Source organism: Adiantum capillus-veneris, chromosome 4, assembly GCF_014529385.1.
Source record: "Adiantum capillus-veneris isolate H3 chromosome 4, ASM1452938v2, whole genome shotgun sequence".
Classification (NCBI taxonomy): Eukaryota; Viridiplantae; Streptophyta; class Polypodiopsida; order Polypodiales; family Pteridaceae; genus Adiantum; species Adiantum capillus-veneris.
Window position 1 is genome coordinate 18,684,656 of NC_140934.1, and position 72,089 is coordinate 18,756,744.

General features: G+C 41.5%; 1 protein-coding gene across 2 annotated transcripts; it reads right to left on the reverse strand.

The window, feature by feature from the left end:
• Positions 1-8,130: 8,130 nt before the first annotated feature.
• Positions 8,131-42,136, reverse strand: LOC147458812 (pentatricopeptide repeat-containing protein At5g16860-like). 2 transcript variants are annotated; one of them, XR_015187799.1, is made up of 3 exons: positions 38,533-42,136; positions 9,086-9,167; positions 8,131-9,004 (listed from the first exon to the last, which is right to left on the reverse strand). XR_015187799.1 is itself a non-coding variant. In XM_086510247.1 (1 exon), the coding sequence occupies exon 1, from the start codon at positions 41,346-41,348 to the stop codon at positions 39,528-39,530; it is 1,821 nt and encodes a 606-aa protein (XP_086366373.1). In that variant the 5' UTR covers positions 41,349-42,136; the 3' UTR covers positions 37,971-39,527. The 2 variants fall into 2 exon arrangements, 1 of the variants encoding a protein (XP_086366373.1); XM_086510247.1 differs by lacking the exons at positions 8,131-9,004; positions 9,086-9,167 and having other exon boundaries at positions 37,971-42,136.
• Positions 42,137-72,089: the final 29,953 nt, after the last annotated feature.

Sequence of the window (72,089 nt, forward strand, 5' to 3'; positions counted from 1 at the left end):
AGCATGTGAGAACCTTGTATGTCAGTGTATACTTGAAGCTGATATTGTGCCTTGATTGTTGGAAATATGTGCCCTCTTTGCAACGAGAATGCTCACCAAAATTGTAGATCTCTATGTGCATGTATGCAAGCGCAATAGCAAATGGAAAAAAACAAACAACCTTCGGCGTTGATATCTTGGATCAGATGTCAAAAATTTTCCACCAATGCCGTAGTTTGATGTCTGGGATGCTAGTAAATCACTGAGGGTAGTCCTCACTCTATGTAAGCTCCATCAAATGGAGCTAGTCACTACCGAGAAATCTAGGTGTCATAATGGGATGTTAGAGGAGAAATCATGAATGACAAGGTCTCCGTCTAAGAACATCGAAGCATGGGTCCAAGGATGCCAAAATTTGGGCACCCTTGTCAAAGCCAATGATGTGAATCTGTATCCCTCTCTTTATGCCAAGAGTTGGAGGGTGGTGTGTTTATGCGTGCGTGCGCATGCGCGCGCGCGTGTGTGTGTGTTACACACACTCTTGCCAAAATGCAAGGTGAGCACACAAAAAAATGCTTGCCGTTTTGTGTGTGTGTGTACCGTTGTGTGAAGCCACCCAAGCTCGCCAATTTGTGCCAATGTGTGTGTGTGTGCATGCATCAAAAGCACACACTCACCTCCCTTCTTGACCCACCAAGAGCCACCAATGCAAAGCCGATGTGTGTGTGTGTGTGTGCGCGTGCGTGTGTGTGTGTGTGTGTGGATGTTCACACACATTGCAAAAAAAAAGAAAAACCAAGCTTTATGTGTGGATGTGTGTGAGCACACAACTTTCACCCTTGCAAGAAAATGTTGCCCTTCAATTTGAGATCGACGTAATTTCTCCGAGCCTTAGCATTATAAGCTTCAAAATTTCCTAAGGTTGAAGTCCAATACTGCTTAATTCCTCCATGAGCCTTAGCATTATAAGCTTCAAAATTTCCTAAGGTTGAAGTCCAATGCTGCTTAATTCCTCCATACCTTGACATTCCAAAGGTTCAAGATTCTTTAGTGTCACTTTCTGATTTCTTCCACAAACACCTTAATTTACTAAGGTTAACGAATATTGCAATCTTTGTAACCCCAAAGCCTCCAAGACTTTGCTAAGATTGATCTGTCCTAAAAGCTTCAAAAAAGGAACCGTCTGCAGTCTGCAGATTTGTTAATTTTCTCTTTGTGCTTTCACCTTAAGCCCTAGCTATGGAGTAGGCTAAGTTCGTCTTTCCATAGGTCCATCGATTTGCTCGGCCCCTGCGGTGGCGCTTATACCAATCCTCTACTTCTTGATTGTTGGTTGAGAGCTTTAGGTTTTTTTTGATTGCTTTAAAAGTGGCCTCATCAGGGAGTGTCTCCTTATACTTTTCTGCCTTTTAAAAACATATTTTGAGGCACTCGAGTGGGTAACTGTAGGTTTCCATTTCCTTGTCATCACTATTGTCTTTAGAAATAAAGCCAATGTTCTCCTGTGGAATTTTGAGATGGTGTCCAGTGCAAAGTCTTCCCTCAGACAAAAAATACTCTAAATGTCATGGAGAAAGATGTATTTCCTATCACCAATTCTAAATTCTGACACATCAGGAAGCATCAGCTCATTTTTTCTTTCATTGAATCTAGGCACATCCAACGGTAGCTTGATTTCTTATGTTTTCACAAATAACATTTTGCATTGTTCAACCTCCTTTGCTTTTGCCTCAAAGTTAATAGCCTCCTCTATCTCATCCACTTCATTGTAGTCCTTCTCCTTCTTGTTCATCCGGTGGTAGATCTTATTCTTTCATGATTTCATCGGGGTTCTTCATAAAACTAGCAAATAGAAAATTGAGATATAAAAGAAAGCCAAACAACTCCTGGACTAGCTTGCACTCCTTTTTGTGCATAGGGCACCACAAGGGTTTGCATGGCAGTGGAAATTGACGGTATTTTTTGTGCAAACATCCTTTGGTATCACAATCTTTTAAGTGAACCACCACCATGTCATCAACGATGACCTTGCCCTTTTGCACCTCCAGCTCAAACATCTCTCTTTTAGGCTTTAAGAAATTGCTATGTTGAGCTAGAAGATCATCAAGACTAAAGGTGGCATTAAAGATGCCACATACCTTATGAAATTTATCAGTAGCTTCTGAAGATACTACAAAGTCAAAAAGCCTTTCATCGATGACTACACGGTCTTCTACAATAACTGTCCCCTTTTTCCTCTGCTCTTTTGTGTTGCACTTTGTAGGTGGCCCTCAGGAAGTGGTTGAAAAATCCACCTTCCTCTTTAGTGAGTTGAGCCATGAACCTTGGGGGGTTCAGACTCTGCCTTTGCAACATCCACACCTGAGGTCATGGCAAGCTCCTATGCTGCCATACCAAGAATCTCTAAAGGCTCAATGAAGTTAACATTTCTCTTCATTGAACTATTTAGCAATTGCGAGCAAGAGGCAATTGCATGTTGGTGCCTAAACAAACACTCTTGATCTATTTTGTGTCTCTTGCTTCTGTGAGCTGTTATGCATGGCAATCTAAACAAAGACCATTTTGAGAAATATAAAGGAGATACATACTTCCATTCAACCTGTGTGTAAATGAAAATGATGAAAACACAAAGGTATATGGATGTATCATTTAGGGTACATATATTAGTATATATATTCTCCTGTTCAAAACACACACACACACACACACACACACACACACACACACTCACACTTATATTGACAAGTGAAATGTGCACATCTAAGGCTTCCCCTTATATTGAGAGTACCATGAAGTATATCAACCTAACATACATTCTTGATTGCACAACTGATGCTTTCTCCTTATAACATGAAACATATCTACATTCTCTCTACCTATGGTGCACGTAGAAGCATCCCTCAAAAGATTGTGCATCCACGTGTGCCATTTGACCAATCCAGCAAGTACTTCAATCCTAGTCTTGACCCTTTCAATGATACTAACACAATATTTAGACCTAAAAAATGATTTATGATAGCATGTAATTTTATGTTTGACATCCACAGATTTTCCCGCGATGTGCGTAGGTGTGGTCATGAAAAACAAGTACATCTATGCATGCCGTAAAAGTAAAAAATTAGCATAAGACTTCCTACGGCGCATGTAGAAGCATTTATCTCAAGCAAACACTTCTCAATGTGCTATTGGGAGAAAAAAGAAAAAATGAAAAAATGAAAAATCTTTTCTTGGGCTTGCCATCACCGTATACTTTCACTATTGGATCTGGTTGACTGTTTGGTTGACTACCCGGACAATCACAAGAACAAGGTTTTTTCTCCTTGAGAGATCTAAGGGAGTGCCTAAGCAATCACAAGAACAAGGAGAGTATAGCTTGCTGAGAGATCTAAAGGACTTCCCAGACAATCACAAGAACATTAGGGATGTTGTCAGTGTGGTTTAACATCACCTTGTTCTCTCTCTCTCTCTCTCTCTCTCTCTCTCTCCCCCCCCCCCCCCCCCCCCCCAACCACAATAAATAATTGGACCGTTGACGCCATGCACCATATAATGCCAAATTAAAGATTCACACATGTCAACTTTCTAATAATATGATTCTTTCATTGAATGCATCATACAATTCCATTTACTTTTGGTCATTTGGGTTCACGTATTGCATATGCTTGTGTGTGTGTGTGTGTGTGTGTGTGTGTGTGTGAGAGAGAGAGAGAGAGAGAGAGAGAGAGAGAGAGAGAGAGAGAGAGAGAGAGAGAGAGGATTCAGATAGAGCCTTTTGATCTATCAAATCAGTAAGGGAGAGAATTGAGTGCTCCATCACAACACTACAAGTAAACTTTTCCATCCAAAACCCATGCAAAGAGAGAGAGAGAATGGGAGAAAGTGGGGGAAAACAAGGAGAGACTACCATCACAACGCCAAACCATTGAAGCTACTACGTGCAAAAAACCTTGCATTTGTCTTTGTTCTCAACCAGGGCAAGTTAGCAGGTACTATTTTGTCTAAAAGCATTGTTATTTCTTCACATTGACTCTGTTGGAGTAGTTTCCTTCTCCAAACACATGCACATGCCATTTTATTGAATGTATAGACCGTTTTAGCTCCTAATGGTGTGTGGGTGATACATATTTTATTGTGAAAGTACCCTCGCGTGCCATTGTGCAATAATATGTATATATTTGAGAGAGAGAGAGAGAGAGAGAGAGAGAGAGAGAGAGAGAGGGCCATGCCAAGGACCGTTGACTGCATCATCTTCAAATAGATACACCATAATTCTTGACATCCCTCCCGCTTGAGACCGACACCAAGACAAGACTCCTCCTGCTCTTCAATGCGAGCTCAAGGGGGTGATAATAATCACCTTTTCTCATATGGAATCCTTAATCCCAAAATATCTTTCCTTATCAATTCAAGACTTTCTAAACAAAGCCATCTGACTAAATTTGAACTCTACCTTTCAGGGTCAACTGGTCAGAGTTCTCTAATTCACCCTTGGTTGAAGGTCACTAACCCTTTTTTCTTGGTTATGACCGAGCACAACCGTCAATGAGTTCCCCTAAGATGAGTGTACTTACTCACTACACAAATGCCTCGTTCCCAAGTTTGATCCCCACTTCATAGATCAGAACCCTTTTCCCCCATTCTTGACTTAGCTTAATCGACAACATAAAGTTGGGTTGAATTTTCAAGCCAACAAATTATCCCTCTGAAATCCATCCGCCCACCAAACCATTTGATAAATGCACCTTTCCAAGGTAGTACTATGATACTAGAAAACATTTGTTCCAAACATGTCAAACCAAGACTACATTTCAAGAATTTGAAAGTAGCCTGCAAACTATTGTATACCCTTGCAAGTGTGCATTTATCAGGTCATTCCCACCTTTTTCCTTTATAAAACCTTTTACTTCTTGTTTCTTTTAGTATTATTAAAGTTATATAGTTTTCTTTGAAGCAATCACATATACTTCTCCAGGTATATCCCTATCTACATCTCAGGACTTGGGTATCCTGTCTCCTCCACCATGTGTGGAGGTGGTGACTTTAAACAATTTCCAATTGTTATCTTTCTTTATCTTGTGTGGGAAAGACTTACAAAAATAATCTACTCTAGGTTCTTTTTAAATCAATAATCCAAGAAGTAGAGAAAACGTTCGACTGATGATGACAATTATGGAATACCACATTTAGGTTCTTGGCCTTTCAAAGGTTCCTTTTTACCAAACAATTAGAAGAGATTCTTAATTGAATCACATCCTCCTCTCTTATCTGATCCCTGCATGAATCCATTTTTATTCCTCCTTTTCCAATCAGCATCAGGCCTACCCGGACTAAGCCGATTTCCTGAACATTTGTGAATCTCACCACCCGATTGTGACTCACTTCCATCCAATCTCATTTCTAGGGCATTGAATGAATCCCAGCTCAAAACGTAGACCAACAATTATTAGTCCTAGCTGAAAAGGACTATTCCTTGTTATATCCCACGGGTAAATACGTGCACCGGCCTTTTCCAAACATGTACGACAAATTTCTCACTTAAAACTTCTGTTATGTTAGAGCTATCCACATCAAATCTTCTCGGTAAAGTTTTAATCTTAGTTGAAATTTATATTAGGTTCATTTGAGTTATAATCACTTAATCCTTACTTTATTTTAATTTCTACTCAAACAAGAGCTTAAAAAAACAATGAGTCTCTTAGAAATTAAGGTTTTGTCTCTTTGTAAGTCTCAAGTTAACCCAGTTATGGACAAATCCCATTTGTTTTCCTTTGCATCATTTGCCAGTACTTTTATGTTCAAAACAACACAGTCATCATATCCATGAAGCGATGGGAGTTTTATGTGCAAGCAACACAGTCATCATATCCGTGAAGCTATCCCCTTACTCCCCCCCATATCACATTTGCAAAACAAATTTGAAAGAATACAAACTTGAAAAGAACAATGCATGCAATTTATGATGATCTTTTCTTTAGAGTGGGTCATAAATTCCAAACATAGAACCCTAGAGTGCACAAACTTACAATCATAAGAGTAGAACCCTTCAATGAAAGGTAGTGCAAGAGTGAAAATGCAACATTCCTAAGAGTGGACATGTTAGTGTAGTGAGAAATGCGCATGTAATGAAGTTTGAATGATTAAAAATTTCTTCTTTGAAATGGGGTTTAAGAATACCTCGCTACCATGGAGAGGATTATTTTTGTAGCTAGGAGAGGTTTAAGGATTTGAGGTTTTCCAATTGACAAGGAGGAGGGAGGATAACCCTACTTGAAAGGGAAATCCTCTTTCAAAGAGAACTCCTTTGGTTATGATGAAATTATCCTTCAAAACTCAACTCCATCTTGAGAGAATTAGATATTAATCTTAAGTAGGTCACTAATTACACATATAATTCATGCAAAATCAAGAAAAAGTTGTGGGTCTTTCATGAGAGCATTATAGTTCTTGTTTTGGAAAATGCCAAAACCAATTCCATTACTTAGTTGCCTTTGATTTATGGCTTATTAATAATCATTACTAACGAGGTTGCTAACAACTTTTAGATAAGCGCCTTCACTTATCTTGATAGCTTATCTTCTTTATTGATAAGTTCTTTCTACTCATCTTGATAGTTTATTTTGCTTTTTAACACTTCTTCAACAAGCTACTTAATCACCTCATCCTTATACTTATCTTCTCTGTCTTTTTTTTTTTTTGGGTCTTTTTCTTTATGCTAACTTTATCAAAATGAAGAGATAATTTTCCATGCATTTGTTATGTCCATGTTCCCATGGTGTAAACCTAAAGTGACTCATGGGTAAACTTTGGAGCTTGGATTTAGCCTGAATTCACCCCGAACAGAGAGAGAGAGAGAGAGAGAGAGAGAGAGAGAGAGAGAGAGAGAGATTGGCTACCATTTTAGGACAATGGAAAGAACCAAGGCAACTGCTAGGAAGACTAGCAAAGGGCTAGGTTTAGCTGCTAAAGAGGGGGGCATGTCGGCCAACAAGAAGAAGAGACCCAAAAAGCCGATGAAGATTTTGAAGGCTCAAAGGATGAAGAAGATGCAAAGAATCCTAAAGCTGTTTAGGAAGATCAGGAAAGCTAAAAAATTTGCATTGAGCTGTGTACCAAAGCTTCCCTTTCAGAGGCTGGTTAGGTCAATCTGTGAAGAGGCATGCTTTGACACAATGAGGTGGAAGAATATTGCACTTTTGGCACTTCAAGAGGTAGTAGAGGACTTTCTGCTTGAGTATTTTAATGATATAACTATTATTGTAACACATGTACAATTGTTGACCATTATGGACAAAGACACTAGAACACTGAAGAAAATAAAGTGGAGGTATAATAAACTGCTTGTTCCCAATGAATTTATAGATAAGAAAATGAGAGAGATTCTGCTCATACCTCCAACGAGGCCACAATTAGAGGTGAAAATTGTAGAGGCCACCCATGATGTCAATACCAGAGCCATAGTTGAGCAGGAAAATGATGTGCAGAGGAGAGCAAGAAACTAAGAGAGAAAGAAAAAGTCACAATTGCTGTGGAAGAAGAGAAAAACATCTATGACACAGTACCGTATGAGATAGATGTGAGAAACAATGAAATTTTATCATCAATAAAAGATGGGCTGCTAGCAGATATACGACTAGCAGATGGTTCAAGGAGACTAGCAATTGATTTTATTGATATTTATAGATTGCGGAATCGAGATGCATAGACAACATATTGTATTGTGTATATATGCCTAACGTAAGTCCCATTCACTAGCTTTAGCATACTTAGCTTTAGGCTTGAGAAATGAGAATAACTTCCATTAAATGTTTGTAGTTTGATGAAGAGCCAACTTCCTCAACAAAGTCAATTCAAAATATATATGTTGGATCTACAAACGTCTGTCCTTCTTAGAATGAAGAATACTCCTTATGGCATAATAGAGAGATGGTTTGGTCACTGCCCTATGCTCCAAGTCACAACAATAATTTTTCCCTATGAGAGAAACAACCACTGGAGCCTCATATACATTGAGCTTGACAAGCCAATGGTATGGACTCTCAACTCAATTTGAGGAACCCATTCAAAATTAAGACTGTGAATTCAAATTTTGAAATTAGTTTATGTGGGATTAGGTCTTCATGCAGTGATCGTTGTGGTTGAGTAACAAATTTGTATGTTTAAAGCTGCATGAAAGGATTATTGCATGCATATTTGGCAAGTTGGGTGGCAGTTACAAAGTGTACAAGGTGACCATAAAAGAAGTCACAGTGCCAAATTAAATAGGTGCAAAATCATGTGGATGGAGATGTCTCCTACATGCTGAGTACATATTGCAGCGCTTCTTTGCACTAGGTCCATTAATGTCAAAGATAACCATTTTGCAAACTATTGTGAAGGTTGTCCTTTCCAGTGCCAATGTCCTCAAGATTTTCCTCCTCAGTCCCTTGTGCTTCTGCACTTCGAGACTCATGTTTCCATTGTAGAGTTGTCCATAGCATATGAATTGGCTTCTACAATGGTCATTGTTGATTGTTGAGGATGTTCAGGAACTATTGATTGTTGAGGATGTTCAGGCTCTTTTGATCAGAATGTTGGAGGGCTCTGCTTGAGGGTTGGGAGTTTCAATGTGCATTTCTTCCTCAGCCCCTCCCTTTGCATAAGCTTCTTCCTTCTCAACCCTTCCCTCGGCATGATGCATCTCTAGCTCCTTGGCCTCTGCATTGCCTTCCTCCTTAGCACATCTCTCTGCATCATGCATCTCGTCCCTGTCAACCTCTCCCTCTGCATGATCAATCTTCTCCTCAGGCCTTCTGTGTGCCTGGTCTTTCTCCTCCTCTTCCTCATGTCCCTTCTCAGCTTATTTGGAAAAATTTTAGGACTCGGAAAGGTCTGTTGGCTTGTGTCCCTCACCTTTCATTGTCATCTCTACCGCATGCAGGATGTCTTCTACGTCCAAATTTACAAGATTTGAAATAGAAAGTAGATGCTAGATAAGTGTCGCACGATATTGATGCAAATACTGTATGGTGTGTTTCTCCAATGTCCTCTACAAAAAAATAAATAAATTAGGATCAATCCTTATTGTCATCGCTACCGCATGCAGGATGTCTTCTGCATCCAAACTTACAAGATTTGAAAGAAGGTAGATGTTGGATAAGTGTCGCATAGTATTGATGCAAATACTGTAGGGTGTGTTTCTCCAATGCCCTCTACAAAAAAAATTGAGATCAGTCCTTATTCAACCACCATGTTAGTGTAATGCTCAGACCCAGTATGGACCCTTGCTAGATGTTGACATGGTTGTTCTAGTAATTACCAATGTAAAAGAATAAGAAAGCCATCCTACTTTTTAACTACTTATTTTTTTTACAAAATGTTTGCAGATATTGATTATTTTGGATATCAATGGATTTCTGATGCTTTGAGAGCCATATGATACAAATGCAGTCTACATGAACCTGCACACTTTTTGAAATTTTTTATCTTTGGATTGCCAAAGGTAGTGTGTTGCCATTGAGGGCCATTACCACCCTACAAAACCAAAGGTATACCTTCATTACAAACCACCGTCTCAAATGTGTACTCCTTGTGGTTCTCCTTATGTTTGAACGTCTGAAAACAGACATAATAGGAACTCATGTTTTTTATAATTGTTAGCTTTATGATGCAAGGATTTTGTTTTTTTTGACATGAACATTCTATGCATATGGATGTAAATTGACACATACTTCTAGCTTGCAACTTTCTACATCCAATCCCTGTCAAGTTCAAAGGCAATGTGATAGGGATTACAAATGGAGTCTAATGTTGTCACCTATCTTTTGGCCATACTCTCACATGTTAGCCAAAATCAATCAGAAACCCTTTGTAAGGGCTACATCTTGAAGAGCGACAAGCTAGGGATAGACTTCTCTAACTCACTTTGTTTCACTAACCGAGAAACTTCTTAGAACTATTGCCAGAGATGAAAAATGAGTTTTTAAGTGTTTTATAGGCACAAGGTTATCGTCTAAGCTATAAAAACTTGGCATTTTCTTGGCTATTGATTTCATCATTCACCGTGTCCTTGCAATAATTTATTAGCTTCATTCTAGATTGTGTCAAGAATGTGTGTGTTTTCTGATAGCATTTCTCACAATATTAGCACTAAGACAACAAAGACAACTCTAATAATCATTTTATGAGGAGCTCTACTAGTTCTAAGCATGTTTCCATGAATCTAAGGGATAGAAAATGCTTGTACTTCAAGTTATGGCTTATTTATGGAAATATACCAAGATTTCCTTGTCTTGATTTAATGGCAAAAATTGTACTTTTGTGAAATTTTTAGCACATTAGATATATGCAAATTTGATTATTCACATGGATTCTATACTATATGGACATCTTCATTTGATTTTATGCTATGTAATGCCCTATATACCTAGCAATGCGACATTGAGATTGTTTTTCATTTATATAAAAATCAGGCTCATTTTGAGAGTGGTCTTTATGCCGTGGCGGCCCGAAAAAGGTGGATAGTGGCACAGGTGCAAGTGGACATTTCATGGCCAATGTGAAACGACTACGGCCGAATGGGTTTCTCACATCGAGAATCTAGCCGGGTCAGTCTGGGACTGGTCGGGCCAGTTAGCACTAAATTCTGATGAGTATAGAAGCCTGTGTACGCCATAAGGGAATTTGGGCCACTCGACAAGTCACAACTTTATAGGTGGGAACTAGGGAATAAAACCTGGACACTTGGCAGTAGGAGAGTAACTTGCAGGACACCTCAATAAGAGGGGGCACCCAAATGAGAGTGGAGGATTATTTTTGGATCAATGTGCAACTACAGTGTGTGTGTGAGTAGCGGGTGCAGGTTCACAGCTTTAATCGAAAGCTTGCCTTCTCCTTTGTCTCATGTAGCATGGCGATTTTCTCTTGCGCATCTCTCTCTCTCCTTTTCACATATGGTAATGCCCCACTAGTTGGGCTACTCAGATGATCATGTACAGGTCTGAGGGTTTAATGAACGTTTTCCAAGGCAAGAGCCTTCTGAATTAGTTAATTGCTAATCCCCCATAGGTACGCACGGTTCCTTCGTGAAGAATTGCAAAAATGGAGATTTTTCTCGCGTAAAAAAGTCGCCCGATTCAAAGGGGAATTGTCCCATTGTGTGCTTCAGCCCTTGGAATACGCGTAGATGCATTCGCTCCGCTAAAACAATCCAAAACAAAAAATTACAGCCTGTTGTGTTTTTCGCAGGTTTAGGGTTTCGCACCTAAACTGAAAATTAGCATCAGGGGAGCCTTGCGAAAGCCTTGGGATGCGTGTACAGGGCTTTGGGCACCTGGCAGCAAGGATTTACAACACACTGAAATTCTCTTACAGCTCACCAGAAAGCTTCCAAATTGCGAGGAAATCCGTCCTAGACATGTGCTTTTGACCTACAGGGGTTTTGGTGTCGTTATGTTTCCGAAATCGGTTAAAAAACCTGCAATTTCAGCACTCACCAGGTTTGGACAGCTTTGTGAGACTTTGATCTACGTGCACAGATCGTCTGTTCTTAATTCAATAAAGAAATACCAAAAGGGGCGCCAGTCTTGGGGCCTACAAAGTGTCGGTCTTCGTGTGCGCTGTGGCATTCTAGTCATTAGATGCCTTTGTGCTCTCATTTCTTTTTAGTGCTCTCTATAAAGTTAACAGGTAATTGAACTAGTACTGCCCTCTACTGTATACACGCCGGTTACATGGTTCCATTGACGGCATAGCCACTTTTTCTTCAAAAAGTGCAACGTGGATTTGTGTAGGTGAAAGCAACACAAAGCTTGTCGTTATGGCAGAAAAGAGAGACCAAATACCTGAAGAGGGATCTTCCTCACATGGCACAGAGAAAGTCCCTTCAACTCTTCAAGAAGAGGATACGTTGTTTAGAGCTCAACTGTGTAGGTAGAGGCAAATGTTTCAGCAATTGGCCAACAATCCAAGGATGCAAGAGTTCTTACAGTCTCCTATGAGGGATTTACAGACTCCTACACAAGGTTTTCAAGCTCCAACACAGGACATGACTGAGCCGTTGCGCGAGAAGGAGATTTCCAATGCACAGAGGTCTCGTGATGCTTGAGGAAAGCCCATGTGATTGAGCAACCAACGATGTCGATTCATCCCAACCAATTTGCTTTACCTGGACAAGAACCGTTTGTGAATGGTCAAGGGAGTAATGAGCAGGCTATGCGTTAGACCCTTCTGTTATCTACTTCATATCCTGGTTATTTTGGAGGTGGTTCAATGTTTCAAGCTATGGCTTGACCTTCCACATGTTATATGCCAGAGTGTGTTTGGGACAATGCAAACAAGCATGGTTAACCCTATGTATGGGAACATGGGTGTCCAACCAGGTTTTCAAGGTGCCTATGGTCAATTTAGAGTGCATATGGTCAATTTCGTAGCTATATGCCCAAAATGCAGATATGATAGGAAAAACACGTGAAACACGTGATGTGAGTGATGGAATGGTCAATCCTGGAGCACCACTTTTACGAGCACGTGTTTATGACAATTTGACTCCTTTGAGTCAACCTAAGGATTACAAGGAAGGTGGGCAAGAAGTGAAGTTTGAGACTTTCAGGGGAACTAAGAATCAACTGAAGGCTTTGACCTTCATACACTAGTTTGGCTGGAGGAAACTTCATAGAGTCTTCCAACATACGCAAGGCTGCCACTTTCTTGAAGGGAATGCACTTCAATGGTCGACCGCATTGTTGAATCAGGGTCAAGCCCCTGCAACGTGGGTCCAATTCAAACAGCTTTTTGCACCTGCATGACTTATAAACACTTTTGAAGTGGATGTGACGACAGAATGACACAAATTGTGTGCGAATCTTGAAGAGTACAATAAACAATTTTGGGCCGCACTTTTGCCAGTAACCTCCTATATATTTGTGTCATTGTCAGAACAGAGAAGTACTGTTGCGGTTTGCCCAAGAAAATAAGGGACTATTGCACAAAGACTACTGTCATCATGAATATGGTGCAGTTGATTGAGAATGCGAAAGTGGCCAACAATCTATCGAAGGGAGATTCCGATGGATTTAATAGCCACAAGAAAGGGTCCCAAGGTAAACAATTTTCAGCCAAGGGCAATGCTGCAGCAAAGCCTTTTATGCCTCCCACAAAGAAACCCTCCACTGATGAAACTGACACATCCAAGAAGCAGTCTAAATCTTCTTCTGGGCAAGGACAAGGACAAAAAAGGCATTTTTCTGGCAAATCTTTTGAAGAGCGGAAAGCTCTAAGAGAGGCCAAGAAATGCTGCATTTATGAAGAGGAGGGACATTTTGCTAATGTTAGCCCACAAAAGAAGTCACAGGATAAGGATGACAAGTCAGAGCATAAAGAGAAGAAGCCAAAGCCAAGTGCACGACTTGTCCAAGATTTGGTTGGTGACCAAATCAAGTGCACGACTTGTCCCAGATTTGGTTGGTGACCAACCAAACATAGATGCCATGGGTAAAGTTAGAGACCAGACAGTGTTGGTTTTCTTTGATCCAAGAGCTTGTGCAAATTTCATATCACCAGAATTGGCATGAAAGTTGGGCATTCATGTAGAAGAGATGGGTATGACAAGCGAAGCAGATTTGGCACCTAGGTCATTCAAAGCTTGTTACTCCCTTTTTTAGGAAACTTCGTCTGCACATTCAAAGTTCTGTGGATGTGGAAGAATTTCATATTATGCCACTTGAGGGTTTTCATGTGTTAATGGGTATCCCATGGTGTTACAGGTTGCATACTATGGTGGATACTTACAACAAAAAGATTACCCTTGTACATGAGGTCTATAGCAACTCACAATGATCTATCTTCTATGACAGATGAGTATGCTACTGACCTCGACTTTAGAGACATAATGCAAGTCCTGGCATTGGGGAAGAAAGAAGAACCGTTCACCTTGCAGAATAGTTATCTTCTCCATGGCAAAAGGTTATGTGTTACCCGTTCCCTTCGTGAGAAAGTTATGTATGAATCCCATGCTCTTCCCTATGTGGGGCATAGAGGCATTCAACCTACTCTTCGAGGAGTAGAGACGTACTTCTATTGGCCTACTATGAAAGTGGACATACAAGAGTATGTATCAAATGTGTGGTATGCCAAAAGATTAAGTATGATAAAGAGAAGCAACCTAGATTACTCCAGTCATTGCCAATCCCTAATTCACCATGAGAGAGTATATCCATGGATTTTATCTTTGAATTACCCAAGTCTATCCATGGAAATACGGGAATATCGACAATAGTCAACAGGTTTAGCAAGCAAGTACACTTTATTCTTGTCAAAAGACTATGAAGGCACACCAAATGGAAACTCTCTCCATATCTCAGATTTTCAAACACCATGGATTACCAACATCCATCATGTCAGATCGAGATCCTAGAATGACCAGTAATTTCTGGAAAGGTCTCTTTGAAAATCTAGATACAAGATTAAATCTCTCTTCGGCCCATCACCCACAAACGGATGGCCAAAGTGAGATAGCCAATCTTACGATACTCGATCTACTAAGAAGACTTATGTTAGAGAAGTAGATCAACACTCACAATGGGAGAAGTATTTACCCCTTGTAGAGTATGCGTACAATAATATTGTCCATACTACTACAAGAAAGACACCTTTTGAGATCATAGAAGAGAGACTCAAAAGTCCCTTGCTACTTAAAGTACATGGGAAGATCTTTGTTGCCGATGAGTATAGCCGTGACCTATAAGAATCTTTTCAAAAGATCAAGGAGGCTATATCCATCTCTCAACAAAGGCAAAAAGCTACTGCTGACAAGCACAAAAAGGCCTTAACGTTCAAAGAAAATGATTGGATCTTATTTAAGTTTCCCACGACTCGATTGAGGTAAACGATGGGCAAAAATCCTATGGGCCATCAAAAGTATTATGCTAAACTAGCAAAAACATACTATGGTCCTTTTCAAATATTGAAGCCAATCAATGAGATGGCTTACCAACTCAAGTTGCCCAACCATTGGCTCATACACAATGCTTTTCATGTGAGCCTACTTAAGCCCTACAAAGGAGAGCCACCAAGTGAACCAAGTATTGAAGACCCTCTAGAAATTGAAGACCAAGAAGAGGTGCTACAACCCGAAGCTATCTTTCGGCGTGAAGATAAGGTACTACAACATTGGTAAAATTATCCGACGGTATCTTATAAAGTTCAAAAATTATCTTGTTGAAGATGCTAGGTGGATGCAAGGAATACAGCTGAAGGATAGTATGAACCTTGTCAATGCTTACAATGCTACATTGGAGTAAGCAAATACACATGAGAAGTTGAGAGCCTACACCAACAAACTTGGCTATGGAATGCAAATCCAACCAAGAGCCATGCTTCAATGCTTAAGCTTGCAATCTTCCATCTTCATTACTATGCTATTATGCTATGCTAAGCAAGAAGAGTAATGATAAGTGAGGAACAATTTCTTTCTCCTATGAATGTTTCTTCTTCCTCTTCCCTACACTCATTCCCCGCTATCTCTCTCCACCTTTAAAGGTGTTTTGAGGCCTTGGGACTGAGGCCGGGGATGGTTAATGCTTTTTACAAAGTTTATGTTATGCTCGTGATGCATGAAGCTTATTGCATCACCTACGTCACAAGGAACACAAAGATTGTATTGTACCAAATCTCTTTTGATCGGAGAATCTATAATGCAAAAGCCTATTGGAGAGGGGACCGACTCCACATAAATCCGGTCTTCAACTGTTGTCAAGTTCTCTAACCACTAACTAAGTTCACCCTCTATGTTCTCAAAGTAGTCTCACAAAAATACTCTCTTCATAGGTCATATCCGTTACAAATGACAAGATATTTGAGGCAAACAAGCATGTGCAAGATATGGATGAAACATACAGGAAGATAAAGATTGCTCTTGAGAAGACTTGGGCTAAGCAAAAGAAAGCTGATAATCGTCACCGTCGTGAACTTGTATTTTCATTTGGTGATTGGGTGCGGTGCTTTTGTGCTTTGAAAAGGCCAGGTTAAGGAAAAGGAAAGGCAAGGGTCGTTTGTTTCCTAAGCTCAGTATGCGATATTATGATCCTTTTCAAATTTCAAAAGATCGGTGATGTAGCTTATAGGTTGAAGCTACCTGAAGACTGGAAAATACATGATGCTTTTCGTGCCAGTCTTTTAAGACCCTTTGTTGGTGATGTGTCAGAGAATATGCTTAATGAGGAACAACATGAAGTGGAAGAATTGGATGAGATTCTTGTTTTGAAACAGATATTGGCACATAAAGAAAGAAAGGTCAGTGAAAGGTTGCAAGGCGGTAGTTGGTGAAGTTCAAGAACTATCCATCTTTGGATGCCAAATGGATGGAAGAGTCTGAATTAGTCGATTCACCTTAGCTATTGCAATTATATCATGAAGCCTTTCAAATGGAATCCACAGTGACTTGATGTAGCCCTTTGGAGCAAGGTAAGAGCATGGTTCCCGATGCTTAAGAGAGTAGTTAAGCAATTATATCTACTCTTTCCATACAAAATTTAGCTAGAAAAGTTTGTGCTTAAGAGTACACCAGAAGACTTCTATGCTTGATATATGTGTAGTAGCCAGGTTGGTGGGATTGTTTAATTGTCTAACGCTACATTCTCGGAAGCATGTATATCTTGGATTCCCATCACACAATATATGTGATATCAAGGAGATATCTGCGTGTATTATTGGCATGCAAGCGAGGTCGCTTGCAGTATTTCAAGGGTGGGGTGTGTCACCAGGAGGTGTATTTTTCCTTTTGCCTTCTTTAAATATGTACTACATATTTTTATTTATTTTATTTTAACTTGTTTTCCTCGGAACCCTTGAAAAAGTGCAAGTGGACCCCGGGGGGTTCACTATGTTTAAAACTACTATATCACGTGCGTTCAAGACATGTTTGTAAAACCCCTTATTTGTGAATTTTTATAGGAATATAATGTACTTTTTTCTTTTAAAGTTTGTAAGTTTTTTTCAAATTTGAAAAAATAATGCCCTTTTGTATATATATTTATGTAAGTTTCAAGAACTTTAAATACCCTTCTGTTGAACTCACATGATAGGTTACATTTTTACTAGGTGACCTCTCCGGGAAGTGGACATTGCATGGCCAGTGTGAAACGGCTACGACCGAACAGGTTTCTCACATCAGGAGTCTAAGTCGGTCAGTCTGGGACTGGTCGGGCCAATTATCACTGAATTTTAATGAGTATGGAAGTCTGTGTGCACCAAATGAAATCTGGGCCACTCGAAAAGTCATAACTTTATAAGTTGGTGGGAACTAGGGAATTAACTCAAAGGGGCAAACTTGACACTTGGCAGAAGCAGAACCACCTGCAAGACACCTCAGCAAGAGGGGGAGCCCATTTTGAACTAGGGGCATATTTTTGTTCATTCAGTGACCTACAATGTGTGTGAGTAGTGGGTGCAGGTTTACAGCTTTAATAGAAAGCTTGCCTTCTCCTTTGTCTCATGTAGCGTGATAATTTGCTCCCCTTTGGCACATATGGTAATGCCCCACTTGTTGGACTAATCAGATGAATATGTACAGTTCTGAGGGTTTATGCGCGTTTGCTAGGGCAAGAACCTTCTGAGCAGGAACCAGATTAGCTAACTGCTAATCTCTCACATATACGCATAGTTCCATCACGGAAGATTGCGAGTTTGGAGAGTTTTCTCACGTGAAAACTCGTCCAATTCACAGGGGAATTGTCCCATTACATGTGGGAGCCCTTGGGACGCGCGCAGGCGTGTTCGCTCTGCTAAAAAAGATCCGAAACCGAGAATTATAGCTTACTATGTTTTTCTGCAGGTTTAGGGTTTTACACCTAAACTGCAAGGGAACACCAGGGGAGCTCCGTGAGAGCCTTGGGATGCGTGTACACGATTTTGGGCACCCGACAACAGAAAAATAGAGAATTACATCACGCTGAATTGCTGTGACAGCTCATCAGAAAGCTCCTAAGTTGTGAGGGAATCCGTCCTAGAGAGGTGTTTTTGACCTACAAGGGTTTTTGCGCCGTCGTGCTGCCAAAATCAGGTCAGAAGCCAGTGTTTCACTGTTCAGCCCTCACCACGGTTGGATAGCTTTGTAAGAGTTTGGCCTAAGTATGGATCATCAACTGTTAATTGAATAAAGAAATACAGAAAGGGGCACCGATTTTGGGGCCTACAGGGTGTCGGTCTTGTGTGCGCAGTGACATTCTAGTCGTTAGACGCAACTGTGTTCTCTTTTCTTCACAGTGCTCTGTGTAAAGTTAACAGGTAATTAACATAGTACAGCCCTCTACGTTGTATAGGCCGGTTACATACTTTGAGCTTAGGCTTGCCTTTATTGTGCTTCATCACTTGGGTAAGAGCTATCGCCACTGCGGTGTTGTCGTCAGTAGGGTTGAAGACTTGCACATCGAACTTAATGTACTCGATCCTTTCGTTCGGCATCCTGATTTGCGCAATTGGACGTCAATCTACAAAATACGGTTAGAAAAAGACATAACAAGAGCGCCATTTTACTTAAGACCACGCCAATCTTCTTTTAACCGATCTAGGTACTGAGGTGGCACAAAGCGAGTCTTGAGCTTGTCTACAGCACAATACTGTCAGCTCTTAGTATCCGTGAAGCTCAAAGAGACATCAGGGACTTTAGTATACAAAAATCAAGGCATCTGTTGACAAAGGAGCGGAGTAACTCCCCTCTTGTGCATCCTACAACACCAGATCTCCGGCCAAGCTGAATTCTGGGTTCCATTTGGAGTAGACTATGCTAAACCAAAATCTTTGATGTAAAGTTTCACAATCTGGGGAGTATCTGCTAGGTCCTCCTCCTCCATCCACTTCGTATTCAATGCAGGATAGTTCTTGAACTTAACCAAGAACCGGCTTCAAACTTTACCTTTATTCTTTGTGTCCTTATATGCCAAAATCTGTTCAGGAACAAGGATCTCTCGTTTTTTTCCACTTCGGGTTGCTCATTAGGCTCCCCATCATCAGGCACATCACCTTTAAAAGGTTTCAAGAGACTCACATGGAATGCATTGTGAATCCTCCAAGTGTAATTAGGCAGTTTCGGTCGAAAGGAGACATCATTGATCTTTTTGGAGATCTGGAAAGGTCCGTAGTATCGCATACTAAGCTTTGGAAAAAGCCTCTCCTTTCCCTTTTTCTTTCTCAGGCGTGCCTTCTCAAAACGTAAGAGCACCCAATCATCCTCCTTCAATTTCAAATCGCGATGATGGCGATCCGCCGCCTTGTTCTGTCGTTCTTGAGATTTCTGCAAAGCCTCGTGGACCTTGGCAAAAGCCGTGTCTAAGTTGCGCCTATACTCATCCGCTTCAAAAATCTTATCTTTCGTGCTTAGGAAGGGTGGAACCTTCGCAGCGCCTTCAACAATCTCAAATGGCGCCTTCCCCGTCGAAGAGTGTATCGTGTTATTGTAGGCAAATTCCACCAAAGGTAGATACTTTTTCCATTGAGTCTTCTGATCCAAGATATAAGACTTCAATAAATCTAAAACCACTGAATTGGCAATCTCAGATTGCCCGTCAGTGTGCGGGTGGAACGATGATGAGAACTGCAACCGCATGCCAATGTTCTCCCAAATTGCCTTTCAAAACAAACTCGTAAATCCGGGGTCCCTGTCAGAGACAATCGTCTCAAGCATGCCATGTAATCTGAAGATCTGGGCCACAAACAGTCTCGCTAAGTGATCCGGCTTGACTGTTTTCTTCACTGGAATGAAATGAGCCTGCTTGCTAAATCTGTCAATAACAGTCCAGATATCATCGTGACCACTCTGTGTTCTCGGGAGATCAAAAATAAAATCCATTGCAATACTTTTCCAAGGGCGGGTGGGTATGGGCAAAGGCTGTAACAATCCCTATGCTTTATACCTGTCAAACTTGACCTTCTGGCATGCCAAGCAACTGTGCACAAACTCTTCCACATCCTTCTTGAGTCTCGGCCAAAAAAAGTATCTCTCCACCCCTTTCAAGGTGATAGCGATGCCGTGGTGACCCGTAAAAGGTGGACAGTGGCATTCAGTCATAAACTTTTCCCTCAACGGTTGTGTAACGCGCAACATGGTTTTTCTCATCAAGTAGCCATCCCGAATGGAATATCCCGCTACTGTCTCCCCATCCCGTATCCGTGTGACGTCTGCAAAATCTGTATCTGTGGCATATTGGTCGACTATATCCTCCAAACTCCTATGATGTATCGCAGAAATAGCCAGAATCAACGGCTTCCGAGACAAAGCATCTACCACCACATTCTTCTGTCCCTGAACATGGACAATCTGGAAGTGAAATTGTGACAAGATGTTCGCCCACCGCATCTGCTTTTCCGATAGCTGCTTCTGTGACAAGAAGTAGTGCAAACTCCGATCGTCTGTAAAGACAGTAAAATCCGCTCCGAGTAGGTAGTGCTGCCACTGAGTAAGAGCATGGATAATCGTCAAAAGCTCTCTCTCATAAATCTGTGCTGTCATTTCTTGCCTTGAGAACAATCGGCTCTCGTAAGCAATGACATGGCCTTCTTGCATTAAGACCGCACCCAAACTACAACCACAAGCATCACAATATACTTCAAATGACTTCTGCTGGTCCAACAAAGTCAAAACTGATCCCGTAGTCAATTTCTCTTTCAATGTCTGAAAGACAGTCACCTCTGTGGATCCCCACGAGAAAGGGACTCCTTTCTGTGTCAAGATATACAAAGGAGAAGCAACCTCTGCAAACTTTCGAATGAACCGCGTGTAGTATGAACACAGTCCCGAGAAGCTTCTAACTTCATGGAAATTCTTCAAATGGAGCCAATCATGGATAGTCTCTATCTTGGCCTGATCCATTTGCACTCCTACTGCTGACACAATGTGTCCCAAAAGTGTATCTCTGGTAGGAAAAATTCACTTTTCTTTGCATTAATCACTAACTTGTGATCTCGTAATGCTTGAAAGACCTGAAGCAGATGATCTCTATGTTCTGCCTCATTCTTGGAGAAACCAATGATATCGTCAAACAAAGTGTCAACAAATAGCCTGCACTCTCAAAAAATCTTGTCCATCATCCGATTAAATGTCGCAAGAGCATTGGTTAAGCCAAAAGGCATCACCAAAAACTCAAATAACCCAAAAGTTGTCCGAAAAGCTGTCTTGTAGACGTCTCCCGGTGCGATTCTGATTTGATGATATCCACTCTTCAAATCAATCCTACTAAAGTACGAGGATCCCTGTAATCTGTCGAGTATATCATCGATCCTAGGAATCGGACATCGATCCTAAGAATCGGAAATCTGTTCTTGATGGTGATTTTGTTGAGAGCTCTATAATCGATGCACATTCTCCAAGATCCATCTTTCTTCAAAACCAACAACACTGGAGAGCAATACGGTGAAGTACTAGGCTGGACAAGACCCTTTTCGAAGAGGTCTTTCATCATAATCTCTTCATTCTGTGCTCGGCTCACATGGTAAGGTGGCCGGTTCGGTGGTGTGCTTTGAGGTATCAGATCAATCGTATGATCTTTAGGACGAGCAGGTGGTAACTCGCCTGGTAGTCCCTCTGAGAAGCAATCGGCGTGAGAGTGGAGAAAATCTTGGCGTTCTTTATCAAGTTTAGACATATTTGTCCTATCCTCATCACTCAACTCTTTCATAAAGATCGAGTAAATAAACAGACTGGATTTCACTAATTTAGAAATGGCCTAAGCCGATACAATAGGGACAACTCGCCCTTGAGTTTAATGTCAAGTACAATCGTTCTGCCCTTCTCTGTAGTCAATGTCGCTTTCCTCGCTCGATAGTCGACCACGGGTTGTTTTTGTGGTACCAGGGAATTCCCAAGAGAACATCACAACATTCCAAAGGCATTATGTAAAAGTCCTCATGCCCCAAATACCCCTGACAATGCAACCGAAGTTTGCCAATGACCGGTGTAATGGCTACATCCCTGTCGGGTGCCACTAGAATAGCCTCTGCAAGTGGTCCCATCCGATCGGGAGTGATCTCGAGCCGCGCCGCCAATTCCGGTGAAATGAAGTTGGCCTTGGCTCCTCCATCAAAGAAGATAAGGGCTTCTTGGTCTCTCACTTTGCCCCAAGCTTGGCAAAGTTCTGTACTCTCGTCCATTGTGTTGGGATTGGTATCCACACAGTCTGGAACCAATCCTGTTTTCATCTTGCCTTTTCTTCCACGTTCCTCAGCTGCTCTCGAACTCTCAGGCCTTCCGTCGTCCTTGTCATTTTGTTCTTTCTGTGCCTTTTTAGGACACTTCGCGGAGATATGTCCATGTTCCCTGCATCCAAAGCACTTCCCCTCCCTGATGAAGCGAGCTCTCTCTTAAGGAGTAGCTTGGGTCGTGCATCCTTCTTTTCTGGGTTGCTCTTTCTCTTTCTACTTTCATTTGTTGAAGTCTGTTCGGCTCGTTGTGTCATGACCTCATCGGTGGGGTAGGTTAGACTACCAGAGTGAATGGCAAAACCCCGTTTCGCATGACTCGTCAATTCCTCAATAGAAGCTGACTTCTGTTCCAAGCAGTGATCTCGGATCTCTGTAGGTAGAGTCAAGGTAAACCGCTCAATCTGTTCTCTGAACGAGATCTTCTTGAATGAAGAGGCGGGTAGAAAAGAGCTCCAGAATCTCTCCCAATAAGCGTCCACTGTATCTTTCTTGGTCATCCGAAGATGGTTCCAAGCAGCTCGTATATCGCGTTCATACTCTTGAGTCAGCCAAGAAGAAATAAAAAACTTCTTAAATTTCAGCCATTTAACTGGCGCAGTCTTGTTTAAAAGAAGCGTGGACCACCAAGTTTGAGCATTCCCCTTAAAGTAAGAGGCAGCTCACCGAATCTTAGAGTGCTCTGAGTAGCGTCCTCCCGCGAAAGCGATGTCAAACTGTTGTACAAAAGACAAAGCCTTCGGAGCATCCAATATCTCGAAAACGTGTCAAACTGTAAGGTGCATCGGAATGTATGTTGTATTTTCTCAAGATTAGTGATCTTTATTTGCTCAAGGTTCCTTTTAGTTCTTAGGGAAGGAGTGAGCCTTCCGTCTTTATGGAGAGTGCTATGATCACGAACAAAGTGAGTGGATATTGTGCGTGCAAGTGTATGAGACTGAGAGAAGGAGAGAAAAGAGATACGACACCCGAGAGGTTGTAAAACCCTCCTCCGAAGGCCCCACTCTCGTCGGCAAGAGTGGTCTACTTTTGATTGCACAAAGCTGTACAAAGATGATGCATGGACTGATGCAAACCGGGACTATGTCGATGACGACGACGATGACTTTAGGGCTGAATTTGGTTCTCTTCTATCTGCTGTCCACAAGGGCTTAATGGCTGAGAATCTGGAAGAACTTGGGGCTGTTCCTATGGCTGAAAATCCCTGGTTTTGACGAGGGGATTAGGGCTGATACAAAACGCTGATAAAGCAATGCTTTGGCTGCGTTTTTCCTGCTGCTGTCATAGGTTGAAAACGCTGAAGCTTGCAAGGCAAAGCTGCGTTTTTAGGGGCTGATTTACCTGCTGTAAAACACTGTCAAAGCTGCGTTTTCCAATGCTGAAAACTCAAGCAAAAACGCTGGATTCTGCTGCTTTGCTGGCGACCAAAAACGCTCAGGATTGGGGGCTGCTGTAGGTGTACAAAAACGCTAATGATGTTGACTTTCTGGCGATGGCTGCATGTGAGAAAAATGCCAAGGAAAGGGATGGCGCTAGATCTTGGATGGGGATGGCTCACCAAGGGCTGGCTTGGGGAGGTCTTGTTGAGAGAGGGAGGGAGTACCTGTTGCTTGGAAAAGCCTGTTGTGCTCCTTGCTCATCTGCCCTATTGTGCTAACTTGGGTTTGCTTATATATTAACGTAGCAAAATTGCCCTACCTACTTTTGTTGGAAAATCACTTAAAAATAATAAGTGAAAATACCAAAAATAGGGAAAATAGGCTAAATGCACTGGAAAATTCCCCTCGTTGAATCTGATGGATTCTGAAGGGAATACTGATGATCATGCTGTGTGCAACCGGAGGATATGCATCTATTGCTAAGTGACTGGGCATGCACGGTCTACGAAGACTCACAAAAGTGCCAGATCACTGGTAATCTAGACTGACTGGACTGACTGAACCCTGTTATGTTGTAGCTTGTCCACGGACACATAGGGTTGGATGTGTCACGTGACATAAACTCTCGGACCTTCTTGCTTTTATCTTCCAGAAAGTCATATTGGTTGGCTTTATAAAAATTCTTCTTCTTTGCATAAAAGTTGCTGTCGTCAGAGTCTGAACTGTCTCTAGACGAGTCCTCTGTAGAACTGTCACTCACTGGGCGAGATTTAGACTTCTTTGCCTTTTTTTTGCCACTTTCCGAAGTGTTGTTTCTTGCTTCGCTTTTTGCCTTTGCGGTCTTCTTCGCTCGAGTCAGATGAGCTAGAAGAACTGTTAGAAGAAGAAGAAGAAGAGGACTGGGTACTTCTTCAAATCAAACACGCTTCTTCTGTTTCTTTGCCTTTTCAAATGTCAACTGACGACCCAAGTAACCCGGGAAGTCAGTGGCTTTCTTTTGCTTTTTGTCGTGCTTTTAGCTTTGTTTTGCGCGTCAAAAAGCTGAGCAATCCGTGCATCAACCACCTCTTCTAATTCCTTCTCTAAATATTTCTTGTGAGCAGAAGGTTTCTTGAGAGCGGGTTTTGGGGGTGGTGGTGTGGTTTTCTGCCACTACGCATGCACTTCCTGAAAAGAAGTCTCGATCATATATTTTGCAAATTTTGGGTCCTTTGCAAAATTGAGCATCATCTTTGTTGCATCGCCGATCAATTGACGACGCTCCATCTCTCGACGCTCCGCCTGAGTAGGTCTAGGTGCGCCATACTCCTTGCCGGATCTTCGTTGTGATCCCTTGCCGCATCTGCGGATGTAGAGGGAGTCGACGGATCCTTGCGTGAAGCCATAGGTGCCGCAGAAAAAAAATTGGGATCGGATTTCCCATAGAAGAGAAATAAATCGTGCTCTGATACCACTGTAACAGACTTGGACACTCCAAGTCAAGAATCTACCACGACAGCACCAAATAACCACTTCAAAACAGTTCACAGTTCACAATTGATTCAACACTAGCCCGGCGAAGTTCCGTGCCTAGAGATATTGGCCCCAAAGACTGGCGCCCCTTTCGGTATTTCTTTTTGTATTAATCTGAGTTCAAAGTAAAAGAGTGCGGATAGGCGCTCACACTCAGACTCTGCGTCCAGATGCTCTGAGTTATGAGGCCCTACCTGCTTATTTAAAGATACAAGGGATGCCAAAAGCAGAGCCCAAAAGCTGAAAATCAAAGGCTCAAAAGTTTGTGCTTTTTTTTTCTCTCTCTAGTTCTCTCTCTTTCTTGCCCTAAAAATTAAAGCAAAAGAGTTCTCCTTCTCTCTCTTTCAATTTGCATGGAAAAAGCAATGTCCAAAAACTGCCGTACAGCCACGTCATCACTTTGTGACAGAGGGACCCTTTCTCCTCAGCCGACCATCCCAGAGAGAGGCTCATCCTGCTGCAGCACCTCATTGGCAGGAGGAGGGTCTCACAGCTGAGTTCTTGTCAACTTTTTGGGCGAGGCTGTGGGACGCGTGACTTGCCGCGGCTGTCACGCTGTTCTAGTGGCTGGTTGCACATAGAGCTACAGCAGTGGGGAGCTGGCTTGTACATAGTGGCCTCTCGGGCCTCAGCAGCATGTGTAGCATGTGACCATCCTTTTGAGAGTTAGCGTCACTGTCTTTGGGACTGCCCTATGGCACGACAGGTTTGGCTTTGTGTCCTTCGGCTGATTTCAGCTCTCTCCACAGCACGACAATACACTCGGGGGGCAGCTGCTTGGTCCACTCTCACGAGCCCTTCATTACAGTTTGAGCTATTCTCCACCAGCAAGATGATAGTGATACAGGGGGGTCGACCTACACTCCAGCCTGCTACAGAGCTTACTCCACAGGAGTGGTGGAGTGAGAGAGAGGTGTGTTGGGAGCTCATCTGTGGCCTAACATTCTGGTTCATCTGGCGGGCCCGCTGCTTCCGCATCTTTGAGGCTCGCCTCGTGCCACCAGCAAAGACTCTTCAAGATTTTTGGCCGGAGCTGACCCATACTCTCAGGGGAGAGTTCGAGAGACTTCAAGGCAGCTGCGACCGCATGCATGAGCGTAGAGAGGCGTTCCTTCGACTCTGGCGCCCTGGGCCTTTCTTCACCATGGTCCACGGTGTGCTCAGATGGCACTACTGTCCACCTGTGTGGCTCTTCCCTCCTCCCATATCTCGATTTAGCCCTCATTGTACATATGCTGTTTTTTCATTGGGAGAGTCTCCCCTTATGATTGTTGTAGCCCTCTCTAATAGAGGTGATTGTAGCCCTATGAGCAGTTTCACTAACTAATAGAAGGATCTTTTTCTCCGAAAAAAAAAAACATGGACATCCTCTCTCGAATATTTGAAGGGGCATCAGGTTTATTTGGTACAACACGAATACTAGGCTCTAGCATCTATGATAAGAGCTCCCTCCCTGTGGGATTAGCGAAGTTTGATTTGCAACGAGCTGCAGAGGCTATGTGTATGAAGGTTAAGGATGCCGAAGCCCTGCAAGGCCCCCAATCTAATTTACAGAGAGTTTTCAGATGGCAACAATGGAACTCCAAGCTACCTTTGTACTACTCCAACCATAGATTAAGGATGAAACAAGCCATTATGGAGTAGTAGTTTTGCCTTTGTTGGGGTAGACCCACCACCTTCTTGTGGGTCCTTTGTACTTGGCTTTTCTTCTTCTTTAATACAATTACCACTCTTCTCAAAAAAAAGAATTGGTGATAGGTCATAAAGAACTAGAAAAATGTGATTAGTATACGTAATTCTATCTACATGAAAAGCGTATTGTTGAAACAACCATAACTTTAATAAACAACCCCTCCACATCACATTGTCCTTGCTATGAAAGAAAACGCAGATCCAAGAACCCTTGCATAAATTTAAGGTTAGCAACCTTTCTCTGGATAAGGAAACAAAGACAAATGTAGAGGAGACATCTTTGCTCTTGCTCATCTCCTCCTCATCACTACCTCTTGCTTGCCCTGGATTGCTAATTTTGCCCCAAGAAAACTTCTTCACCATAAGGAGCCATGAAAGATACGTCATGACGGGCTGCGGTACAATATACGTGAACACGTGCTTCGAAAAAAGTCTTGCAATCCTTGGTGCAATCAATGTAAAAGGAACTTTGATATTGGAAATAAACTTAGAGCTTATAAACCATATAAGGGCAAAATGATTGTAGATAAAATTGCGTATTGGCAAGTAAAAAACAAGAGAGGGATAGCCCGGCTGCCTAGACCACCTATGGACACGTGTCAGACAAACCACCCAATCAGGCAGCTCCCCTTGGCTGGGGTAGTGTTCGAGGATGTAGGCACGTACCTGTAAGGCCAAATGTCCCATACCGTCCAGCCTCACCTCCTCGAGGTGACTTCGTGCAAGCTTAGTGTCACAAATGGGAGCGCACACTAATAATCAACAAGATGAAAATAAATAATCTTTCAACTAAATAGAGATGAGGGAGAAGTTCGATACAATATTTGGGACCAAAAGATGGGATGGTAGAATCCTTTAGTAGGGAGAATCTTTTTTACAAGCACAAGAACCGGAGAAAACCCCTCCGTTCTAATTCTCTGACTCGATGGTCGTTCCTTCCCGTAAGGGAAATCCGAGAGACGAGCTCTCAATCCCTTTTTCCCGTCTGTACTCGGAGCGGAGACTCCGCAGACAATTTCCGAATTTTGTTCCCGGAATTCCCAAGCGTAGGCCGAAGCCTTCCCGCTTCTCCTTGGCGATGAAGTACCTGCAAACACACACAAACACGGGACAACAATTTGTATGGCGAATCCACAATAGATACCTGTCGCTCTTGCGCGGGAAAAGCGACTTCCGTGCTTCGCAGTCTCGCGATCTCTTGCATCTTCTGGCGGTAGAGTCTTCTCTTGCTTGCTTTGGCAACTCCTTCCTCTGAGTGAGGGCATGGGATGCTTTTATAGCTCCCTGGCCACGGCAGGAATAACTGAGCGGAGGCTGCCCGCGTAGAGATCACGGTGGTTTTTTTTTTTCTCTTTTTTCTTTGTTGTTCTACCCGAAATAGGGAGAGAAAATTCGCCAGCTGGTTTTGTTGCTTTATTTTCTAAGTGGCTGCCCACTTATGAAGTGGGCGACCGGCATATTTTAAAATTGGTATGAACCTGCCCAAAAACTCATTTAAGCCTTATAAGTTAAAAACAATGCTTTTCACAGCACTTCCCAGGCGTCCCTCGATGCACCCACATACACAAATGCAATGCAAACATAGATTTCTTGCGGGAAAGGGTCTGCTCTTCCCAGAAAACTCGTTAAAATATTCCGTTTTTAAGCAAAGCTTCTCAGAACCCATCTTTATTCTTGTGCTTGCGTCTTTACGCGTATTCCTCTTTCCAGTTCGGGTTTCCTGCCAGACCAACGAGATATTCCCTTTCCGATGCTCCCGTCACCCCATCACATGACGCATCAGGAATATTCGTTTCCCGATCTCTCCTACCGAACTAATGGTAAAACCCCTTCGCGATGCTTAATGTCACCCATCATATGACGCATCGGAGTTTTCCGTTCCTGATAGCTTTTAAAATTCCAGTAGATCTACAGTTCCTAACCTTATGGTTCAAGTGCACATCTTTAAATATCCTAATTTCAATAAAAAGAAATCACTTGAGAAAATAAGAAAATAAGAAAATAGTCCATTTAGCAACATCCCTCTCGCTTCTAAACAGTTGTCCTCAATTGTAGTGCTTGTACATATCCTTCTAGAATCTCGGGATAGGATGCTAATTCGTGCTCGGTCATCCACTGAGCATCTAGAGTAGAATAATTCTTTAACTTTGCCAAATACTTCCATGTAATCTTCCCGGACTTAAGTGGCCGCTCCTGATGATGAATGATCTGCTCCGGTTGGAGTATTTCTTCCGTTTCTTCAACCTCAGGAGGTTCCTCAGCAATAGGCTGACTTGGAGACGGTCCCACATATGGCCGGAGTAAACAAACATGGAAAGCATTGTGGATCTTCCAATTAGATGGTAAGTCTAATCGGAACGTCACATCGTTCACTTGGTCAATTATCTTAAACGGCCCATAATAGCGATTGGAAAGTTTTACCACTTTCCCTTTATGAGTCGCATGTTTCTTTAATCTTGCATTCTCAAACTTGAGTAAGACTAATTGACCGACTGTTAAGTCCAGATTCCTTCTGTGCTTGTCTGCAGCTTTCTTATGTTTTTCCTGAGAGCGCAAAATTGCTCTCTTAACTTGCCCATAGGCCGTATCCAAATCCCGAACAAACTCATCTATTGCGAAAATCTTATCCTTAGTGACAAGGATCGGTGGAAGCAAAGGCTTACCATAGAGAATCTCAAAAGGTGCTTTCCCCGTAGACGAATGCACGGTATTGTTATATGCGTACTCAACAAGGGGCAAAATACTTCTCCCAGTTAGACTGTCTTTCTGACACATAAGATTTCAGCATATCCAATGCTGTGGAATTAGCGATCTCACTCTCCCCATCCGTTTGAGGATGATATGCAGAAGAAAAATTCAACTTTGTGCCAAGGTTATCAAACAAGGCACGCCAAAAGTTGCCTATCATGCGAGGATCTCGATCACTCACAATAGACTTGGACAGCCCATGATGCTTAAAGATCTGTGCTAGAAAAATTCTAGCCATATAGTCTGCTTTGATTGTTTTCTTGACTGGAATAAAGTGAGCTTGCTTGCTAAATCTGTCCACGATGGTCTAGATCGCATTATTTCCAGTTTGAGTCTTTGGGAGATCCATAATAAAATCCATGGCAAACTCTCCCAGGGTTGATCATCTATTGCGAAAAACTTATCCTTAGTGACAAGGATCGGTGGAAGCAAAGGCTTACCATAGAGAATCTCAAAAGGTGCTTTCCCCGTAGACGAATGCACGGTATTGTTATACGCGTACTCAACAAGGGGCAAAATACTTCTCCCAGTTAGACTGTCTTTCTGACACATAAGATTTCAGCATATCCAATGCTGTGGAATTAGCGATCTCACTCTCCCCATCCGTTTGAGGATGATATGCAGAGGAAAAATTCAACTTTGTGCCAAGGTTATCAAACAAGGCACGCCAAAAGTTGCCTATCATGCGAGGATCTCGATCACTCACAATAGACTTGGACAGCCCATGATGCTTAAAGATCTGTGCTAGAAAAATTCTAGCCATATAGTCTGCTTTGATTGTTTTCTTGACTGGAATAAAGTGAGCTTGCTTGCTAAATCTGTCCACGATGGTCTAGATCGCATTATTTCCAGTTTGAGTCTTTGGGAGATCCATAATAAAATCCATGGCAAACTCTCCCAGGGTTGATCAGGCACAGATAAAGGTTGGAGTAACCCAGGCGTCTTATGCCGATCATACTTTACTTTTTGCAAACCAAGCATTCTCTGACATGTTGATCAATGTCTGCTTTAAGGCTTGGCCAAAAGAAATATCTTTCCAATGCTAAAGTCGTAGGGAGAATTCCCCGATGACCCGCATAAGGTGAAGCATGTGCTTCTTCCATGATTTTCTTTCTCAATGGTTCTGCCACGCAAATTGCTTGGTGGTGATAGAGATAACCATCCCGAATGGAATAGGGATATTCATCCTCTCCGTTCTGTAACTTATTCCAAATGGAGGAGAAGTCTGAGTCATTCGGATACAACTCTGGAAGTGATTCCAGTTCTTGGTGATACATAGAAGTAACTACGTTCACCCTAGGCCGTCTAGACAATGCGTCCGCAACCACATTCTTGCTCCCAACCGTATGGAGGATCTTGAAGTGAAACATGGACAAAAAGTTGGCCCATCTCATTTGCTTCTCAAATAATTTCCGTTGCGTAAGAAAATACCGCAAACTCTGGTGATCGGTTTTGATCACAAAATCCGCTCCTAGAAGATAGTACTTCCAAGTAGACAAGGCGTGGATCACAGCCATAAGTTCCTTCTCGTAGATCGAGGCATGCAATTCTGCATCCTTAAGTCGTCTACTTTCATAAGCCACTGCATGGGCTTCTTGGTTAAGCACTGCACTAATGCAATCACCTAAAGCATCGCAGTGAACCTCGAATGGTTTCCTTAAGTCTAGCACTATCAAAATAGTTCCATGGCTTAATAGGTACTTTAGCCTACCAAAGGCACCTTGTTGTCTTGATCCCCACCGGAAAGGAATCTTTTTCCTTGTTAGGTCATGAAGTGGTCCTGCTACTTGAGCAAAGCCTCGGATAAACCTCTAGCAGTAAGAACATAATCCCAGAAAACTTCGTATATCATGTACCGTAGTGGGAGTTGGCCAATCTTGCACGACTTGGATCTTTGCGGGATCCATTTTCACTTGGTTGTGTGAGACTATATGGCCGAGATAGTGTATCTCAGTGAGGAAAAACTCACTCTTCTTTGCATTCACATGCAACTCATGCTTTCGCAATTCCTGAAACACTATATCCAAGTCCTTCCGATGTTCCTCCTTGGTCTTTGAAAAGACGAGTATGTCATCAAAGAACACTCCTGTGAAAGCTCGGTGTGGGCTGAAAACTCGATGCATTATTCAATTGAATGTGGCAGGAGTATTGGTCAAGCCAAACGGCATTACCAAAAATTCATAAAGTCCAAAAGTTGTGCGAAAGGCAGACTTATGGACATCTTCAGGGGCTATGCGTATCTGATGATACCTGCTTTTTAAGTCAATGCGACTAAAGACGCTTGCTCCCTGCAACTTATTGAGAATATCATCAATCCGGGGTATCGGAAAGCGATTCTTGATAGTGATCTTATTTAGAGATCGATAATCTATGCACATTCGAAACGTGCCATCTTTCTTCTGCACCAGTAGAACTGGAGAGCAGTAAGGCGAAGTACTTGGTCGTACTAGACCTTTTTCCATAAGCTCATTGACTTGCTTCAAAATTTCCTCTTGCTGAGCAAGACTAACCCGATAAGGGGGTAGGTTTGGGGGAGAGCTACCTGGTACGAGATCAATGTGACGATCTTCCGGGTGACGTTCCGAGGTAGCTTGTCTGGTAGAGTATCCGTGAAACAATCTTTATACTTTTCAAGAAATTGGAAACGTTTAATTTCCAAACTAGAGAGCAAACCCTCATTAGTTTTATCTCTTTCACGTGCGAAAATCAAGTAAGTAGAAATGCACTTCTTTATTTCCTGCTTAATGGAGATACGGATTACAATAGGGAATAGCCAATCTCCTGCATCATCAAAAATTTTAATATTCTTACCCTCATGCTCAAAAGCGAGGGTCTTTTCTACATAATCCGGAACCGGTTGCATATGGTAATGCCATGGCATACCCAAGATGATATCACATCCCTCGATAGGTGCCATCAAAAAGCATTCGTGGTCCTTGTATTCGCCAATCTGGAGATTGAGTTGTCCTTGCACGCGAGTTGCGAAGGTGGTCAACCCCTCAAATGCCGATGCGGAAGTGACTGGAGTTCCAAGCTGAGCCGGTGTAAGGCCCAAGCGTTCTGCAGTTTCCAGTGAGATGAAGTTGTCCGTCGATCTAGGGTCGTAGAGGATCAACACCCGCTGGTTATTCACAGATCCCCAGCCTTTAAGGAGCTGGCACTTCCCTTTCTCGGTTTCTGTATTTCCTTGCACATCAAGATTGGAATTCAAGCTCGGTGGAGCGGGTTCCTTCTTTGATTGTTCCTTCTTCGAAGATGCTTGTTCCTACCGTTGCTGCTGAACAGGGTAGTCGGGCTTCATATGTCCTTTTTCATCACAATAGAAGCACCTTCCTTGTTCTTTGAAGGTTTGTACTTGGTTCGGCATGAAGATACTTAAGCCGTTTTCCGGTACCCTCTGGCTTCTTAGGCTCATCCGGGTCCTCTCGGGAACGCTTTTTGCCTTGGTTGCCACGGTCATCATAGACCGCTCTTTGCCTTGCACGATATGTGCTATGTTCCATCCGTCTGGGGGTACCAGTGGAATGTAAATCCTTGGCAATGATTCCCGACTCCATCATCCGCTGAAGGGTGTCGTGTGGATACACCTTCATGCTCTTCCGAAGCGGTGGTTGAAGACCTGCTTCAAACTTTCGCATCTTTTCCTCGTCAGAAATCTTCATAAAAGGCGTAAATTTTAGAAGAACCCACCAAAACTTGTCAACATAAGCCGTGACTTTTTCTTGTTCCTTCTGGGCGAGCCAGTCCCATTCCTTCCGAATGTCCTTCTCGAAATCAAGTGGAAGAAATTGTTCATAGAATTCAGCTTTGAATTGAGCCCAGGTTTTGGCTTGAGTACCTTCCAGAATTTTGACTAGCCACCAGTTGCTTGCAGTCTCCTTGAGATGCATCCCAACATGACGCAACTTGGATTTTTCAGTGAAGTTTTCGTTGGCAAAAGCAACTTCAAACTGCCTGATGAAAGACAGTGCCTTGGAGATATCTCTCCGTCCTGTGTAGTTATCAAACTTCACATCCTCGTCACATCTTGCGGTGACGTCTGTGGTTATCCCTCTTGAACTGGGGCTTCTCTTTAGTAGTATGTAGGGAAGTAGTAGGAGTTTTCTTCTTGGGAGAAGATTTAGATACTGTATGAGAAGTAGATGTAGTAGTATAGTCAGGAGAATATGATGGAGAAGAGATAGAGACATCCTTGCATTCGTTAAGCAGAGAAAGTTCTTTTTCCTGGACCTTGCTCTTGGAAGGCCGTTTGTCCTGATCCGGAGATCCCTTGTGCGTTTCGGCACCTCTTTCCGCACCATCCACCTACGGGTTACTTCCATTAGCAAGATTTTCCTGACGCCCATCGGCATCCGTTCCTTGCGGCTTCTTGATTCCATCCAAAGCCTTTTGGACAGCCGACAACAAAATGAGTTGTTGCAATTCCGCCAATTGGGCTCGCACTAGCTGAAGTTCGTCTTCAGCGGTTCTTCCGTGACTTGTCATGGTTCTTCCTGTTCCTTCCCGGAATCGTCCTCCTTTGCAGAGAAAGAGAGGAATCCGAGCTCTGATATCACTGTCACAAACGGGAGCACACACGAATAATCAACAAGATGAAAATAAAAATCTTTCAACTAAATAGAGTTGAGGGAGAAGTTCGACACAGTATATGGGATGGGCTGGTTCCCCCCCTTAAAGAGAATCCTTTATTAGGAAGAATCTTTTTTACAAGCACAAAAACCGGAGAAAACCCTTCCGTTCTAATTCTCTGACTTGATGGTCGTTCCTTCCTGTAAGGGAAATCCGAAAGACGAGCTCTCAATCCTTTTTTTCCGTTTGTACTTGGAGTCAAGACTCCGCAGACAATTTCCGAATTCCGTTCCCGGAATTCCCAAGCGTAGGCTAAAGCCTTCTCGCTTCTCCTTCGCGATGAAGTATCTGCAAATACACACACACAAACACGGGACAACAATTCGTATGGAAAATCCACAATAGATACCTGACGCTCTTGCGCGGGAAAAGCGACTTCCATGCTTTGCAATCTTGCGATCTCTTGCGTCTTTTGGTGGCAGAGTCTTCTCTTGCTGGTGCTGGCAACTCCTTCCTTTGAGTGAGGGCATGGGATGTTTTTATAGCTCCCTGGCCACGGCAGGAATAACTGAGCGGAGGTTGGCTGCGTAGAGATCGCGGCGGATTTTTTTTTCTTTTTAATTTTTTAATTTTTTAATTTCTTTGTTGTTCTACCCGAAATAGGGAGAGAAAATTTGTTGGCTACTTTATTTTCTAAGTGGCTGCCCATTTATTAAGTGGGCGACCGGCATATTTTAAAATTGGTCTGAACCTGCCCAAAAACTCATTTAAACCTTATAAGTTAAAAACAATGCTTTTCACAGCACTTCCCAGGCGTCCCTTGATGCACCCACATACACAAATGCAATGCAAACATAGATTCCTCGCGGGAAAGGGTCTGCTCTTCCCAGAAAACTCGTTAAAATATTCCTCTTTTTAAGCAAAGCTTCTCAAAACCCATCTTTATTCTTGTGCTTGCATCTTTACGCGTATTTCTCTTTCCAGTTCGGGTTTCCTGCCAGACCAACGAGATATTCCCTTTCCGATGCTCCCGTCACCCCATCACATGACGCTGCAGGAATATTCGTTTCCTGGTCTCTCCTACGGAACTAACGATAAAACCCCTTCGCGATGCTTAATGTCACCCATCATATGACGCATCAGAGTTTTCCGTTCCTGATGGCTTTAGATAATTCCAGAAGATCTACAGTTTCTAACCTTATGGTTCAAGTGCACATCTTTAAATATCGTAATTTCAATAAAAAGAAATTACTCAAGTAAATAAGAAAATAGTCCATTTAGCAACACCTAGCCTCACCGGCTAACCCCTGATACTCTACAGTGGAGGCCGCCCTTACAAATGAAGCCAAGGCCTCATTTTATAATTTTCCATTCATACTACGTCCGCCTGAACACTATCTGGTGTCATAGACTAGGTTCCTGTTCTTGTGATAAAGACATTACAATAGTCTAAATTAACTCCATCAAAGAGGTAACTTGAACTGAATTGCTGTTGAGTTTCAGGTGACTAGGTCAATTACATGTCATCTCCATCCGACTTATCACATCCTAACACTATGTAGGCATGTTCTCAAGTATGTGTATCCTTAAATTGAAAAGCTCTATAATTGTGATGATTGATTACTTGCTGATAACCTTTAAGGTAACTCCATGATTTTACGAACTAAGTTTTTTTAAGGGATTGCTTCTAGCATGAAAGCATGGATATGTGGCTAATTATTGTGTCCATGGTGCCATGGTTCATTGCGATAACACGTTCCATTGAGAGGGGAGAAGGCTTGACATGAGGACAAATACTCATTGAAGGAGTGATTGATCCACATTGAGCACAAGTGACATTTCTCCATATGGCTATATCTTGTGGGAAAATTGGTCGTGGACCCACACACTCTTTTATTAGAGGGGGAGATTTTTTACCTTATCAAGAAATTATCATAGAACGAATGAGGGATCGAGAGAATTCCTAAGAGGTGCTTGTGTGGGAAAAGAGATTCGGAAATATAATCATACCTTGCAACCACACACCCCATGACCCAAGGGAGAGGGACAGGGTCTGTATAACCAACGTGACAAGCATGATGAATTCAATGTGCACGCATCTCCTCATCAAATGCATGCACCGCAAGTGACATTTGTCCATATGGCATATCTTGTGGGACAGTGGCTCAATGGGCCACCACACTTCATTTAAGAGGGGAGAGGCTTTGGCCATGTGGACATATTGTTAGGTGATGGGTCCACTTATATCAAGCATCCAAGCAAAATTCATTCCTAAAAGGTGCATGACATAAATTGCAGCATACCAATAATAGGATGCATGCCATGGAGGTAAAATTTGGTCATATGGCATATCTTGTAGCGTTTTGCAAGAACAACTAGGAGAGGGAGTTTGATCATGCCAACAAACTGAGGCATTCATCCTAGTGATATACATCCAATCTATAACCATCTTTCCAAGATGGTACCACAAGTGACATTTGCTCATGTGAACGTATCTTGTGGGACAATGGCTCAATGGATGCACGCCATCTCCCTCTGATGTAATTTTGGGCTCAATACCGTGGTGCTCTTGGCTATTAGTGAGCTCAAGCCTCGAACAGCCTCTGTCTGGTGTAATGTGACTCCTCTTAGGGTGTTAGGAGAGGGTTCTAGAGTAGCCCTTTGAAAGGAATCGTTGAGTTGTTCTCCATTGGAATCGAGAGGTGCCTAGCATAGGACCTTTTTACGTCTCTGAATCTCAAGTATGAAGCAGCCCAAGTGCCTTTGGTCTCTTGAATCCATCTCTTTGAGTGTGGGCTGTCCTGTGAGCTGAGCAGTGTATCCGCTCCATATGCTTTCATAAGTTGGGCATCTACACTATGTAATGCTCCTCATTCTCGACCCCATCTGCACATACTCCGCAAGTACTTCCTGGCAATGTGAGCAACTTATCCTGCCTCAATCTCTAATCTGTGTGATGACACTTTGAGCTATCCTATTGCCACTCAAGCACTTTGTTGCATGTATGTGCCATATATGCTGCCCCCTAGATGAACCAGCCCTCCATGATGTATGGGTGTGATCCAGTCTCTCTGATAAATAGCTGCCAGCTTGTCTGAGAACCAGATTCCTCTCAGTGAGGCAGCTAAATGGTGAGTCAGAATCAAACTGAAAGGGCGGTAGCTGCTCTATATCAAGGCCAAGTGTGTTGAACCAACATGTCATTTTTGTATACCAGGATCTACCCTCTCTAGACTCTGATGCCTCAAAAGCTCTGTATGAAAGTCTTATCCTGTGGTAGCTTTCTCATCCTCTAGATGAAGCACACTGTCTGAATTTGACTGCCCTTGCCATCAGTGATGGTGCAGTCGTCGCGATATATAGCTGAGTAGCTCTCTTGCCCCTCTACAGGGCCTATAGGACACAAGGCACACATGCCCGCCTATGCCCACTCTATATCCATGTGAGACCATCATCCCAGAGGATCAGGACCCAGGGAGCCTCCGTAACACCACCCTCTTCCTCATGGAAGCGGTTCTTTTGATCTTCTTGAGGAACTGGAGGATAAGCACTCTCTTTCCCCAACTTCCACACATTGGGTGGGGGGGAGCCATCTCCCTTGTATCCAAGGTTGACGGGACATTATTCCCACATTGGCATCTTGAATTATGCTTGAACAACAACAAGAATCTAAGTAGAAGAAGAAGAAGAGAAGTAAACTTCTTGACATCATAGGAACCATCACACGGGACCTCAAAGACCCATCCGACGAGTCTTGAACTAATGATCTGTTAATAGAGAGAAAGCTGGGATAACCAATCTACCACACTTGGGTGCCAAAGCTCTTGATGTGCTTGGTGGATTGCTAGATAGGAAAGGATCTCTTTAGAAAGACCCATCTCTCAAATCAGCTAGCTAGGAGAAGAATATATCCAAAGAGATGAATCCCTCAGATCTGAGGGTGAGCACCTACCCAAACAAATCTCAATCTTAATTAATGGGCAGTCAGATAGAGTTCTTGAAAGAGGGTTGTTTTGTCATGATATACACTCACTGACACGCATCCACCTGTCCGAGCGTCCCCAAAAAGAGTCTCATCGACATGCATGCTGAAAGTCAATCTACTATCTACTATTAAGGTTATTTGTTTCTATGGTCTGAGAACCTCTTCTTCATGCATGGTCTAAGTAATATGTGTTCCCCTTTTCAAGGGATAGACTAGGCATCTCAACCTAGCTAGACAAGGTGCCAACTATGCTTCCAATCAACAAATGTATCACGTAAACAGGCAATGGTTAAGTTACTCAACATCCCATTGACCGCTAGGGACGCCCCCCCCCCCCCCCCCCCCCCCCCCAACTATCACTAACCCTAAATAATTGTTTAAAAGATATTCATTATTTCTCACCCGTTTAGGCCTGTGACACTAACCAATGCATGCCTTCAGATGATACTCCAACTTCATCCTTAACCACCACATCTTTTGATAAGATGATTGAGACTTTTTTACCTGCATTTTGCTGTTGTTGGCTTGTTGTGGCACCCCTCTTGATAGTGTTTAATTGATAACTCCTCCTGGCCCTACTCAACTCCTTCCATGAAGAAATGGGCTCCCCAATACTCTAACTCGCAGCATCTATGTGGTGAGAGAAAGTGTTGTTGTGAGCCCTTGGAGTTGCTCTCCCATCCTTGCCGAGGATTGTGTCCAAGGGCTTGAGCCCAAGTAGCCCTTCTCATTCAGCTGCTTTGTCTCTAGATGGAGATGACAATCAGTGTCCTCGATATTGTTCCTCCAGCTACGTGTTCAGACCTGCCTTAGCATGGAGTGCTCAGACACGGGCAGCCATATGGTGAGTAGCTGCAAGAGATAGCATCGAGCAGCTTGGCAATTCTTTGAGTGCACACTTTCGTCTCTCAGACATTTGGAAGGTGGCAATTTGTGTTACCACCTGTAGACTATCCAGAGTTCCCAAACTCAACAGTCACACTTTTCGCATGTGTGATGTGTCATTTAATAAGACGTTTAGAGGAAGCTCAAGTCCATTGAGTTGAGAAAATCCATTGGCTGCAATGCAAGCACAGTCACATAGTACATGAGTAATTTGTCTTGTAAAGGCAATATCTCTACAAGTGGACTAAGAAGTTGGAACGCACCCATGATGATAGTCCCCCACTGCTACAAGGCTAGGGATGCTGCAAAAGTTTATCCTCAAAAGAAGGGCGATGACTTTGATGAGACTTTTCCTCCCCCTTGTCATGCCACCACCATGTATAACATCTACACATTAGAAGCTCATAAATAACGTACATTCATTGGCCTTTCAATGTCATCCCTGCCTTGCAAGAGTTCTCGTTAGCCAAACATGGACCACATACAAAGCTAAGAACAGACATTGCAGCTATCCTTGCAGGGGGGTTTTCCCAATGGTCTCTTTTAGCTTTGCATATATAAAGAGCTTTGTGTGTGTACTGTGTCCTCTCCCCCGGCTTCTTCTGTGCTTTATTTCAATTGGCTTTAATAATTTTTGCGTTCTCTTGCATGCCAGCTGCTGCATAAATATCTGACATGAGGACACATGCTGGTCCATGGAATTTACTTTCCCGAGCAGCTTGTTCAAAAGCCAACCTCCCAACTTCAACATCTCCCCATTTCCGGCAAGCACCCAGTAAAGCAATCCAATTTGCAGAACAATCGAAAGTTGGCATCTCATGGATCAGTTGTACTGCCTTTTCCAGATGCCCTGCGCGACCAAAAAGGTCAACTATACACGTGAAGCACTCTGGATTAGGGTTTACACCATATTTGGTGCCCATTTTCAAAAAAGTAGAATAACCTTCTTCGACAAGACCAAGGTGGCTACACACGTTGAGCATGCAAAGAAACGTCACTGCATCTGGAAAAATGCCCTCACGTTCCATGTGTTCAAAACAGCACACCGCTTGCTCACCTTGACCCTCTTGTGCAAAACCTGTGATCAGTGCATTCCAAGTTACAACATCTCGAGAAGGTAGCTTCTCAAGTACTTCTTGTGCCTTTGAAAGAGCACCGCACTTGGCATACATGTCCACAACAGCATTTCCCACCATGATGTCACTTTGCAACAATCCTTGCTTCTCAATGGCATCATGAATTTCCTTCCCTTTGTCAGCTGCTCCAATAGATGCACATGCTTTCAAGATGCATGCATAGGTTGTTGTATCTGGAAAAATGCCCTCATGCTGCATGCGATCAAAGCAAATTAATGCTTGCTCACCTTGACCCTCTTGTGCGTATCCCGCAATCAGTGCATTCCAAGAGATAACATCCCGCGAAGGGAGGCTGTCAAGCACACTTTGGGCTTTAGGAAGATCACCGCACTTGGCATACATATCCAGCAACGCAGTGCCTAGCTCAATGTGATCCTGCAACAACCCTTGCTTAGCAACCTTATCGTGAATTTTTTTGCCCTTTTCAAGGTCTCGAAGAGTGGCATAAGCTTTCAAAACACTAATGTAGGTCACTGCATTTGGACGAATGCCGTCACCCTGCATATGATCAAAGCAATCTAGCGCTTCCTCACCTCGCCCCTCTTTGACATATCCTGCAATTAGTGCGCTCCAAGAGACAACATCTCGAGAAGGGAGTTTCTCAAGAACATCTTGAGCCTTTGAAAGTGCACCACATTTGGCATACATGTCCACAATAGCATTGCCAAGCACTCTATCATCTAGCAACAACCCTTGCTTCACAACCACGTCATGGATTTCTTTTCCTTTCTCAGCAGCTCCAATAGACGCACAGGCTTTAAAGATGCAAGTGTAGGTCACAGCATTTGGAAGGATACCCTCCTGCTGCATGCGTTTAAAACAATCCAGGGCATTTTGGCCTTGGCCACCCTGAGCATAGCCTGCTATCAATGCAGTCCATGTAATTACATCCGTGCTCTTATGCATGTCTAGGATTTCTTTTGCTTTCCCAAGCTCACCACATTTTGCAAACATGGTTACTAGGGCATCTGAGCACTTCTCTAGGAGGCCCAATCTCAGAATATCCTCATGTAGTCTAGTGCCTCTGTGTAAATCTTTGTTTTTGGTGCAAGCCCTCAGAGAGTGTACTAGAGCATACCGCACATCTTGAGCTCTAGCAGATGAAAATCCGCAGCTATTGCTGCTATGATGCAGCTCTCTGTTTGGCAGCGCCAAGCCCCTTTTTCTAAGCTCTTTATTGAGCCACGGCCGGTTACCGCCCATCCACAGAGACTCTGAGGTTGGGGTATGCCTGTCGTCTGGGTAGCGATTATCCCACCACTGCGAGTGATCCGACATGTCGCGGTTCGTAACAGCCATTGCTGAGACAAGCGCTGGCCCAAATTTATTGGGATATCTCGACTCTCTCTTCTTCTCTCTCTCTCTCTCTCTCTCTCTCTCTCTCTCTCTCTCGGCAATACTACACAGAGCTACAAATTGCGCTGTGGAATTGCAATGACTCAGCACCCACAGAGACTACTCTATCCAAGGTGGTACAAATGCGTCTTTGTTTCGCACGGGAGGCCCCACTGAGCTAGTAACACGATCCCCTCAAGCCTAGCCTGCACGTTCGCGTGTTATTGACCCCCACTGTTTACATCCTTCACAAGCACTGTTTGGTAACAATGCAATTTCTTCAGGTCCGCGTGCCCGAAACGCCTTAAGCTAGTTGGCATGCTAACTGTGTTGCACGTACTCCAACCAATCAAATGCCAATACAATCTACAACTGCTTCCTTTTCTCCTTGTGTGTGAATGACACAGTTAAACGGTGGTTCTATGTCTGGGTGGCAAACGGCAGAAGCTCAATTGTGCAATCTGAACATAGGTTGTTGACCAATGAAAGCAAGCGCTTGAGGCGGTTCAGACTACACACACATCTTTGCTAGCCATGGTTAGCTGGTGTGAGTCAGCTATGGCGTAAGTCCACTGACTCACACCCAAGAGGGCTGCTCAATGTTCCCGGCTTTCCCACTCCTCTCACAGCTTGTGTTGCACATGCTCAGCCAATCAAATGCCGTTGCGATCTACATTTGCTTTCGTTTCCTCTTGTGTGTGTGTGTGTGAGAGAGAGAGAGAGAGAGACACAGACAGACAGTGGACACTCTAAACGTTGGTTCTACTTCTGGGTGAAAAAGGTACAAGCCCAATTGTGCAGTCTGAACAAGGCCTTACGTTAGACACATGAGAGACCAAAGAGGGGCCTACCAAGAGTCACTTGTGATAGTGTATGCAACATAACACTTTTCAAGGCTTAGGAGGAGTGGCAATTCTATATAGGAGAGAGCTATAGGAGAGAGTATAGATTGTTGCACAAGACCGAAAGGCTAGCTTCATGTGGATGTGCAGTTACAGGAAGAGCATATTTCATATACATTTCCATATGCTACTTCGTACCAGCATAGTCAAGATTTGCAATAGTCAAGGAGATACTCAAGAAGATGGCTTCAAGGAGGAGGAAAGAGAGGAGAAGGGAGATACACATTCATCATACACAACATAGGGGATTATGGAGTACTCCAAGCTAGGAGATACTCAAGAGGATGGCTCCAAGGAGGAGGAAAGAGAGGAGAAGGGAGATACACATTCATCATACACAATAGAGGGGATTATGGAGTACTCCAAGCTAGAAGAAGTCTTTTTCTCATGGAAGACTTCAATGGGTGGACCAAGAGCGGACAATGTGAGACCTATGATTTTGAGGAGTTTGAGATGCTACACCCCTTGGATGAGAGAAGACTTGAACAAACACAATGACACCCACAACATATGGGCACCAAGTACTTTTTCTAGGGTCACAACATCATCTCATTTATTTACAACGGGATGGCAATGGCCCAACTTAGGAGGATTTACATGGATACCACCATCAATCATTGAAGGAGGCAGCATAGCGGTTTACATTTTTGGATATAGAGAGGCCACACAATTATCCCTTTCCTGGGAATCCCAACACATATTATTGGTGTTGACCACACATACACGTGCTTATTCAACAACACATCCCCCTCTCATACACCATCTAAACGTCCACCTCACACCTCAAGAACTCTCCATGTAAATGCTCATCACGTCTATTGGAATGAGTTGGTCACTTGACAACTATTACAGGTTTAGAACATAAGAGTCAGACGTCAGATACCAGATCTAACAAAATGAACAGAATTAGACTTCAAAAGACCATATGGGAAAATCAAACAGATAATTGAAGTGAATTGAAAGAATGGATTCAGATGATAGGAACTGAGACATCTAGAAATTAGGTATTTAGATTTATGAGTTCAAGAGTACAAATGTGGAAGTACAATTGATGATGCACTCAGTGCTCAGTTACAAGATGGTACAAGAGTTTTGACAACTCGTTATATAATAGGGCTCTCAGAAAGGGAAAGACCAACCCAAATGAAAGTAATGGGTCCTATTTATAGGTGCCCATTCTAGATTTGATTGACTGATTGACTATGCAGTTATCGACTACTAACTACCAGCGGTAAGTAATTTGTAGAAGCCACTTCTAGGGGCCGGTTCCCACTATCTACATCCTCCTCCCCTTTCTTGAATTTGGGCGTGTTTCCAAAATTTTAGACTACTAGTCTAACTTCACCTTTTACGATTAGCCCTCTATTTGTCTGAAGCTTTCTTCAGTTTGAGTCTTTGTCATTTACTGAGTTGGTGATTGAAGAACTCTAGGCATGTCTTGACCTTGAGGGGGGGCCCTTGAGGCTGTATTCTCCTTCTGAATAATTCTATATATCCTCCTAATCCAGTTTCTGCTTTCTCTCAATGAGCATCTCCACCTCATAGGGTGTGAGTGCATGCCAGGTCTTTGTATCAAGATCATGCAACGTTTTCTTTCCTTTGGTTAGTCGTGCCCTTGCGAGCTTGTGAAAAATCGATGATGTGTAGATCCATCCAGTTGTATCTGATTGATTGGCTTTGATTCTGGATTAAAAAAAGACTTTAGCCATTTCTCTAAATTGGGGTTCAGAGCTAGCATTGCTCACAAGTTCCTCTTTAGGAATCTTGGATGCCTCCATAGATAGTTGAAGATGTTGGAAGGGGAGATGGCGAGAACGGTTGCTTGCTTCCAATTCCCAATTTGGCTTGCACCTCTACTTGTCAACCTTTCACCATCCCTTCCAATTACTAAGTACTCACACACACCTAGACTATGACAGCACGAACACGCACACACGAGAATAAATTGACAAGGGAAGAGTGTAAGAGGGGTGTAAGAGATGTAGACATAATCATGGAGTACACATAGAAACACAACATAGCATAAGAGATAAGAAAGGGAAAAAAATTGAGCATCCACACAAGAAAGGCCTAAAGATTGCAGCCGCAAACTCCCCGGCACCTCTTGTGGAGTTTGGTATCTCATATTTGATATATTATTGGTGCCAAAAATTGGAGGCCCTCTTTTACACTTTAGTCCCACTTTAGTTATGAGTGGAACACATTACTTATTGCATGACCCTCTTAAGGTGAATTCTCAGTGTCCTATTTATAAAGCAGCCATAGTGGCTTATTGATAAAAGATCTAAAATACTGTGCAAGAATAAAATGACTGAGAGAATTATTATTTGCCGGCGCCTCCTCATCAACTCTTAGAATTCCAATCTACAAACCATCATGCACTCACTGTTAGTAAAATTCAAATAGATAGCACATAACTAACCATTAAGCCAACTATCCTAATTGCAGTTAACCACATGCAACAGGAGGGTGCCCAATTTCGTAACATCCCTCCCACCATGGATAGCAACTACCCTCAGTTGTTCACTAAAGAATCAACTGGACCGTGAGTGATGGAAAGTATGGAGAAGTTATGAGAAGTTGCGGAATTTTTTTTCAGGAATCCACTTGGCATCCTCTCTATTGTGGCCTTTGAAGGTCAAAAGATAGCAGTTATAAACCATGCCCGTGCGTGTGGTAGTGGTCTCGTGATCAACTATTTGTGCAGGGATGAGATGTTCTTCTTGGTCCACAAGTGAAGGTGGATCCTCATAAATGTGATGCGTAGGTAGGGGTCCTAAGGTCTTAAAAGACTAATGTGGAAAGTATTGTGAATGTGCCAATGTGAAGGTAGGTCTAAACGAAATGAAACATCATTGATCACATCACAAATTCTGAATGGGCCATAAAAATGAGGAGCAAGTTTAACAAAAACATTAGTATGTACACTTTTGATCCTTTGTTTTTCAATGCGAAGCATAACATAATCATGTTCTTTGAATTAATGTGCCTTGTAGTGCTTGTTAGCATGCTTAGTGTAAAGTTCTTGTGAGTGTTTAATGGCAGAATGCACACTTGCATAAATATCATGAAAATTAACAGTAAAATCATCAGTGAACAGACATAATATTGGAAAGACGTGAAGCGGGAGTAGGCAGAGAATAACCATACACAATTTCAAATTCAAATGGAGATTTACATGTGGCAGTGTGAGTGTTGTTGCTATATGCAAACTCGAAAATATGCAGGTAATCATCCCATTTCTTGGGTTGAGAAGAAACATAAGCTTTTAACAAGTCAATGATAGTTCGATTGGTGACTTTGGTTTGACCATTAGACTTAGAATGGAATGCATAAGTAAAATCAAGTGTGGTTCCAAGATTTTCAAAAACAGTAGTCCAAAATACACTACAAAATTTGGAATCTCGATAAGAGATTATAACTTTAGGCAAATCATGATATGGAAATAGAGCTTTAAGAAATAGAAGTGCAGCTTGATGTATTGTGAGTGTTTTCTTATAAGGAATGAAATATGCTTGTTTAGAAAAATGGTCAATTACATTCCAAATCATATCATGCTTGTGAACAGTGAGTGGAAATCCAGTTGACAGAATCCATTGAAATATTTTCCCAAGGTTTTTCAAGAATAGGGAGAGGGTGTAAAAGTCCCAGTTTCTTACCCGTTGCGGCTTTGATCTTTTGACAAATCAAACAAGTTAAAACATACTGTTTAACATCAGTTTTCATAATATGCCAATAGAAATCACGACATAAGTTTTGAAAAAGTAGCAGCAAATCCTCTATGTCTAGCTTAGGGTGGCTTATGCAACTCTTGTACAAAAAGGTTTAGTTACACACAATTTTTGTTTGAAATAAAGAAAGTTTTCTTGAATAGTGTATTTTAAAATTGTGTGTACAGAGTTTTCAATCATATGCAATCATGTGGTTTTGAAATCATCATCTTGTGCATAAGTGTCAGGCATTGAATCAAATGAAGTACTCGTAATGGTTAATAGATTATTAAGAGAGGATCTTCGACTCAAAGCATTAGCTACAACATTCTCCTTACCAGGTTAGTATGGAATGTTGGGTTGAAAACCTTGAATGAATGCAGCCCACTTAATATATCTATCATCTACTAAGGGTTGAGACAATAAATACTTGATACTGTATAGTGTTTCCAGATTTTCAAAGCATGTACAACAGCAGTCAACTCTTTGTCATATGTACTAAATTTTGCTTCAGACGGCTTAAACTTGTGACTTTCAAATGCAAGTGGATGGTTATCTTGCATAAGGATTGCACCGATATCTTTCCCACTTGCATCAGTGACTACGACAAAGAATGGTCTATCAAAATCAGTCAATTGCAGTACTTGTGCATTTATCAAAGTATTCTTGAGTGCATTAAAGGAACTTTCTTGCAAATTAGACCATACATAAGGAGAATTTTTCTTTACCCAGGAAAGTGAGCTAATGAGATTTGTAAGAAAAGTTACGTACAAACTTCCTGTAATAATTGCATATACCAATAAAAGAACAAAGCTCATGCAAATTTTTTGGTATAAGCCATGACTGAATGGCTTCAATTTTCTTGGGGTCTACATGTATTCCCTTACGCGATACAATGTGTCCCAAATATTCAATTTCAGATTGGAAAAATGAACTCCTTTCAAGATTCAGATATAAGTACTTGTGTGCAAGCAGTTCAAATACACGTGTTAAGTGCTCTTTATGTTCTTGTTCTGATTTTCTAGAATACAAGAATATCATCAAAGAATACAATCACAAAATCTTCATGGTCAATGAAAATTTGGTTCATAATGTGTGTGAATGTCGTTAGTACATTCGTTTGATCAAACATTTTGACTTGGTGATACCCTAATTTGAGGTAAAATTTGCTGAAGATGTTTGCCCCTTTGAGTTTGTCTAATAGGTCATCCACTCTAGGAATAGGGAACCTATTCTTGATGGTGATCTTGTTTAAAGCTTTGTAGTCAATACACATACGAAAAGTCCCATTTTTCTTCTTAACAAGAAGTACTAGAGCTCCGTATGGTGAACTACTAGGTCTTATAAGTCCTCGATCAAGCAAGTCAATGATTTGAGTTTGTATTTCCCTGTGTGCAATTGGATTTACATGATAAGGTGCTCTACAAGGAGGTTCACTACTCGGTATAATATCTATTTTGTGGTCTTCCCCCGAGGTGGTAGATCATGCATGAAACAATTTTTAAATTGTGAAAGAAAATCATCATGTGGATTCATGTGAGGTTTCAGTTTCAACGTAAATTTGATTTACCAGCATCAGATATGTTTTCCCTTGTTTTTGAACTGCTCTTTTGGCTTGGGTGTGAGAGAGAAGTGGAAATGTTTGATGTGCTAGTGTTGCTTGGATGGAGAAATTTTTATTATTATGAATGAGAGACATGGTACGTGTTTTATAATTAATCAAGGATCCAATTCATGACAAAATGGAATTCCCAAAATTATAACAAGATCATGCAATGGTGCTACCAGAAATGTACGTGCTTGCGTAAATTCACCAATGCAAACTTCAATAGTGACTTGGGTTTTGCAAGTAAAACATTGATTATTAAAAGCAGTTTTAACTTTGTGAGGTGAAGAAATTTCAGAGAGACAGAGAAAGTTGTTTTGCCAACCATGCAGAAATAAAATCATGGCTACTGCCATCATCTAAAACAAAAACGACACTTTCACCCTTGATTGTGCCTTGCACTTTAAACAAAGTGTGAAGAGATATAGGAGTACCTGAAGATGATTTGTCATCGTGATCATACTCAGGATCATATCCCTCACCGTAATTAGCTTCCACTTCATTGTCGTTGGGATTAGCATCTTCGATGAGGTTAACAATAGCACCATTGGGGTGGTTGTTGTTAAAGGGTCTTTGGGCATTATCTGCATAGTGACCATACTGGAAACATTTGAAACACTTTACCTTTTTATTACAATTAGAATTTTGAGCAGGACGTTGGTTGGAAGAAATTTGGTTTCCTCGTTGCTGCGTGTTGCTATTGTTGTTGCCATAAGGTTGAGAAGTTGTGGCAGAATTATCAAATGTGTGCTCCTTGAAAAAGGTACGGCTTTGATGTTTATTCCAATCAAAGCTAGGAGAGAAAGAAGCTCTCTTGTTACGGTTAGTGTTAGCAGTTTGTTCGGTGTGAGAGAGTTGTCCACCTTTCTTCTTCTCCGCATTAAGGGCCAAAATAATAGCCTTTGATAGTGAATCCGATTCAAACATATCTACCTCAACACCAATTTGTAGTGCTAAGCCATATATATATTTACGCTTTAATTTTCTGCGACTGACAAGTTCAATAGCTTGCAATTGAATTAAGCAGTTCCAAAAACAATCAGTATAGCCATGTACATCTTCATTTCAACCTTGTCGAATTAAATCTTACTGACATCGTGCTTTAGCTTTATATTGTGTGGGCAAAATTTGAGGTAAAAACAACTTTTTGAATGCATGCCAAGTACGTGGTCTTTTACCATGCTGTTTGGTGGCGTTCTACCACAATGCAACGCTACTCGTGAGATGATTTGATGCACACTTTACCATTTCACGTTCGGGAAAGTCTTCATCATGAAAATAGTCATCTAATTGGCTAACGCATGGTAGAACCGTGCTAGCATCTTTAGTGCCATCAAAATCCTTGAAAGTGAAGGCTTTTCTAATTTTGTTTCGCGTGGGTGCCGGTGCAGATTGTATGCTGCAGGAATGCAAATAATTTATCTTCAAGCTCTTGCCTTCGCATGCGTCCATACGTGAGAGATTGTTGTAGATTGGCAAGCTCTTCAGCAACTGTGGGTGCTTGTGGAAGGTATGCCACGATTGCGTGCTTTCTTTTTTTTCTTTTCTTTAAATAAATAAATAAATAAATAAATATATATATATATATATATATATATATTTGTTTTAAGGCTGTGAGTGTATATGTATATGATGATATGCAAAGTAACACTTAAGAATTAAAATAATGGAATAAGCAGAAATAAATGGGTACTTAGCTCGTAGATTTCCTGATGCCGTCCAATCCAAGTTGTGGAGTACTATGGCAAATTCGAAAGTTGGTGTCCAGTTGAACAGGCCTGTGTGCAAGAAATTGGAAATTTTAAAAAATAATTATTTTACTTCCGAGCTCTCTTCCATCGTAGATGGTAGTCATTAATGGTGCTCGCCCTTTGATGGTTTTTGATTAATTACCGCCTGCTTAAAGCTTTTGCTATAAATTCTCAAGGGCTTTGAAATACGAACGACTGTGAATCTATTAGGAGGTTGCGAGTGATAGGCAGCCGAATTTCTCTTGAAACATAAAAAAAAATTGATGTTGGGCGGCCAAAGGGGTTTGGAATTAGCTGTTGCCGATTGTGTCGTCGATTGTCCAAAAGCTTGAGTAGGATGAATACTCTCTTAAGAGGGGATGTTTTTTTCTTTTGGTGGATCCATGGGAGGCCAGCCTTGCTTTTAATGTAAACACCTTTTATAGTTGAAAAGGTGTGAAAAGCTATGGTTAATAGCGTGTTGCAGTCGGCTGACAGCACGAGAGGGAGAAGGCCGATGACCACGACTGCTACAAGTATTTTCGGGCCGCGAGTAAGAAGGAAAAACAGTTCAAAACACCATGGCGCTCTGTTTGAGGCTAGCCTTGCATACTTTTGATGAAGTCGACGGCATGACTGCCTGTGTGGAAGAGGTGAGTCTCACAGAAAGTTGTCGACGAGCGAGCTTGTTTTCCCTTGCTTTGTGAGCCTCACCAATCTGCTCCCTTTTGACTCTATGAAGCCTTGAAGATCTTGAAACCCGTCATCTTTGCTATGAAGCTTTGAAGATCTTGAAACCTGTCGTCTTTAAATATTTTGTCTTCTCTATCCCCACTAATTTGATCTCCAATTTCGTAACCGCTTCCAGATGCACTACTACTGCTTGATAATATTTTAGCTATGCCGGCTTTTGATCTTCTGAGCTATCTTCAAAGCACTCTGATGCCTGTTCCTTCAAGAACCTTTTGCTTCTAGACTGCCTCTCTTTTGCCTTCACAGTCGCCAAGAGTTAGCTATTAATTGAAACTTGAATTGACCATACCAATTCTCGATGTCGATAAGGAAAATTAATTTGTCGATTGATCATCGATTAGCTTCAATTTGCAGACTTGATATTGCCGATTCATAACTTAATTGCCAATTTTCTCAAATCTGTTTCTCTTATACCACAGTTGGAAGGGGAGATGGCGAGAATGGTTGCTTACTTCCAATTCTCAATTTTTCTTGCACCTCTGCTTGTTCACCTTTCACCATCCCTTCCAATTACCAAGTACTCACACACACCTAGACTATGACAACACACACACACACACACACACACACACACACACACACACACACACACACACAAAAGAGAATAAATTGACAAGGGAAGAGTGTAAGAGATGTAGACATAATCATGGAGTACACAGAGAAACACAACATAGCATAAGAGAGAGGAAAAGGGGAAAAATTTGAGCATCTACACAAGAAAGGCCTAAAGATTGCAGCCACGACACCTCTTGTGGAGTTTGGTATTTGATGTTTGATATATTATTGGTGCCAAAAATTGGAGGCCCCTTTTTTACACTTTAGTCCAACTTTAATTATGAGTGGAACACATTACTTATTGCATGACCCTCTTAGGGTGAGTTCTCACTATTCTATTTGCAAAGCAACCATAGTGGATTATTGATAAAAGATCTAAAATACTGTGCAAGAATAAAATGATTGAGAGAATTATTATTTTCCGGCGCCTCCTCCTCAACCCCCAAAATTCCAATCTACAAACCATCATGCACTCACTGTTAGTAAAATTCAAATAGACAGCACATAATTAACCATTAAGCCAACTATCCCAATTGAATTAGGAGATGGATTTGTGCTCTCCATTGGGTCATCATGCCTTAAAAATTAATTAAATCATCTTTAAGCGCAGACACTGTGCTCTTCTATTCAGTGTCATTCAAGATGGATTTCTAGGCTACCCACAATTGCTTTGTTCGTGTGAGATCCTTATCTAATCTACAATTTGGATATAGTGCATATGATCAACAAGCTCATTTTAGATGGGGTAGAGACTTGGATAAAACTTTGGTTGCTCATCTACCTTCATTGGGAATGCACACATCAGTATTGTTGAGTCTGGTACTACCTCAATGTAGTTCAAGACTATTTGATTTTCCTACGGCATCATTTTTTAAAGTATTGTAAATGAAATAGGCTATCAGGGTTTGTTCTTGTTTCCTGATAGTCATTCTAGTACGTGGCCCTTGACTGCTAGGCGGCATTATTTTCTAAGATGGCTATGACACACAATCCAACATCCTTCTGGGCTATTTGTATCTTTAGTAGCAGGGCTTTGACTTCCATTGTGATATCTCGCATGCACTTGTAAGCTGGTTTATTGACCAATAAAACTTCCAACTTAATTGCAAGACTCTGGATGTTCATTGTGGTCAACTGCTTTGTTGGAGGATTCACCAAGAGGTCATCTTGTGTCAGGATATATTCAAGTATCCGATTCAACATGTGAATTGCATTTGGATGTTGTGGTAGTTTACAGGTCTGCTATTCATGATAGCTGCTCAACTTCCATTGCTTTATCATGCACTTTGTGCCATCGTCCTAGAGATATGTTTAGATTTGAAGTTGCTTCTCTCTTCATAAATGTTTGATCAGACTCAAGCACTGATTTGAAAATTTTGAAACATGTTCTGAGTCTAGCTCTTGCTAAATGGCCTTTCCTTTATCCTTGTGAGTGAGGCCCACCTGTTGTTTGCTTCTAGCCTGCTGATCTGGAGGTGGGTTATCTTGACCTCTCGTTGTCTAATTAGTAGTGTTGTATGGGGTCTGAGAAGGTTGGCCTTGCGAGTTATCAGGCGCTTAACTGGCTTGAGCCCCTCCTTGGCTAGAGCCGAGAGCATTTATGGGGTCATTGTCATTATCATCATCATTTTTCTTTTCTGATGGTTCCCCCTCCAAAGCATCTCCGACTTGCTCATTCTCTTTGTCATCTTCATTTTCTCATCAATGTTGGTCTTGAAATGTTCAATGAGGGCTTGATTTGCCAATGTGTTGGTGTAGGTGGAGCTATTTCCCTCCAAATATTCTTTGATAGTGGCCACCAAGTTTTGTAAGTCTTCTAAATTGAGGGTCAAATTTTCCTCATAATCTATGATTTCTATCAATGCTGATAAATATATTTATCCATGATCGATTGCTTCAATATATGGCATGGACTTCCTTCAGACTCTCATGAGCTGCTTGTTTTCTTATCAAACAATGCCTTTTTTTCATGTAGGTCTTTTGTAAGCCTCCATTTCTCAGTATTCAGATTTGACTTCAATAGCTTCAATTGCTTCATTTGTTGTTGCAGATCTTTCATGGTTTAGTGTGTTTCTCCCTTTCATATGCTCCTTCTATTAAAATCTCCTTGAGTTTCAACGCAACCTTTCTATAGTTGTCACCCTTAACAAATTCTAGCTCCAATTGCTACTCTAGGCAATCAATATCAGAATGTTGCATCTATGTATGGGCCATGTCCAAGACCGTTGATAACAGTACTTCATCCAGTTTAAATGGTTGTGACATAATCGTCTATGATTATGTTGACATCGGTGCTTTTTGTCTCATATCTAATGAGTGGGACATTCTAATGGTACATCCATTTTTTTGGATGTTTCAATAATCTAATCCCCCACTAACATGTTCTTCCATAATGCTTGAAGTCTGCCTACAACACTTTGCACTAAGGTTGTGGTGACCATTGTGCCTTGTTTGGTAACATCACTTTCTTGTTCTAATGTCCCTACTTGTTCAAATGTCTGAGTTGGACTTTTCTATAAATCTATAGCCGTCTCAGGGGTTGTACCTAGCAGTAAAATAGTTTTAGCTACAGAAGTACCAACTTGTTGTGTAGTGGCCGGTTCAGACTTCTTCTCCCCTAATGTTCCTTTTGGCTTCTTCCTGGTGATCTATTGATCTCAAAAGTCTTTTGTGAGTTTTTGTTTCTTCAAAGCCGGCTCAAATGTTCCTAGATGACTTTTGTCTAGAGCGTGCTTTTTGGTCGCTTGTGTGGCTACACACACACACACACACACACACACACACACACACACACACACACACACACACACACACACACACACACACACACACACACACACACACACACACACACACATTGGAGTGCTTCAAGTATAGAACCTATTTAGAAATGAGTATTTTGTCCCAAGAGTGCATCTCTCTCGGTATAATCTTATGTAAGATCTCATGGTCAATAAGAAAAGCCATAAATCTAGGATCCTTGGCATCGTAAGGCCCTGTATTCCTCTAGAGGATAGCTTCATTGGGCCCCCATTGGGTCATCCTTCATGTGGTGCAATTATCCAAAAAGATCCTATTCTATGTGATGTGATCCTGTTGGCATTCACAAACATCTTCTCCTGCTTTCTCCCTTGTCCTCATCCATGACAAAAGCATAGAATGAATTCAGCATTTAATAATTAAATCTTGAAATAGGGTTATTGTGGTTGTGAATCTTTGCCTTGTATGATTTTGAAGGTGAAATAAAGATATTGATTCGATGGAAAGCGAGCACTGCAACTTTCAATAAAGTGACGAATGTTCTATTCACCAAATAGCCTATTAAAATTGCTTAAATCCAATTTGAAAAACTTTGTTATATCTACTTTTAGAGATTATTGTGTTGTGCAATGTTGTATATTGACTCCCCTATGCCATTCCATCTCTAACTTTCAAAAACAAAAGGAGTCAATATATTGTTTGAAGACCTGAAATAGGTCAAATGTAAAGACGTTTTTGAATGAAGTAAAAGCATGTGTGTGTAGCACTTTTGTACACTACACAAAGATGAGCTACAAAGTGAGATTGAATGTCAAATGTGGAAGAATACATGCTAAAGGAATCTATAAAACTGCTCATGTAATAACATTTTCAATGTAATCTTTGTATGATTCTGGTGCAATTGTTGTAGACATGCTTCCTAAGGGTTTTCACTTGTATTGGAATTTGCCAGTGCTAGATCATGGATCTAGATGATTATCTAATAATTGGTGCTGGCCCTAATCAAATGTTGTCAAATGTAACCCTAGGTAAAAGGCAACGTGTATCTAGATTATTATCTAATAATTGGTGGTGGCCCTAAAGACTTTGACACTCAAATGTTGCCAAATGTAACCCTATGTATAAAAGGCAAAAATAAGAATGTGAAACCACTTTTTGCCAAAATGAGAACTAGCAAAAGTTTTGGAACTTTTTCATGGAGTCCTCCATCCTCTTCTTCCTTTTCCTCTCTATCATGGCTAACTATTGTTTGTGTGTGTGGCTTGTATATTTTATTGTTTGAGGTTGATTGATGCTTGCTTATGCAACCATGGCAACTCTTCTCCAACCATGTGTATGTGTGAAGTGTGAAACATTGATTATGGCATGAGTTTGCATGCTAATCTTGGCAAATTCCATGTGTGTATGCTTGTGGAGAGGGTGGGTATAGGTTGATAGCAAGAAAGAGCATGTAATTGTGTTCGTGTATGACATTGAGAGAAGTAGAAGGCTGAATGCTCCTCTCCAAGAAATGTCTTTCCACGCTTCAGTGGAGAGCTCCATGCCCTAGCTGATTTGTATGCTCCTAGGAATGTTAATTTAAGGAATCAGTATCTGAGGCATACTATGCTAGAGGAGCTCAAAAGTGGAGTTGAAAGGAGCTAACACTAGTTTACCTCCCAATGTTAGGATCAATTGTACATTTAGGCATTATAAATTGCCAATTGCATGAGCAATGGGTATGATCCACCCCATTTACAGCTGAGCATGGCTCTAATTCTTCACTAGGTTAGGCTTGCAATCAATTTTTTTTTGCTATTTCAATTATGATGTGACACCAAGACACATTAATCAAATTTGGAAAATAAGACACTAATTTAATCCAATTGCATGTGCTTTCACTTAAGTATTTGCATATGGGATGCTTGTTTATTCAATATGTCGATGATTTTTGCACTAATTTCTTGTATATTTTAATGTTTTATGTGCCAAATGATTGGAGTTGGCACAATGCTCAAGCATTGGCAAATGGATTGTTGCACTCTCACACACACACACACACACACACACACACACACACACACACACACACACACACACACACTAGGGTCTTGCTCTCTCTCTCTCTCTCTCTCTCTCTCTCTCTCTCTCTCTCTCTCTCTCTCTCTCTCTCTCTCTCTCTCTCTCTCTCTCAAGTTGCCATTTTATTGTCACATGGGCATTTGGTCCCACGGCATGAAAGCGAATATAGGTCAGTTGATTGCAGGTCTTGGCTATTGGACTCCTTGGAAACAAATAGTTGGCCAAGGCTTTAGTCACCACATGGTGCTACGCATTTGTAAAAAATCCACAATCCTACCAAAATATTGGTAGAAAAGGTCCATAGATTTATTTCTCTCTTCTTCTTTCACCATCTCTAAGATACTCTCTCTCTCTCTCAAATCAATCATGGTCACTAGACCTAAGAAAATATGGATACCCAAGGTAACAACTCAAAGAGTGACAACCAAACAAAATGGCAGAGTACCCCTACAAAATCTCGACAACCTCAAAGCAACTATGCATGGCAATGGCAATCAAAACGACAGTCAAAACCTACAGAAAGCCCACCCAAGCATCAATGGATTCCAAAGAAGATACAAACTCACAAACCACAACTTGGAAATGGAGACCAAAACTACCGACTCGATCCTCATCCCAATTGTCTCCACCAATCACAACAACAAAAAACAAGTGGGTACCTAAGCTGCCAACGACAAATGAAACCATGACATAGGTACTTCCAAAATCCACAATCAAAGAAAGAGTGCGACATTTCAAGCACTTTTGTTTGAAAAACATAGAATAGATGAAACCTCTACAACGAACAACACTAAAAAAATAGTTCAGTATCCAGATCTTGCATAACATAGTGTTTCCCCATGCATTTCTTCCATTGGCATGATAGGGACACATTATAGGGCCTTGCATAGACACAATGTTACCACCCATTCACAATGCACAACCTTTCATTCGAGACAACTCAAAATAGGAAGGGGGGAGTAGCAGCATATGGCTACTGCAACATGATGAGAATTCATGTGTACAATGTATAAAGTGTGTTTCTTTTGCTTAATTTGTTGCTTTTTAGTTGGTTTTTACCTCTTATAAGGCATATTATTGACCCTAGTGACCAAATTTTGACAATCATGATGGCTAGAGTGAGTATGTATGTATACGTGAGAGGAATAATTTTGGGTAATTTTTGGTCACGTAAGAATAAATTCTAGTAATTTTTCTTGATTTTTAGTTAATAAAGATAAAAATTTAATAAAATTACCCAAGAGACCCAGAATCAAGTTTTCAAAGCAAACGATGAATCAACAAAGCAAGAGATTTGAGAATGGCAAGTTTTGAAAGATTTGGTACAAATCGATTTTTTGGCCAACTTATGACTGGGCAAATTTGCAAAATCAAGGGCAAACAGGAACAAGATATCCAAATCAGGAGATGTTTGAGCCGCATGTGTTATGACATGAACAAACTAAGCAAAGAAAGTAAAAGTACACTTGGGGTTCCATGTAAGTTGGATACTTATACCCAAGGTAGGTCAATTTGAGCCTCATTTGTCATTGTGTGTGTGTGTGTGTGTGTGTGTGTGTGTGTGTGTGTGTGTGTGTGTGTGAGAGAGAGAGAGAGAGAGAGAGAGAGAGAGAGAGAGAGAGAGAGAGAGAGAGAGAGAGAGAGCTTTGAGCAACCTAGAGCATGCATTGTGTTTTCATCTGCTACGTGCCATCAAGGCCACCATTCTACACTACATTCGACAAGTACTGTCTATATACCTTACTTAACATTTCTATATGGTCTGCACAACACAAAAAACACCAAAATGACCACGCCAATCAAAATCAAGTTAGAGTTTTTGCAAGATGTTCAGTACTAACACGAGGATCAAAGGCAATCCAAACCCAAAAAAAGAATTGGGAAAACTAGTCAGCAAGATGTGTACTTCAAGACCATATCATCAATTTCCAAGATGGTGAGGGAACATGAATCGCGATCCATGTCCTCCTACACCCAAACTCAAAAGGTTTGCTCCAACAGAATCCCCATGACTGTGCAACTATTCTATAGCAAAAACAATAGGAAAAGGTGATCACGCATGGATTGCGATCCATGCCCCCCAACTGCTCAAATTTGGTTTAAATCTTGCAAATAGCTAGAGTACATCTTGGGAAGACTCCTCCTAAAATTTGGTTGAATTTGGACATCTTTTGACCTAGAAACCCCAAATTCTCCATAAGTCAAAGATCAAATGATCATTTTAATCCAAAGCATGCAGAATTTGGTGCAAAATCCAAAAAGTTGATGCCCAATAACTTTAGATTCATGCCAAGGAGATGTCCTAGAAATTTCATAACATTTGGCTCAGGAACATGGATTGCGATTCATGACTCCCAAATTCCACTTCAACCCAGCTCTGATCCCCAACTAGCTTAGTGTACCTATAGACGAGGGGCATCAATACTGTCAAAGAAATCTATAGGTTGGCTAAGATGCAAGAAATTGTACCTTCAAAGTCTCCAAGTAGCAAAAATTAGCGTTTTTTGAACAGATCTTGAATCTTGGAACTTTGGAAGTGTTTATATGACTTAAGGAGTCAAAAAATATCGAGAAAATGCTCGACATGATCATAGAACTTGGCATCATTGGCAAAAGGTCCAATGAGAGCCAGATTGTGGTGAGAATTCACAAGCAGATGTATCTGTAGTATTACTTCATCATCATCAAGGCCTCAGATCACAGAATACTAACACCTACTAACCACTTGAATGTAACAAAGAAGTATCCAAAAACAATTTTGGTCAAAGTCGCAAAAATATGGTCATAAGCAAGAAATTTGGGCTAACTTAGTGAATTTTGATCTGAATTTGAAAAGATTTCATTAGTGTGCTAGGATTAGCTATTAGGACACACACCTTGATGATTAGCTTACTCTGTGACCAACATGGATCGCAATCCATGTCATCCTCCCAGACATCTTGACCCACATGCTATTTATAGCCCAACCCCAAGGTTTCAAGTCATTTGGATACAAAAATCATTGTGAAAATTCCAAAATTGTCCAAGTCTATAGAAAAAGTGTAAAATTGACTTGATTTGTAAACCAAATATCCAAAGCCAAAAAGTTTGCTACCATATCATCCACTAACAAGGCTGAACATGATGGTATCAAGAAAACTCAAAAAAGTGTTCCGACGTCGATTGCTATCCATGTACCCCTAGCTCAGAATTGATTTGAACCAATTCCCCTAGTGCTTGTAGTTATCTTAGACACATTGGTGGAATTTAGTCAAATTTGGATCACATTTGCTTAACTTATGCTCAAGTTTCAATTTATGGTCAAATTGTGCTAAAGTGGAATTTTCAACAAGTTTGCCATCAAATTTTTGGCACAGTGATGTATTATGTTATTAGATGTCTCAAAGATGTGTGACAAAGGAATGGGGAGCTTCCCCTTACGAGGTGGTAGATATTTCATCAAACAAAAAAGCACACATTCAGGATGAAGATCTGGAACAGATACAAGCAAACATATTCATTGAAAAATTCCAAGCTACGGATAAAACAAAAGTCAAGGCAACCACAATTTGTAAGGAGCTGTGGACTCTACACCAGAAGCCTGAAGTACATGATGGTGCTAGATGCTTGCAACTAGATAACTTCTTCCGTTTGCCACCATGGGGCACAAACTTTCAAAGAGCACACAAGTTGATGACCGCCATTGGCAAGGACATCCAACCACACCAATCTCTCGTAAGATAATCATAAATGGCAACATGTTAATCAGTAAACCAACATAAAAAGAAAATATTGGTATGTTATTTAGCATATTGTGTATGCTAGTTAGCATAATGGGCATGGGGGTTAGCATAATTTGTATGCTAGTTAGCATATCTGGTTAGCATAGGGGGTATGGTGGCTAGCATAATATGTACGCTAGCCACCATATGCTAATTATCATACCCAATTATGCTAGTTAGCATACATAACAAGCTAGTTAGCATACCCAGTTATGCTAGAAAGCATACATGCTATTGTGTATGCTAGTAAGCAAACCTAGTTATGATAGTAAGCATACACGTTACTGTGTATGATAGTTAGCATATCCAATTTTGCTAGTTAGCATACTTGGTTATGCTAGTTAGCAAACCCAATTATGCTACTAGCATTCCTAGTTATGCTACTTAGCATACACAACTTTACTAGTTAGCATACATGCTATTGTGTGTGCTAGTTAACATACCCAGTTATGATAGTAAGCATACACGGTACTGTGTATGCTAGTTAACATACCCAGTTATGCTTGTTAGCATACATGGTATTGTGTATGATAGTTAACAAACCCAGTTATGCTAGCTAGCATACATGGTACTTTGTATGCTAGTTAGCATACTTGGTTATGCTAGTTATCAGACATGATTCTATGTATGCTAACTCAGTAGAATAAATGCTTATTAGCATACAAACTATGCTAACTAGTATTACAATAGCATGTATGCTTACTAGCATAACTGGGTGTTCTAGATAGCATACATAGTACCATGTATGCTAACTAGCATACACAGTAGAATTTATGTTAACCAACATAAGTAGGTATGCTAACTAAACACAATATGCTAGTCAACATACATATCAGTCAACATACATATCAGCCAACAAACATGCTTATTATGCTCTGCATGCTAGTAATCAGAGTGGGTATGCTAGCCATGTATGCTAGTTAACATGGTCTGTATGCTAGTTAGCATAGTGTCTATGCTGGCTACCATACCCAATTATGCTAGTTATTCTTTGTATCTTGTTAGCATAGTCTGTATACTAGCTAGCATAGCATGTATGCTAGTTAGTATACCCAGTTATGCTAGTTATTAGCATACCCAATTATGCTAGATAGCATATGTTTTGAGTATCTTGGGTATTTTGGGTGTGCTAATTTGGCATACCCAGTTATGTTAGTCATGACATTGTATGATCGTTGGCATACTATGAGAGACTAACAGCATGCTATTCATGCTAGTCAGCATAGTGGGTATGGTGGCTAGCATACCCACTTATGCTAGCTAGCATTTCAAGTACATGGAATGCTTTTGGCATACTAAGCATACAAGCAATCATAATGGTATGCTACCTAGCATACTCTATATATGTACATAGTCATTATGTTAACTATCACACATCCCAGGCTTACCAGCCTTTTCAGTATGCTAATTGTTGTGTTAACAATCGAGCTTTGCATTTTTACTAGCAATTTTGATATGATAATTAACGTCTGGAATGAATACACAGGAATCGATGATGTGGGAAGCGCGCATGAGAGGAAGCATGTCAAGCAAAGATAGAAAAAGAGAAGCTCTGTAATGATGACTTGGATGGGCTGGATAGAATGCATGAAGGGATAAATGTGACACTGCAATAAGAGAAATCACCTGGGGATGCTATAGATAGTAAAGAAAATTATGACGATGATGACTTCATCATGATTACTCATCCCAAACCCAAGCCCATTGTAGCTGATGAAATAAGCTTACGCTTCAGAGGAAACAATTACGAGTGTGCAAGCAGAAGCTATGAGGATTGATAGCGGGTAGTATGTGCAAGACTCTGGTGATGACAACCCTCTCCTGGGTTTTGTAAACAAAGTGATCCTGAAGAGGAAAGGTGGCCCGGAACAGAATCCAGAAGAGCCTAGAGACCACGCTTGTGTTTCCCCAAAGAGCACTAATGATGAAATAATCGACCTTACCAAAGGTGAAAAGAAAGCCACTCGCTCACATGCTTCCAAGAAACTATGCTAAACGTGTCCTCTATTGTGCCCAAATTTCAAATTGCTAGCAAGATGCACATCTTATGGCATGTATCTCTTTGAATATTTATAATAAAGAAAATCTTGTTGACATAATTATGTCTCCGTGCAACAGTTCAATAGTTTTTCCTTGTCCATTATGATGTCTTTATTCGATACCTTCACTATGTCGCAAGGAAGGAGAAACTATAATTAATTGCCTTGCATGATATGAATATTGCCATTGCATTGAAAAAGATACAAATAAGGTATATCAAGAAGGCCAGACAGCTAAGAAGAGAAAAAGATGAGATTGAGAAGTCCATGGACGGCTACCTTAAACAGCGTAGGAAAATTGATGAGTACTTGAATTTTGTTCATCCCCGCCGCCAGATCCAATATGGGTGCCCCAATTGTTGGCAGACAAGAAGCACACTTTGGTTCTTGATTTGAATGGCGTGTTGGTTAAAGTTGTAGAGTCAAATCATGGTGAAGTTCCCCATAAATATGCAAGGGATATGATCAAGTAATGTATGCAAGATAGGCGGTATGTATTTTGTCGCAAAGACAGACACCAATTTTTGGATTGGTGCCTTGAGTTTTTCCATGTGTACATATGGATCACCAGCATGCAATGTAAATTAAATGCAATATTAGATACGATATTCAAACCACAACGATCAAGGATGGCAGGTGTTTTTGCACAGGAGCATTGTGGTAATGTGCCTTCTGATGACTGATATGTAATAAGCCTTGTTTTAGAGGGTCTTAACATAGTTCGGGCCCAAAAACATTGTGATCATTGATGACAATAAGTACAAAGTGTGCCATAACCCTAAAGGAAGTTGGCTTATTACTCCCAAGTTAGAGGACCAGACTATTGAACATCGACACAGTTCCTGGTAGACAGTTTGGCTCCCTTACTAATTTTGTGGTTGCAATCGGAGGACCGTGCAACATATACATCCGAAAATGGGTTTGACACTAGCCCAAACGTGTTTTCTGATGCAGTACTCAATCAAGAAGTTGGAAGCAGAGTTGTGAGCCAGCAATGAGGCCGAGTGGAGGGCAGAGAACCATCGGAGACAAATGGAGGATGACAAAGAAGCTGAAAGGCATGATAGGGAAAGGCTCAAGAGGGAAAAATTAGAGAATCAGTAGCAATTTGAAGTAGAAAGGCCAATGCACAAACTAGAGGCTCAGCAAAGACAGGAGCACAAGCACATTGGGTACTACAACTACAAGCACCCTAGGTAGCACAAGAGTTTTGAAGAGAAGGAGACTCTTCGTAAACTTGTAAAATTATGTACTATGACGAAAAGTTGTAATATCGTGATGAGATTGCCTTTTCAAAATTTATACCTATTCTGACTTCCAATCCAAATTGTAATTTTTACAAATTTTGTACTATTGTATTTTTTGGGGCCATACCTTGTGCACTGTTGGCTTACTTTTTGGTCTTGTAAACATTATATGAATGCAATGGTAGCATATTGAGTGCTACTTTTCACAATGAGTAAGCTAGTAACCCTAAGTAATAAGCTAGCTAACTTACCCAACTTGCTGATAATATAGATAGTTAGCAGACATGCTTCTGTGTATGCTAGTCAACATACATGCTAATTATTGTATGTATGCTAGCTAGCAGAGTCTGTATGCTAGTTAGCATAGGGGGTATGGTGGCTAGAATATTGTGTTTAGTTAGCATACCCACTTATGCTATTTAGCATACCTACTTATGTTGGTTAGCATAAATGCTATTGTGTATGCTAGTTAGCATACATGCTGGTTATGGCATGTATACTAGTTAGCATAGTGGCTATGATGGCCAGCATACCCAGTTATGCTAGTTAGCATCATGGTACTCTGTATGCTAACTAGCACACCCAATTATTCTAGTTAGCATACATGCTACTGTGTATGCTAGTGAGCATAGTCTATATGCTTATTACTATACCCAGCTATGGTGGTTAGCATCTATTCTACTGTGTATGCTAGTCAGCATATATAGCAGTCAGCATACATACTTATTATGCTATGTATGCTAGTCAACATAGTCTGTATGCTAGTTAGCATAGTGGGTATGCTGGCTGGCATACCCAATCATGCTAGTTATCTATGTATGCTTGTTAGCATAGTGTGTATGCTAGTTAGTTTTGATAAACACCAAAGCCTTGTATACAGTGCATACAAGAGACAGAGAACCAACTTTATGATAAAACAAGTATATTGAAAATCTAGAGGTTAAAACTAAAAAGCTGAAGGGCATGCTATTACAGATTGCTTCATAGCTTTCTGGGGTGATTGTGTCCACCTGCCTTCCCCTTGGGATGTGCTCCATAGGTATTTTGATACATCACACTAGATGTGAAAGTAGGTGGATGTTGGCTTGCTTGTGGTCTAGCTTGAAGGTGTATGCATCCAATTTCTTCTGATATAGTCCTTGCATAACACATGGACTCTTTCAATTACATTGCTCTATCCATCGATGTACCCCTTCTCCACCTTCTCCTTTGCTACAACACACTTGGCTAGGTGAAAATCCACATCCTCAACATTGGTTGAAGCATCTAGATTTATAGCAAAAGTGTCACCAACACATAGAGCACTACTCAACACATCATGATGACCTTTGTATGTGAAGTCATCTTAGCTAATGACTTCCTTTGTTAGTACTCCATATGTTGGCTCCGAATCTGCCACAACCTCATCAGGTAATGGAAACAGAATATGATAATACCAAGCATGTACGTGAGCTTTATTGATGCAATGATCCCACCTTTTGTGCATACATGCATCACAAAAGCATGTAAAGTTTCTTGCTGCAAGGACAATTGGATCATGTGGGTTGTGACCACGGAAAGCATGCAGAGAGCGAGGTTTTGACACAGTGGCACAATTCCACTTGACTTCCCTGTTCACATCCCCCTCTTTAACCTCCCTAAACATATGGGCACATTCCCTTTCTTTGTAAGGATATGTTGCAGGTTCTCCCTGCAACTTGATAGGTTGACTTGGCAATAAGCAACCACATCTACTGCACACTGCAAAATAGCTCCATGCGGTTTTAGTTGTTCATGGATCAAGGTTCTTTTGACAATTTCTCCTGCACCATCATGCTCACCCTTTCTGTGCCCCGAGCCAGAATAGAACCAACTCATCCCAATACCGATGAGTCCACCATAGCTTGAAACAGAATAGAAAGGCTTGGCTCCCTTGAACTACGAGGCCGCACCATCAGACCACACCCAAGGTTGCTTAGGAGTGAAACCCTCTTGTTGTAATCAGTCATGAATGTAGCATGAAGCAATGTTGTATAAACAATGTGTCATGCACCTTGTCATCTGAATGAAGAAGTGGATTGTTTTGACTACCTCCCCTGCCTTGCAGTAGTACGTTATGTGTACAAAAATGGTTACCTAACTAGAGTGCCAATGCATTGACTGAATCTCATTTTTCTCCTTGAAGGTGCAATTCTTGGCAAATCAACAATTGAGACAATGCAATCATCCAAAAACCAAAGTAGACAATCCTTGAATTTTTGTCCTTGCCATCGAGCTACATAGTTATGAGTGATGAAGAGATTCAACTTGGTCTTCAAGAGTTGCAGAAACTCCCAGCACTACATTTCTTTGTGCAAAAGATGTTTTCTTTTTTTACTATTTTCATGCTTGTCTTTTGCTTCTACATATGCAAATACTTTCACAGTAATACTCTTACATGGTGCTTTGCCGTCTCCAAGCAACATAATTCTAACCTCTTGACTCCACATATCTTACAGTCTTCCATCATGCATTCTCTTCTATGGAAAACTGCATTTGTTGGCTTTGGACAGAAAACGGACTCTCACATTTGTGTGATACCTTTGAACATGTGATGTGAAGCCAAGCAACCCCTGCTAATGTTTTCGCCTGTGGCACAAATACTGCATGGACAATTGCAACCCGCATCATGCAGCCCAAAGGCATGAAAGCACATGTGGTTCAGTGTGTCCTTTAAAAGGACATCTGCACATGGTATTCTCAATAGCATGTGTATCTATCCTTCAGCCGCTTGCAAAAGAATGTCTTCAACATCTCAAACATTCTCAAACCAATCTGGCAATGATCTGGATGTTTTTCTTTGAATCTGTGAAAGAGCTCAACCTGCGATATCCAGATTTGATAAGTATGTTTACTAGGATAGATGAATCCAAATAGGAATATACAAATTGTTACCTATGACATCCAATATGTTCATGAAAACAAATTGGAGTGTTAAATAGCACATTCAAGATCCTAAAATGCATGTAACAAGGTGTGTTGACTACCATATAGAGTGTTTTCATTAGAATAATAGGTATGCTAACTAGCATACTCAGTGTGCCAACAAGTATATGTAAATAGCATAGCATGTGTGCTAACTAGTACATATGGTGTGCTAACTAGCATACAAGGTGTCATAAAATCTAATATCTAACCAACCCAAATAATTTTCTCATATTAAACTGACCATTCAATGTGGGAGAATAAACGGGAACAAGGGTTAGAATATAGATATGTGCTTACAGATCTATCTCAAAACGGGACCAATGGTAAAGGGGTCCAAATGAGAGATGATCTGTCAAAGAGCAAGGCTAGCTAATGGAGCTTAAATACGGGTTAGCTTTATTAAAGACCTCCAAAGGTTAGTGTTAAAAGTCCTTTGACCTTAGGCAAGCTAGGGTTGAGCTTGAGGTGGGAACCCATCCCAAGCTTGACATGCTTGTCGTGCTTGTTGCTGACTACGGTACTTGAGGTGCTTGCTGACTAAGGTGCTTGAGGTGCTTGTCGTGCTTGCTTGACTAAGGTTCTAAGATGCTCCATGACTAAGGTGCTTAAGGGGGTAAGGTGTTCCACAAAGTCAATGCATATCCATACACAAGGGGGGGCGAGCCCTCATTGTAGGGGCTAGAGAGAGAGCACACACAAGGCAAGCTTGGTACAAAGAAAGCAAATAGGACACTTGTCAATCTCCTCTTCATGTTGCCCTCATGGTGTGCCTAAAGCCTATTGGTTGGCCTCCCAAGTGGTCCAATGATAATTTAGTTAATTTAATTAATTATCTATGCATTTATCAAGTCCTCTCTCTCAAAGGGGAAAGGGGACACTTGTCCCAAGGCTACCCTTGCTGTTTGATATGCACTAAGCCTGTGATTGGCCAAGCTTGAGGAGGTCCAATAAGGTGCTAGATAGTGCTAGAAGAGGTCGACCAAAGCAAGGAGGGGGCTAGCTTGGGGGGGTATACTCTCCCACTCTCTCTCTCTCTCTCTCTCTCTCTCTCTCTCTCTCTCATTGTGTGAGTTGCAAGAGCAAGAGCTCCATCTCCTTCTTCAAGCTAGTAGAGAAGTTGAGAGCCTACACCAACACTCTTGGATATGGAATGCAAATCCAACCAAGAGCTATGCTTCAATGCTTAAGCTTGCCATCTTCTCCATCTTCATCACTATGCTATTATGTATGATAGAAAGAAGAGTGATGATAAGTGAGGAACTATTTCTTTCTCCTATGAATGTTTCTTCTTTTTTTTCCCTGCCCTCATTCTCTGTTAGCTCTCTCCACCTTTGAAGGTGTTTGAGGCCTTGGGACTGAGACTGGGGATGGTTAATTCTTTTTACAAAGTCTATGTTATGCTCATGATGCATGAAGCTTTCCATCTTCATTGCATCACCTAGGTCACAAGGAACACAAAGATTGTATTTTACCAAGTCTCTCTGGATAGGAGAATCTATAATACAAAATCCTATTGGAAGGGGGACCAACTCCACATAAATCCGGTCCTCAAATGTTGTCAAGTTCTCTAAACTCTCTCTCTTGCAAAAGTATTGTTCATGCCAAGTTAATTAAGTATTATGGTTAAGTTGGTACCACTAAATAAGTTCACCCTCTATGTTCTCAAAGTAGTCTCACAAAAATGCTCTCTTCAATTCTCCTAATTCTGCTATTCTCAAAGTTCATAGGCCATTTCGATTACATTGGTATCAGAGCTATCGGTTTCTCTTTTCTTGCTTAAGAAGAGAGGTCCTTAAATTTTCCATGAAAGGTTGGGCCTGTTTATTGCAATAGGGTAAGTGGGACAGGGATCTATTATCTTGGTTGAGAAGGACTTAGTTCGAGGTACACCGTTGGAAACTATAGTCTTAATAATGGAGCCTCTCAGGGCTTGCCTTTGGCTTAATCATTATTGAGCTACAAGCAAGCTCAATAGGAACCATAATCAACCGAGAAATTCTAGACCCTCTCCACTAGTCTTTGCAATCAACAGTGTCTAAACCACGGGTGTGGCTGCTTGAGATATGATTTTCAAAGGTCAAGAAGAGTAGAGACTAAGGTTTTTGAGGGTACCAAAGCACAAAGTAATCCTATACATCAGTTTAAGTAACCAAGAGAGCAGAATGAACCAGTTTAATTAGCATTGCTGACAATAACCAAGAGAGTAGAATGAACATTGATAAATTTGATTTTTCACATGAAGGTGCTAATGATGATGCCCCCATGTTTGTCAATTATCTTGTTACTAGGTTGCAACAAGCTATGGGCAACCCTGCTTTGCAAGCCAAAGTTACTCAACTACTTCGTGCTTATGGGATTTCCCTTCCTCTCCAAGAGGAGAGAGAGAGCTTAGGAGGCCTCTTGATGAGACCCCCAAAAGAAGAGTCTCTCCCATACGAGAGGAGGAATCCAAAGAACAAGAAAGATGAATCCCTAAGTTCCTCTAAAGATGTGGCTCCACGAAGACAACGGTTTAGACGGTTGCCAACTCCTCCCAAGAGGAAACTGTCAACCCATAGTCCTTCTCCTTGTCACTCTGAAAGGGAAGAGAGGAAACAAAGTAAGAAAAGGGCAGGAAAGAGGTCACCCTCTTCTCCTTCTTCTTCACCTTCCTCCTCTCCCGATGAAAGCTATGGCTATTCTCCTAGAGAATACAAGAGGGGAGGACATCGCAAATCTTACCCTGCATGGCGAAGGTCCCAAAAGCTCAAGAAGTTCAAAGAGGGAGGAAAGAGTATCTCTTTCCTCACCTATGATGGCCCCTTTGGTGCTACTGACAAAGTACTGGCCTTCATCCAACAATTTGATGCAGCCTTTCGAGACGAGGGCTTCAAAGTCCTCGAACCTATGCCATGTAGCTATGAAGTTCCAGAAATCGGCTCGTCAATGGTGGGCTAGCCTTTGTGGCAATGGTGAAGCCCCAAAGACATGGAAAACTCTAGGAGTTTCCATCATGAAGCAATTCCTTGCAAGTGATGCAAAGGACAAAGTGCTTTGTTAACAGCTGGACACACCCAACAGAGAATGATTTCTCGGCAGGATATTATTTTTTGTAATTATTCTTTAATTGAGAAAAGCCGTCATTTTACCTTTGTAAATAGTGGGGCTTGCAGAAGCTTCCAGATTGTATCCCATTTTTGACATTTAGATTGAGTGGATGGTTAAATTGGAACCTTAGGGATTGAGATTGTAAGGTATTTATACCACTTTTGACCTTAATGAAAAAACCTTTTGTCATTTTAAAAAGTTCGGTCTGTGTGAGTGAGCGTACAGTGTGTACGAGAGAGAGTGAGAGTTTTATCTTGACGCTACGCACGCATCGATGGTCGAAATCGAGTGCGGAGAAGTGCAGCGCGTTGCCCCCGAAGAGAGCTACGCGCCAATACCTACATTGCGTGTGTACGACCTGGGTTTGCGAGCTCGATCCACGAGCTGCATCTGGTGATTCGATGAGCATACGTTGTCTGTTTTCGCACTTCAACATCTCCACGCGTTCGCAATGAGTAGAGCTACACATTAGGCACTTTAATTTTTGGAAACGACGACCTACAAATTTCGATAAGACATCCTACGTGATTTTGCACCAGGTGTTTAGGGTTGGGGTTTTGGTTCATGGACCTTAGGGAGAGCGACCTATTTGTGTTAATAGGGTTTCTTTCAAGTTCTGTGGCGTTTCGAGAACTTTTGATGGGTATTTGGCTCTTGAAAGCGTTGTAGGAAATATCCTCTTAGGCACTCCTGAAGGCTGTAGCTTAGACATTGGGTAGAGACCTCTGTAGGAAGTAGTCGAGAGTCGGTCGAGTGTAGGTTGACACCCTATGCTTGCTTCCACGCGCGTGCGGGTTGAGCTTCGTCCTTAGCTGACAAATCTTGTTAGGTGAGTTCTCGTTGTGCTGACGTCCGTCGCGGCGTATCCGCCAACATTGGCGCCGCTGTCGGGGACGAAAACCCTAGGTAGGTGACCGAGACTAGTCCTTGAGGATAGGGATTCTCTGGCTTGCCAGAGTCTCGTTTTACATTTAGATAGGATCAGAGGGTGGAGGAATCTCTAGGTCTTAGGAGGAGTCTAGGGAGCGAGTGTCTGGCCTAGATCCTTCGACTTAGGTAGACTCAGGTAGACTTAAATACTGTTTAGGTATTAGTTAAGTTTTGGTGTAGAGAGTAGGAGTTGGAGAGGTAGAGGTGGTGGAAGGAGAGCTTGAGAGTCCGGAGAGGCCAGGAAGCAACCAAGATACCAATATCACCATCTCACCTGATGAGTAGGAGTAGGGTAAGTAGGATATCATGATTTCTGATCTGGAGCACTTCATGCATGTTATACTTGCTGTTAGGTTCATCACAAGGTTGTAAAAGACGAAAAAGAGTGATTAGAAGCTGAAGTGAAGTTCAAAAGTTTTTGTGAGTGTTTCTGAGAGAGCTGCAGAGCATAAGGAGTACTTCTGTCAAAAAACAATTAAATTTTAAGCCATGAGACATCCTACGCATAGGATGTCTATAGGGAGTTCTAGTGGAAATTTTGAAAATATGAGTTGACCAGTGTGTTTAGAAGGTAGGTTTTACCCTATTTGCACCTGGAAAGTGGAAGTTTGACCATATCTTGACATAATAAGGCCAGATAGAAAGAAAATGGCCAGACATCCTACCCAAATTGTGCCAAAGCATTATTTTAAGACCAAAACCATAGGATGGATGCATGAGCATGATCTGCATGATTTATTGAGTGCTTGAGAAAGGTTTCATCTCAATTGGGTGAGAAAATTGGGTTTTAAGCAGACTTTAGCATCTTTGACTGAAAAGGGCTAGGAAAGCTAAAATTGGGGTCTTTTGAAATCCAAACTAAAATCTAAGCATAGCACTGGGTTTCTGACATCAAGGGGAAGCTGTGGCTCAAGTTTGGGGTCAAACAGATCATATATACATCCTACGCGTAGGATGTGTTCTGTGTGATTTAGCACTCCAAACCTAACTTTGAGCATACCAAAGTGATTAGCACCTTAAGAGGAGTCTATGCTTTGCATTTGAAGCCATTTTGAGCAGTTAGACATGCTACACATAGAATGTCTACTGCATGATATTGAAGCCAAAAACTGATTGTAGGCATAACAGGGTGTTGTATAGCCTGAGGCAAGCCTCCTAGTCAATTTTGGTCCGAATTGGAGTTGATTTGACTGGTCAGACCAGCATCAGGCTGTTGGAACAGATTTTTGATCAATTAACCAGCTTATAGGTGTCCAAATCAAAAAGTAAAAACACCTGTCTGTGGACTCAGCACATCAAGGGGAATCTATAGTGCAAACTCCAGGCAAAACAGACCAGGTAGACATCCTACGCGTAGGATGTCTACAGGGGCTTAGTGAAGAGAAAAGCTGATTGAGGAAATAGAGTGATGTTCCAATTGACTTAAGAGTTCCAGAACTTCTTTCAGAAGTGAAATTGGACCTTGTTTGACCTTTTGATGGAGCAAAGATGGAATTGAGACTTTCCCTGTAAATTGACCAACATTCGAGGGAAGTACAGTTCCATATTAGCAGACCTAATCAAGAACATTTGTATAAAATACAGTAGTGGTTGAGGTTAACCCTCCAGTTATACCAATCATTACTAAGACCACCTCTAGCGGTTAAATGCTTTAATTCTATTGCCGAAATTAAACGCTTGTGTACAGGTATATTTAGCGGCAAAGCAAGAAGTTGAGCGGAAACTGATCCTTTGCCAGGTGAGTGGTTGGATTTGTAATAAATTGTATTACTAAGTTTGATGAATCTAAGATCAGGAAGACACCTTCTTAGAGATTAAAAGGTGGTAGGTGATCAGGGTAGCTTAGTGTCCACCGAGGAGAGTGTAACTCAAGCAAGGCTAGATCCATTAGTACTAATCATTGAGGAGGATAGTGATACTGACACTTCATCAGATAAGTTCTTCTTGAAGGGTAGTCAACAGCCAGGAGGTTTCTCCGATGAGGGACCAATGCTAGGAGGAAGCACCTCCCAAAATCCTTTGAACGATTCCAAGTTCACTATAATCTTCTTAGAAGGAACAAACTCTAGGGAGCCCTAGTTTATTCTTACTATCGAGGACGCAAGTGTATTTGTATTGAAGAAAGACCTGCTCAGAGACTGGAGATAATTCGAGTCTATGATGATGGTAATAGATTCCGAGACGAAAAGGGGAATCAATATCTGATAGTTAGTAACCCTGAGGATTACAATAGATATGGAGATAACGAGGCAAAAGGAAAAATGGTTTCGGAAACTCAAGAACCACCTCCAAACATTGGTCGACCTCGAGCTCTTTTTATGTATGATAAGAAAACAACCAGGGTCTCTACTTATAATGAGAATGTAGGAATTTACAAGCATGAGAGCGAGGTATTAGTCTCTTATTTTCGATGCAAAGAACCCTACCCAAACGAATTAAGCAAAGACAAGGTTCTTTACTTATTCTCTTATGAAATTGCTATGGGGAAGGATATCATTTTTGTTGATAGATATGGGCGAGAATACAAACGTATTCTCCCAGAGGAGGTAGAAAAGGCAACAGTTCCAAAAACATCAACATATGCCCCCGAAGAAGTGCCAAGGGTCACCTACACCCCT

Bases quoted from the DNA above. Each gene is read 5' to 3' on its own strand.
- LOC147458812 (XM_086510247.1), bottom strand. From the start codon at position 41,348: ATGGCTGTTACGAACCGCGACATGTCGGATCACTCGCAGTGGTGGGAT.